This window comes from Elaeis guineensis, chromosome 13, assembly GCF_000442705.2.
Source record: "Elaeis guineensis isolate ETL-2024a chromosome 13, EG11, whole genome shotgun sequence".
NCBI classification, from domain to species: Eukaryota; Viridiplantae; Streptophyta; class Magnoliopsida; order Arecales; family Arecaceae; genus Elaeis; species Elaeis guineensis.
The window spans coordinates 14,371,742-14,443,830 of NC_026005.2; the positions used below are offsets into that span (position 1 = coordinate 14,371,742).

The 72,089-nt window shown below is 38.4% G+C and overlaps 4 protein-coding genes across 6 annotated transcripts in view; 1 reads left to right on the plus strand and 3 right to left on the minus strand.

Moving 5' to 3' along the window:
* The first annotated feature begins 6,802 nt into the window (after positions 1-6,802).
* LOC105056462 (polyadenylate-binding protein-interacting protein 3) lies at positions 6,803-21,755 on the plus strand. The gene is made up of 15 exons (XM_010938669.4): positions 6,803-7,052; positions 7,973-8,126; positions 8,193-8,354; positions 8,527-8,657; positions 8,897-9,087; positions 9,615-9,792; positions 9,878-10,138; positions 10,770-10,888; positions 11,569-11,638; positions 11,738-11,771; positions 13,240-13,535; positions 13,687-13,827; positions 14,945-15,043; positions 15,196-15,258; positions 21,416-21,755. The coding sequence occupies exons 2-15, from the start codon at positions 7,988-7,990 to the stop codon at positions 21,443-21,445; spliced, it is 1,914 nt and encodes a 637-aa protein (XP_010936971.1). The 5' UTR covers positions 6,803-7,052; positions 7,973-7,987; the 3' UTR covers positions 21,446-21,755.
* A 624-nt stretch (positions 21,756-22,379) lies between these two features.
* LOC105056463 (uncharacterized) lies at positions 22,380-23,903 on the minus strand. The gene has a single exon (XM_010938671.3). The coding sequence runs from the start codon at positions 23,877-23,879 to the stop codon at positions 22,593-22,595; it is 1,287 nt and encodes a 428-aa protein (XP_010936973.1). The 5' UTR covers positions 23,880-23,903; the 3' UTR covers positions 22,380-22,592.
* A 3,588-nt stretch (positions 23,904-27,491) lies between these two features.
* On the minus strand, positions 27,492-38,215 carry LOC105056464 (uncharacterized). 2 transcript variants are annotated; one of them, XM_073247705.1, is made up of 2 exons: positions 36,738-38,215; positions 27,492-27,941 (listed from the first exon to the last, which is right to left on the minus strand). In XM_073247705.1, the coding sequence occupies exon 1, from the start codon at positions 37,779-37,781 to the stop codon at positions 36,741-36,743; it is 1,041 nt and encodes a 346-aa protein (XP_073103806.1). In that variant the 5' UTR covers positions 37,782-38,215; the 3' UTR covers positions 27,492-27,941; positions 36,738-36,740. The 2 variants fall into 2 exon arrangements, with proteins under 2 accessions (XP_073103806.1, XP_073103805.1); XM_073247704.1 differs by having other exon boundaries at positions 27,492-27,949.
* A 33,104-nt stretch (positions 38,216-71,319) lies between these two features.
* LOC105056465 (PHD finger protein ALFIN-LIKE 3) overlaps positions 71,320-72,089 on the minus strand; it is a 10,509-nt gene continuing 9,739 nt past the window's right edge. For both annotated transcript variants that reach the window (XM_010938673.4, XM_010938674.3), the window contains one exon: positions 71,320-71,782. In XM_010938673.4, the coding sequence (XP_010936975.1) occupies positions 71,516-71,782 (267 nt within the window). In that variant the 3' untranslated portion in view covers positions 71,320-71,515. The remainder of the gene's footprint in view (positions 71,783-72,089) is intronic.

Sequence of the window (72,089 nt, forward strand, 5' to 3'; positions counted from 1 at the left end):
AGGAGGAAGAACAAAAATAATAATATATAAAAGAAGAAAAGAAAGAAGAGTGCACCGCAATGACACTAATAGAACTAGCATCTAGTGCACTCTCCATTATGAGACTCTTCTCTAGTTCCTAATCCGTAGGAAGAATAAGAAGATTTATCAGCTCCTTAGCAAGCTGATCATCTATTAGCGTTGATGTATTTTCTCTCACTATCTTCATCTGTATTATTGTCCTCTACTATGCGACATGTTCGGAAAAAGACCGACCATCCTCTGAAGAGGGCCCTAGTGTTATGCCAATCGGAATGACAACCTCTGCTTCAGGTGGAGAGGCATCAAAGGTTTCGAACTTCGATTTCTCCACCACCTTCGCATCAGAAGATTTCAGCTGGGACCGAGGTGGACTAGAAGTAGCAACCTTCTTCTTCTTTAAGGGCTCAGCTTTCAGAGATGGAGCCGATCTCTTCTTCTTCGATTGTGTAGCCATGATGCATCAAAAGACAACATCTCTACAACGATGAAAACAAAAGAAAAATTAGAAGCCTACAGCAAAAGAAGACAAAACAATAAAGAGCATGAAGAATAGCGACTTATGTTGGAAAGTGATGTGCCTGATGCTTGCATCGAACAGACCTTACTCGATTAAAATATTTTTAAACTAGGAGACATGGTTCCCGATCAGTTTCTCAAAATCTTCTAAGTTCTCTTTGGAGAGATCCTTCCTAGAGTTCGGCTCTAGCCAGGGTTTATCCTAAGTGGTCCTAAAACCCCAAGGTTAGTCCAAAGAAATAAAAAAGTACCTATTCTTCCAACTATGGACCGAAGATGGAAGATCAGCTGCGATCTCACATTTCGATTGGGGGGAGAAGTATTACCACTCCTTATCATATGGGTATTTCTTCAAAGAAAAAAGAGATCTAAAGAGTGAACATCGTGGAGAAATTTTGATGATGTTGTAGATCAAAATGAAAGCTATCAATCTGATTGGGAAGGATTCTATAGTAATCAAATATATTGCAAATGAAAGGATATAAGAAAAATCGAAGATCAGAGAGAAGTGCCTCTTCTTAGAAAGCGACACAACCTTCTAGAGGAATCGAAACCCTTTAGTCCCTACCAGATACTACACCAATCTAAAAGAAGATGAAATGAAGCACTAAATTTGAAACTTTTTTAAGTCAAATTCTATGAGATGAGACTCTTTATGGTTGGGTCCTAGCGATGCACATCCTCCACTGCGAGGAGCCTCGTTAGAGGCATTTTGAGGAGCTACCATAGAGGGACTAGAAGACTCAGGGCTCTTATCCATTTAAGTCTATGATGAACCATAAAGTCTATGAAAGAACAAGAAAAACCCATGAAAACTACAGGAAAGGCTGAAGAACCTAAACTTAAAGAACAAAGAGGAGAAAAGATGAATCGGCTAAAGGGCTTCTTATCGAAAATTTGATCAAACAATGCTCAAGCACTATCCAGGAAGAAGACTTCGACAGCAAAAATCTCAACAATAAGAGCTGCAACAATGGTGGAAAGATAGAGACCAGGCTCAAACGACCAAATAAATATGAGATTATTAATGATCGAGATCTTCTCACTCTTGTCATCCAACGCCTAAGGCATTTCCACACAGCATCAGTCAATAGACTGAGGTGGCATTCCAAAAATCATCTATTTTGAAATCATTATGACATCTCAAACCTCGCTCTGACATTACTATAGAAAGGATGTGTTAGTATTTTTTTTAAATTCAGATGGTGTGCCCCTTTATACGCCACAATCGGTAATTAATATGGAATGGCGTTACGATGGTTCAGCAACAAAGTTTGTGCTACCACAAAAGTCGAATGGTGGTCGGATCTAGGAGCACCCGATGACCACAACTAATAGTTAAAATACCATTTCAACCACAACCCAATGCAGGTCGTCGATGGCCCTATGTCAAAGCAGAACCCTCGTCATATATCAGTGTAAATCTGAAGTAGTGTTCAACCACTTTCATTATATCAATGAAGCTCCACAAAGACAGAGGAGCTCACCACGGCACCCAACCTCGTAATCCTAACTATGGTCTACTTTACAGTATAAAATGCTTTCAAATTGGGAAGTGGGGGACAAGTGTTGGGCCAAATTTGGTCCAATCAATGACATATCCGATCTTTGAAAATGTGGCAGATATTTGACATTATGACATGGATAACCTAAGATATGTGCTCTATGCAGTAATGATATCATCGACAGATGACTGACCACATAAGGTTGGGACTTGGATGAAGTCTGCATCATTGGCTTTTGGTCGATTTCACCTCATCGCTCCCTCGATTCTCTACTAGCTATGCTACGGTCCCTACGAATTATACTACAGTTTGGAAACTATGGAAAGTTACTGGCGCACGGACGATGATGAGTTGGCATTTGGTTATAACAGTATCTACCACCCATATGTGGACAGTTGGCCCCATAACTAATTGCTGATCACAACCATAGCCAATTGCTGACAATTTTTGTGTCTCGCTCCCATGCTTAAGGTCGGATGGACGAGATGAGGTATGCTGGAGGCACTGCCTAAACTTTGATTTTGAAGCAGCAAAAAAATCCTACCAGAGTGTTTTTCGATGAGGACCCTCCAACGCCCAAGTCAGAAGATGGAGAACAACAAGAGAAAGAGAGTAGGAGTCGAGAACTTACTTTGGAGACCTCCGCGATCTTCTATTTATAGAGGAAGAGTTTGAGCCATGCATGCCAGAAAGTCTTGGCAATCCCCGATTATCGCGCATAGATTAGGCTGATGGGAGTTTCTTCCATTTAAGGCACTGCTCGATCGAAGATATTCTTCCTTATTTAGATTTTTTTGAAATGGAGCCAGGATTGATTTTGCCAACAGAGCATGCTATGTGCAACAGGAATAGATCGGCTTTAGTCGAGCTAAAGTACTTCAGTCCCCACCGAAGAGAAGAAGGATGCGATCTTTATCTATAGAGCATTGTAGGTCGGGATTGGACGACCTAAAGAGATTTTGGCCAGACCGAGGTGAATATTTCTGTTAGTGATGAAATCCAAATGACTGTCTACTATGGGTCTTCTATTGAGGCTGAGGAGGAGTGGAGATCCACAATAGATGCTTCATACTCTCAAGCCCAAGCTTGAATGAGGTCGGTCGAAGAGAGTATAGTTTTGAAGCCAAGGTCGACTTTACCGAGCAGCTCTCTGGATTTTTATCCGCTGACATGTGTCGAAGATCGATGCTAGTTGGTAAACTGATTTTCTTATTTGGACCGTCGAACCCTTGGATCTATGTGAGTATCACTGTGGCCAGTCGGATGCTGTCAATTGGCATTTATCAACGACGGGAGGTGAATTGTCAGTAGATCGGGGCCATTCGAGCTTCTATAAGTAGATGTAGTTCTGTCTAATTTTTTTTTTTTTAACTTCTATTGCTTTACTATTTCGAGAGGGGAGGAGGTGAATTACTTAGGCAATTTTCGACTAACTTCGATGATTACCACCGGTGATACAAATCTCCTCGACCGAAGTCGAGCTCCATGTGCTGACCCCGAACTGCATCTCCAAGTTTGCTCGACTGCTCCCTTCCTTTTAGGTCTGTCTTCCATCATCCTTGAGATCTTTAAGATGAGTATCTTGAGTTTGTCTCCATCCACTTGGACCTCGGGTGATGACCTAGGTGGTGCAGGTCTTGCATCTGATGTGAGTCATTCTTTGGGTGAACTTGAAGTGAGAGAGATACCTAAATTCAGTCCTTTTCGGATAGGTTCTGTCCTCTCCTCGAAGGATATAGAAATTGCACATCTGTAGTACTAGATTCCGATCGAGTTTAGGCTAGAGGTCGCTGGTCCTAAAGAGTGCATAGCTCTTCCACCTCGAGATCGGATCGGCCTTTACGAAGAGTCTTGTAAGGCCGGGCTTAGATTGTCTTTTAATTTTTTAATTGTAAAGATGTTAAATACATATCAAATAACCCCATGCTATATTGCACTGAACTCATAACATTTAATCATAGCTTTTTTGACTCACCATCTTCTCTTCGGGCTCGAACAACTACCCACCTCTTCAGGACATGCTTCATATTAAAGGAGCATCCTAAGAAGGATAGATGGTGGTATGTCTTCCCTTAGAAGGGACGACAACTCTTCTGAGGTGCTCCTTTCTCGATTCACAATAGAAAAAAGTGGTATTTTTTTTTTATCTTGGCCGAGCAATCATGAGACATTAGCACATTATGGGATCACCCTCGATAATCAACATCTTTTTAAAAAAATTAATAATATTCTAAAAGAACTCTAAATTTAATTTTTTTTTTATGTGGTGCACGGACTCTATACAGAAAATATTTTTTAAAAAAATATTTAAGAAGAGTCTCACTCAAATATGGATTTATTTTGAATTTTATTTAAATCACTTTAACATAGATAGATAACTATTATTTTCTAAAAAAAATATAGATATTTTGGATGAATAATCTATATATATTTTTAATTTTCTGAAATTGAGTGAGCAGTAGAGTTTCCTAGGATGAATTGCTCGAGCCAGTGATCCTTATGGCCTTCCACTTGATGTCTTTTGGAATATTATTGCCATTTTATCTTTGACCACATGTGCTACATAAATGATAATATTTGACTAATATATTCTAAATATTCAAATAGAGAGTGAAATATTTTAGATTGTGTGATTCTTGTTAAATATTACTTTTGAGTAGTTGCACTTTCTTGCTGAAGTTTTGTTAGGGTTGCTACCAGGGTGAAACCAAACTTTATTAATGTCGTTTAAAAGTATATCGGTGTCTGTAAAATGATCAGCCATCTTTTGTTCTCTTTCGCATGCTTCCCATGGTTCCAAGATTTATATTGTAATCTGAGGCTCCTTGTCAAAAAGGAAGCTATGGTTAGAACCCCTACAATATAATGATTTGTCATACAAATCCAGATTCCAACAATATATAAATCTTATTATAACACCCTCTCCTAAATTTGTTTGTACTGATATTATATAATTAAAAATAAATCAATAATTATTATAGTAGATTTTTTTTTTTATCATTGTAACAAAAAATTGTAGTCATAATGACAAATATTGATTTTACTTGACCAAATGGCTATTGGTTGTGCAAGTAATATATTTATAGCAAACAAGAAAATATTTTCAATTGGTGCAAATGTTTCACATAACGATGCAGATGTCAACTAATAAGCGTTATTCTCGATATTATTAATATAATAGTAGAACAACATGTTAAAATGTATATAGATAAAATTGAAGAAAAATAAAAATATCCGAGAAGATATTGAGAAAAGAACACATAGATTCGCTTATTCTCATAGGTAAGGATGGAGTAAATATTCCTCCTTCATCAAAAGAATATAGTACAAGAATAAAATCATTTCTTAGCTAAAACTTTAATCCTAATATATGCATCCCACATCTTTTTCTAATGAGGCAAAAGAAGATGTATATCAAAATTGAGATGGGTCTTTTTTTTTTTTTGGATTATACCGCAGGGGCCACTCTTACGCATCCGAAAGAAGCCAATGGTGCATAAGGTTGGCTTGTTGGCCTAAGTCTTCCGCGGATGCCACAAACCTCACAAATAGTTTCCTTTTTTTTTTTTTTTTCAATCTCTCGTGCTTTTGAGTCAACAATATGAACTTTATAATATCTATTTAATAGTAAGTGGCCCATGGAAGGCTAAACTCAGTATAAACAGTTGACCGCCTTTAACGTAGCATTAGTCTTATCTAGACAACTTGGCATACACCTTTTCTATCCCGATCATACTCCAACATCTAATTTCCATACTAATTTTAGCATTTAGTTAGCCATTAAAAAAATATATATTTTTTTAAATTTTTAAAAAATAAAAATTAAAAAATAATATTTGATAACATTATAAAAAATAAAAAATAAAATAATTAAAATAATTACTTTATATACAAAACAAAAATTTTTTACTTCCCAAAACTTGCTTTTCTACTCTTTTTGCTTCTGCACATCTAAAATACTAAATCAAAAAATAAAGAGTCCGAATTCTTCTCTCTCGTTGAGCTCTTTCCCTCCTCTTTTTTCCTTCCTTTCTGAACTCTTCTTCCTCGTTAAGCTCTTCACCTGTCATCTCCAAATGTTACTTTTTACTTTATAGCAACGTAGTTATCAAACATATTTTTTATTTTTTTATTTTTATAAAATAATAAAAATTAAAAAAAATATTTTTTTTAAATTTAAAATTAAAAATAAAAAAATGTAACCAAATGTACCCAAAGATTAAGGATCTTCATTTACCATCATATGCTAGCTTCTTATTCATATCCATATTTATCCTTATATTTAACTTTCATAATGATCCCCTACGCATAGCCAGCCTAAGTTTTATATCTTTTTATATTTTATTTCTCAATTCCATATTTATTCTTATTTTATCATCCATCATTCTTTTTCGACCACCCCATTTTATACACCTCATTTTATCCATTTAACCTTCTCTCATCCATGCGTCCTCCTTTTTACCCTCGCTAATCTCCCTAGTCTCAACACGCCCATACCTCATCTCTATGACCATTCCCTGCTAGCCCCTCGGCCTCTCAGCCTCTCAGCCTCTCCAAGACTTTTCTCTCCCCCCTTGGGCCCATGGAGGCCCGACCCGGACTGGACCGGCAAAATTTAATTAAAACACAATGTTTATTCATTCATATTAGTCTAGTGTTAATATACATGCAATCCGAGTTCGAATATATTTTGATCACCCACTTACGGTTCAACAAGAAAACCCTTCTTCTCCTCTTCCTCCTCGACCCCGTTACCGTCCCCCGTCTTTTCCCTCTCCCTATCGCTATCTCTTTCTTCCCCTCCCCGCTGCCTCGCCGGATCCCTAACGCCGCTGTGGCCGCCGCGGCCGCCGCCTCTCTCTCCCCCCCGCTGCTCACGGAGGACCTCGATCGCCGGATCTGGTATCCCGCTGCCTCTTCGTCGTCATCGTCGTCCTTCTCCTTCTCCTATATCTCCCGCTCTCTCTCTTCCCTGCTGCGCACCGAAGGAGGACGCCCCCGCCGGATCTGGTAGGCCCCCCCCCTTCTCTCTCTTTCTTTCCCTCTCACGCACAAACACGCACAGATGCACGTACATATACGCTATCTTTCTCTATGTTGGTCCTCTTACGCCGGATTACGGCGGCCATTGCTGCCGCTCAAGATCACCGCTGCCCGCCCCTTTCTCGGCTTTGTTTCCGCCGACCATGGAATCATCTGGACCTCTGCCCTAGTTTTGATCGGGCCGGGCCGGGCCCCTCTTGCTGCACCCTACAGGCTTTGTATATGGACTCTGTTTTACCTCCAATTAAGTGCTCAAGTATCGTGGTGAGGTTCTGCTTCTTCTTCTTCTTCTTCTTCTTGTTCCCTTTTTTTTCGGTTGAGAGTGAGGTTCTGCTTCGGTTCCAGGGTTTTCAAGCTTATTCGGGCATCTGATGATCTGTGTCAGTAGGAATCCTTGCCAGTAGGAAACTACGAATGCCATCTTTTATGTTTCTTGATTGGTGTTCTTATATTCTTAGAATTTATGCTGTATGTGGAGCTCCACTCTAGGAGTCTCTGCTTTGTTGCTATATATTTCGTTCAAGAAAATAAATTTTTGCAGAGGCTCTGGTGACTATTAGAAAGCTGGTTCTTCCCCAATCCCTCCATGAGTTACAGTCTTCCGAATTTTTTTTTTCCTGTAAATACTTTTTTTAAACTGGAGGGTGGGTCTCGGTGCAATGATAAGGTTGCTCTTTTGTGACCTCGGTGCCTGGATTCGAAACATAGGAGCAGCCTCTCCGCATGCAGGGGCTGGGTGCGTCTGACCTTCCCCACACCCTGCAGTGGTTTTGAGCCGCGTGTACTGGGCCATCCTTTTACTTGCTCTTTTATCTACCCTGCATCAGAATCAATTCGTTTAGATGTGATTGATAGATTATCTTCTGATTTTATTCCTGCATGGTCAGAATCTCTAGCGGAAAATGAATGTCCAACAAGCTGCGGCACCTAGATCTTCTGCCAATGGCTTCGGCCGTAGGAGAGTTGATAGAGAGACGGGAGCCAGGATGGATAATAGGACGCACCCTGGAAAGCCATCTTCTGCTAATTTCGGCAATTCAGGTAAGATTATTCAAGTCTTGATGGTGGTGCTGCCTCTTCCTAGTTCTAACAGACTTCTCATTACAGGTTTAGCAAATGGAAGCAAAATAGGAGGTGTTGCAGGTCCTTCACATGATCGGCTGATATATGTCCTGACATATCTTGTTGGTCAGCGTGTGGAAGTCCTTGTGAAAAATGGGTCTATAATATCTGGAATTTTTCATTCAGCAAATGCTGACAAAGATTTCGGTATGCTTTTGTGCTTTTGTATATGCTTGTGTCTTATAGAAGGGTCTTGATTTAGATAGTAGTGTAGATGCTTTCTTTCTTGTTTTGCCTGCAAAGCAAATAGTCTTCTCCTTCTTGATGTCAGTACCTCCCTATGCTGTATTTGCTTTAAGTATTTGATTATTATGTGCAGGAGTTGTTTTGAAAATGGCTCAAGTGATTAAGGATGGTTCCGTCAAAGGACAGAAGCCGATTAATGATATTGTTAAAAGGCCTCAAACTATGATCATACCTTCTAGAGAACTTGTCCAAATTTTCGCAAAGGTTTTATTAGCTTCAAGTTTAAGCTGTTCTATTATTTCATGTTCTCTAAGAATTTTGATTATAATATATTGATCCCATTCTGAAGTCACTCTTTTTGCACAAATACACTGTGAACCATAACTTTAACATGAGTATTTTATATTTTACTTTTATTAGCAATTTCTTGTATAGTTATGTCATGTGCCTGACTTCTGGTAGTGCTTTTAGTAATCGTGCACCTAATGTTAATCAAATATCAGGAGGCATCCTTAAATAGCGATGAACTCATGAATGGGCACCCAAGGGAGAAGCGCAAGGATCTCTTGATAGATTCTGTTATTTCTCATTCTCAGCAAGTCGAAGTGGAGAGAGAGCTTGGGCGCTGGACACCTGATGAAGATGATCCAGCATGCCCTGAATTGGAGAATATATTTGACAGAACTTGGAATAGGTGGGGATTACTAACTTATTTAACATTAACGGAAGCATGCTAGAATTACCTTTTTAAGTAGGTCATGTTTAGCAAATTTTTAATTTTATTTTCTTTAAAGTTATGATGGCTTTTTTTTAAAAAAAAAAATATTATCCAATTTATACTTTTATTTTTCAAAAGAGTATCTCGTTAACCCAGTCATAAATATATTTTAACATTTTGGATTTCCATCAGATTATGTACCCCGTATCACTTCATTCTTTACATGCATTCTCAAGCATGACATTGGTGACTTTCCAGTGTTTAGTTTTTCTTAAATAAGGTATGCTTGCAATACATAGTTTCAGAATTGCATTTTCTCAAAAAACCAGAGTTTCCCCCCTCAAGTTAAGAACCTTTATCTGTCCACCGTCTATCTGAAATTGGATTACTTTGCTTGTTTTAAGCTTACCTGATATGCTATGCATTCTGAAGCATACAATGGCATCTTTTTTAACTTTATTATAATAAATTTGACCACGATGTTGCAAATGCTTACTACCCAGGAACTGGGATCAATTTGAAACAAATGAAACTTTGTTCGGAGTGAAGAGTACCTTTAATGAGGAACTTTACACAACAAAGCTTGAGAGAGGTCCTCAAATGCGAGAACTCGAAATTGAAGCTTCAAGAATAGCTAGAGAAATTGAGGGAGAGGAAACCCATGATCCTCATTTAGCTGAGGTTGCTTTTCCGTAATGCCTCATTAGTTGCTTTAACGGCCATGCTTCTTAGCATGTTGATTAACTTCTTTAAATTTATTCAACAGGAAAGAGGTACCAATTTCCATGAAAATTTTGATCTTGATGAGGAGAGCAGATATTCTGCAGTACAAAGGGAAGTTGATGATGGCAGATATGAAGAAAATGAAAGCTCTTTGTTGGACGCCGGCAATGCGGAAGCCTCTGGAGGCTCCTTTGGGTCTGTGGTTGGTAGGTCATATTCTGATGTTTTAAGCAAGAAAATTAATAGTGAAGCCAGCAAGAAAGTTAATAGTGAAGCCCAGGCATTGTCTACCTTCCCATCAGTGGTACGGCTTTGAGTATCTTCGCGCTCCATCTTTATTCCCTTTCTATTGAATGTTTGAAGAAATACATTGCTGTTTCCTTCTGATGATGTTAGTTATATGACCACTTCTAATTCATTGAGAAGTTAGTATGGGCTCCAAACTTTTTTAATTGCAAACCCATCCTGTGACAGGTTCAAATGGGTTTTTTATTGCAGTTTGGGTTTGCAGTTTTTGTTCCCAGATCATTCACTATATGTACATTCTGTGATTGTTGTTAGTATATATAAATGAATAACAATATTGCGACTCTACTTGTAGTTTTTATGGAGGTTAAAGTGTTAAACTATTCAGTTAAAGCTTGCAATCTTTTGCATTTAACACTGTCATCAGATTGTGTAGTATTCTGAAGCAACAATGATGTATTTATGGTCTGATTTATGATTTAACTTGATTAGAAACACTAGAGGTTGAAGAAAATATAATCTTATATAATTCTTAAATGGTTCTATATAGCACTTGACATGTAAACCAAAATCCAGGAAAATAACTGGCAAGAATTTTATTTGATTTTTCATTTGATAATGACTAGTAGATGAAATAAAATAATATTGTCTCACATGAGCAAAATCTTCTGCATTTTTGTAATGTGCAGGATGAGGATTCGCAAATACTTGCTGATAAGGATGGACATGTTTCTGGTTCCACTGACTATGCTAGTCAGCCAACATCCAACTCTCCTGCAGAGTCTTCATTCATGGATGATAATAACAGGTTTGCAGCCTAACTATTGTTATTGTGATTCAAAATTTCCTAATCTTGTTCCTTCAGCTTGGCAATCATATAATGACCTGCATGGTTCACCATGCCGTCCAATTCGGGACGTATGAAGCCATATCTAGGGTGGATGGCATGATTCTGCCCTACTGTGACTAGCGAGAGAGGGGGAGAGGGAAAAGAGAGAGGAAGGGAGGGATAGAGAGGGAGGTTGGGGAGGGTCGGAGGAAGGGCTCCACCTTTGGTTTCCCTATCTCGAATGAAATGGGCCCCGCCCCCGGCCCCCCCCCTGCCCCCACCCCCCGGCGGTTCTTTTTCTATTTTGACGTGTTTAAGTGAAGTCGTTCGAAATAGGGGACCAATGGTGGAGCCCTTCCTCCGGCCTTCCCCTCCCTCCCTCCCTCCCTCTCTCTCTCTCTCTCTCTCTCTCTCTCTTCCTCTATCTTCTTTTCCCTTTCCCCTCCCTCACCTTTGCTCTCTCTCTTTCTCCTTCTCCCCCTCCCTTACCATCTCTGCTGTATTGGTACGGACTCGGCACGAAATGGCCTTGTATTATACTGAACTGTGCTGCTGGGCAGTTGGTATCAGCATAGCATACCATGATGGGCTTTATCATGGATGGAAATTTTGCAACTTTTTATCACATTAATCCTTCAATTTTGTATTGTGTATGTCAGGTTGGACAAGAAGAAGACCAAAGATCAGGATGTGGAAAAGAGTTTGTTGAATGAGTGCATAGATAGAGTCGTGAGTAACTCTAAGTAACACAACTTTTTATCTCAAGATAAATGCATGAACTTCTTTCCCCCTTCACTTGCATCTGACTCATTTATTTTCCTTGTTCAGGCTTCTGAGCAGGCTCAAACATCAAAATCTGAGGGTCGGTAGAAGTCCTATATGTTTTTCTTTACATTTCTGCTTTTTTCTCATATGTGTATGTGCTATAATGTTATTATAATTGATTGTTATGGATGTTGTAGTTCAAAAATCTAAACAACAAGTATTCCTCACTTGAGCTTGCAGTTTTTTGTACATATATGACATTGCAAACAAAATAATTAAATATCTGTCGGAAGTTTAAAACATGCTAGTAAGAGTGACTTAAAGGTAGGTTGAGATTCATATCTTAACTTTATAGATAAATAGTTTATCTTGAACATAAACTTTATTATGGGTTTGTGTGCAGAACTCCTTTAAAACTGGTTTTTGGATGCTGAAGAAGTAGTTGTATGTAAGCATATTTATTTCTAGCTGGTTGGTAGTATTAAATGGTAAAACATGAGAGAAAGTTTATTCCAATCTTTTGGATGTTTTATTATATGTAAAGTTTGTTTCCAATGTTAGGATTGACGAACTCATATTAGAAAATGTGTTGCTTTATGTGAAGTTTATCAGGTCAACTATGGGCTTTGCACGTCTTGCTATTGTTCTGTGAATCCACCACTAAGTGTCGACTCCACTCTCCCTTAATCCGAAAATACCCCAACTAATGGAACTACAGCTTTCTCTCACATGCATCACCTGTGCTGGGTGCTAAGATATTGTGAATTATAATGGGCTTCATGTCAAATAAGGATTGAGGCATTAGCATTCATATGGAGATGAGAATTTCAATAATGTCAAAGAATTTTTTTTTCCTTAATGAATTACACATGCATATGCTTATGAAAAGTCAGAGATGGACCTACTAAGGGGTGATGGGCAGCTTTTCACATAGTCGATAGACAAGAAGACAATTAAAACCTTAAAGAAACTTTTGTGAGGAAGGATTGTGGAAAGCGTATGTGACCCTCTATTGGAATAAAAGGTACCGCATGATTTTAGATATTCTGAACAAGGAAGATACAGTTTGGTTCTTGCTATTATCTTGGTGTGTGTATTGAAATCATATGGTCTTTCAGCAACCAGATTTACTCAGCTTGTTAATTAAGTGTATAGTGATTCTAATGTAATCCCCCTGCCTTATCACCTAACATGTGAGGGGCAGGGTCAGCAACTTGTATCAGCATCTCTCTCTCTCTCTCTCTCTCTCTTGCTGTGTATAGATATATCTATAAGGACACACATATACATGCACAGATATTTAAAAATATGTATATTTGTATATGTATGTGTCATGATTTAGCTTGAAGAAGTTACCTATGACTGACTTTCTACAAAATATTGATTGCAAATTTCTCAGTTCGTATTGGTCAGTACTTTTTCTGCAGGATTGGTTATTATGCAATTGTACCTGTCTGTGCATTATGTTTTTACACTGTCCATGGTGATTTAGTGTTGCTTTAGTTTTGCTTTTGCAAGGATATCATCGTGGCTCCTCATATGCAAAATGTTGTGTGTTTTTGCAGATGTACACCCATCAGTGCATGTAAAAGGACTGCCTCCTGGTGCTACTACATATGATCCTTCATCTTCTGTTCCAGGAAATAAATGTCCAGCTGATGACTCTTCAGACTCTGCAATATCTGGCAAATTGTCTTCTGCTAGTGAAGCTGCAAATCCGTCTCTACGACCTGGTAGTTCTACATCATCCACTTCTGAATGTGTAGGTGCTGGCTCAGTTTCATGTGGTCCTGGTCTATCTCCAAGCTCTTCAGTAGGATCATTAACTTCAGAAAAGTCAACATTGAATCCTAATGCTAAGGTGGATCATTGACCATGATTAAAATTCAACTGTAATTTTTAACTACAAGCTGGTTCCTGACTTGATGATTGACAACCTTCTATTTTCTCTTTATTTTTCCTCTTAATGTTTTGTATAGTACTTTATTTTCCTTTTTGTTTTTGTGATCCAGGAGTTCAAGCTCAATCCTAATGCTAAAAGTTTTACACCATCGACTTCTTTAAGGCCGCACACACCAGTTGATGGGTCGTTTTATTATGCCAGTAATATGCCAGCTGTTCCTCATATGCATGGTATACCTGTGGGCGTAGGGGTGAGTTTTTAGAGACAACCTTTCCATTTGAACCCTTTTTTTTACCAAAAATAAAGTTTTAGTGTATAACATCATTAACTTCATCTTTGTGCAATCTATTTTAACCCTTTCATGTGTAAAAAAATCTCATTGCTGCCAAATTATTGTTTATCTGAAGCCTAGATTAGCAATTTTCTAACTGAAGCTGTGTTAAGTGGGAAAATATTGGACTGGTATTTTTTCAAACATTTTGTAAAAATGAAATACATAAAGAAATAACAGCAACAACATTATTAAGAATAATAATGACAACTAGAGATTAGCATTTACGGCAGCATACTTGATATTCAATAATAAAAATCGTTATATTATAAATGACTTGAAATTATTAGTTTATTATGTATGCCTGCATCTGGCTTGCCAAAATCCACTTGTAGGATGCAACCCAACCATCTACCTGATGCTGCAATTCTGTCGAGGCCTACATAAGAGTGGACAGTATATGTGGCTGCATAATGCTAAGGGGCCCCATGGCCCATAAATGGGCCAAATCACATATACATATACATGCATATATACGTGCATACATATGTATATATACATATACGTACATAAACACGTGTATATGCATACATGTGTATATACATACGTACACATGTATATTGCATACATACATGTGTATATGTGTATATATACATGTGTGTGTATATATATGTATGTATGTATGTGTGCATATGGAATGCAATGTGGTCAGGGGACTGCGTCTACTTATGCATCCGCATACACTGTTTTTTATAATGTTGTTGATTGGTATGAAGATGATGCTCAACTGATGCTGATTTGGCGCTCAACAGGATGGGTGCTGATAGGTTAATTCGCACCCTAACTATTGTTGCTGTGAGATACTAATTTTCCAAAATAAACATTGGACGTCAGTGTACTTCTGGCAGAGTTTCATGGGGAATTTTATTTTGCTTCTTGCATCCCCTCCAATTAGAAGTTCAGAACAGTTATTGCTATTTATAGTTTTTTTAGTCTTTTATTGCTGTGTCATATTTGTCTCTGGTTGCAGCTTGAATTGCAGTTTTAAATTTCTATCACATCGATATCCCTTATTAACATGGAACAATTGTTGTAGATTGGACCATCATTTGGTGCACAGCAGCCTGTTGTTTACAATCCACAGGCTGCACCAATGCAATCTCCTCAGGCATACATCCATCCAAATGGCCCTTTGGTATGCGATCTGCATATCTCTAAATTTGTGTAATATGGCTAGAAATTGTGCATCAGGGTAGCACCTTTGTGATTTTGATTTACTTGCTTGGTATGTATGACCAGTGATACTATGACCAGTGATACTGATATTATCACTATCATCTTTTGCAGTATGGACAGCAGATGATTCTTGGGCAGCCTCGGCCAGTTTATTACATGCCAACTTATCCACCTGTGAGCTATCTGTGTCTTTTCCCCTCTTATTCTTACTGCTATTTGGTGTTTCATTCTAGCAAATTATTTCTATAGTAAATCACTTTGTTTTGTAATGCATGTAATACCAATTTTCTTTTTGCAAAATTTCAGTCTGGAAATAAATTAACATTAATATTTGATAATTAGGAACTTTAGATGTTGTCATTTGGCGAGTTCTTCATAGTTTCCTAGTTAAGCTTTATGTTTGTATCTTTCCATGTGGAAAAAGAAAAGTTACTCCTTTTTCCCCCTTTTCTGGGTGAGTAATGTTAAAACTGCTTGCCTTATAGAATTTCAAAATTCATACAGCTGGTTATGTATTTATGTATTCAATTTTAAAGTATTATAAAAGGAAATCCTTATACAAAGCAATTTTGAGGCATGCTTTTCTAGAATTGTTATTTTAATGTGACCTATATGATGTGGGTGAGGATGTAGCTAAAGACTATCATCCACAAACTTGCCAAGCCAAACTGACTTGGTAAGATTTCAACTCAATACCGGACATGATGTACATAAAATGCAATCCCAGTATTGTTTTGGGATAAGGTGAAACTTGGCTCAGATTTTTCCACTAAATTGGGTTTGGGTCAATGTGTTTAGGACTGTCAGTCGGCTGGGCTTGCCCTAGCAGCCCAAAGACATAACCTGGAAAAATCAGGCTAATGGCATCAGGCTAGATTTTTAACTGGGAGCCCAACTTTTAGGAAACTTGATTAATTTCAGAATGGGCCTGAGCTGGGATTTTGGTAGAAAATGAATAATTTCCCAGTTTAAGATTTGCTTGGCGCAAGAAAATGCCGAGTCAAGTTTAGCTCGGACATGGTACCCCCAGGCTTGTTTTCGGGTAGGTCACACTTAGGCCTGTGTTTTAAACCCTAGACTGGTTTTGGTTCTAGCTCTGACCTAGCCAATTGACAGCTCTAGATATATTAGCCCATTGTTGTTGTGCCCACTGCTTGGTATCACTCACAAATAAGGAAACGTGGTCGCAACGAGCTGTTTACTATTTTGCACATGCACACACACACACACACACACATGCACGCACGCACACACACACACAGAGAAGTTGCTGCTACTGCTCACTACTATTTTTGGTTGTTGTTTTACCACTTTTTGGTGCTACGGGCCACCTCTGCCAATCTACGCTGCCGTCCCCCCTCCCTTTTTAATCAGCAGCCTCTGTGGATACCGGCTGTCATGTGTTGCAAATCCTAGAGAGCAAGTGGAGGATGACAGCAATGTCCCTGCTCCCTTGAAAATGCAACTAGTATTGGCATGTTTGATGTGAATAGTTTGTTAAAGAGGTGGGAATATTAGATGGAAGGTTGTAATCCCATCAAGCATGATCATTAGGAGCTGGTTTGATAATAAACATCTTTTAATTTACAAACTTTGGTTTATGATTTCTAAGGGAGTGAATGTAAAGAGGAATATTTACATAAAAAGGGTATCTATATTAGAGTGGATGAGTGGAAGGAAACGAGCCACTTATTCCCTTCTGCGATTTCTGTCCTCTTGTTCGGAGTGAGGAGATCGGCTGCCCTGGGTTCTCTCTCTACTTAATTAACCCAGTAGGAATAATATTACTAAAATGGTAAAATATCCAAATTAGCAATGGCCTTTTCATGGTGGGTTCCTATAACCAGTGAAAAATTCGACCTTTTAGACCCTGATCACTCCAACAAGGAAGAAAAATGCTGGGGAGTCCTGCTACAATGCCTTTCACATTATATATGGTAAGATGATATATGATATGGTAAACATATTCCCATATGTTATTTACGAACATTTCATTGTTTCATGGGGGAAAAAGCGAGAAACATTGGAGTGAATTTTAGTGCTATTAACGGATTACTTGTCATATTCCATTGTGAACAACCTGTCAATATTGGCATTTTATTTAGGACCAGCCAATAGAAATGACTGCATATTAGTTTCATTGTTGTTTGCTTATAATATTCAATGTTATTCATATATTTCATATAATTATATTGTTTTTTGTTTTGGATTTGTTTTTTCCAATTCTTGCTGAAGTACTTCTTCCCGCATCTGTTCCCCCCTACCAGGGACTATGCTTACATGTTTGCATTTGCAGTTTATTACATACAATTAGCCTTTCATTACAATGTTATATATTTTCACATTATTAATTTATTACCAAGTATTGAAATTCAAGATTCATTGAGAACTCGGCCAAATATTTGAGTCAACCAAACTCAGCTGAATTTCAAGTTGAGTTTTTGAGTTTGTGAACTATGCTAAAGACTGCTAGAAATATATACTGTAGCTAAGAATTGATAATAATGTTATATAGTTTTAATTTCTTATGGAATTTTTCAGGTCTTACATAAAATATTAGTTTTAAAGGATTGGATTATCACTTCTCTGTAAATTGATGTACTAAAAAAGACATTGTGTCCTACTAAATCTTGATCATTTGTTTATTTATTATATACTTAGTATTAACAATTAAACTAAACATGAACATCCAACTCACCAAGAAATGCACACTAACATATTCCTTTTCGAGCTCTTTATGCCTAAGAAATATTACAATTGGTGCTTAAATTTCAACATGCATTATGGTTTCTATTGGACTTCTGTAGGCCTTGCAAGTAAGGAGTATTTTTAAGTTTCTGGACTTAATCAGGTCAACTTTAATCAAATAATGCTTGACTTTTCCATTTGTCTCGTAACTAATTGATAACTAATTGACGATCTGTACATTATTAGAAAAAAGCTGGTTATGTTAAAACTAGTTTTTTGAGCTTTGAATTTCGTTACTCTTATAGTGTCAATCTTCAGTGCTCCAATGACTTGTAAGTCAATTTAGTTATAGGTGAATTTGATGTTTAAATTTTATTTTAGCTTTGCCATACCTGACTATGCTTTACCAGACACTTAAAATGGCTCAGTGACTTCAGTCAGTTCTTGAGAAAATTAGCGGAAATCCTAAAAGCATTGCAAAAACCATATGTGACCAAAGCAGGCCAAGTGACTGATTGGTCCTATAGCCATATTGGTGGTTGGTATTGTGTCGGAACAGGCCAGAACTTTTAAAACAGGCGAAAACAAGCTTTTCTATATAGAGTGATTAGTCTGGTTTAGTCATTGCAAAACTTGCAATGTTTTGTTCAAAATTTTTAATTTTAGTCAAAGCACTAGACTGCAGTTAAATCATCTTCAACATTGCCACCTAGGTAATATCCTCATTGTTATTGAGGAACAAATGATATGATAAAACACATTTCTGTTAGTGTCTTAGAACTGCCAAATTATGTCATTGCAAGGTTGGTGATTGCAGATGTTTCTGGCAAGGAACGTTGGTAGGGAAAGATCTGCAAAATGATTCTCTATAAAGTGCAGCACCTCACAATTTTTTATGTGAAAAAAATCTATTACTTAATGATCTAGTTGTCTAGAACTATATCTCTGTCCTTTAAACTTTTGAACTTTATTATATACATACATATAAATTCATTCTAAGTATCTATTTGTAGATGGGCAATGTTAGCTTGAAATTAAAGCACATCATCGAGACATGATGTGAGCTTCTCATTGGTTGAGGAGAATAAATTAACAAGCCAATAGGGATCCTTCATTTTGTGTAATCATTTCTTTTAGCCTGAAAACTTGTTTTGCGATGAGATTGACAAGTCTTTATATCTAGACTTAATTTGAATAGTTATTTTTGGTGCTAAGTCTAGCCATATTTTCTTTTGGGGCTGTAAGCTTACACCTAGGAGTGTATTTCGATTTTGTAATATATGATTTCAGGGTGTCTCAATGTGATGCATTTCAGAGGTCCATTTGAGTGAAGTTATCTAGTTAGGAGGAGGTGCAACAAAGAGTTGAATATACATGTTTATTAAGTTCATTTTGATTGGTTAGGATTATTCTTTTTTAGGGCTTTGTCAAGGTTTCTCATGGTTTCAAGTTTTCTTGAGGGTTTTATGTAGAGGGTAAGGCCACTTTCACAAGAGATGAATTATATTAAATTGAATTTCAGTTTATTTTTTGATTATCTTCTTTTTCTCCTGTATGGGAGCGCTGCTGCTAGATCTAGTCCTTTTTTTTTTTTTTGGGCTTGTAGACTCATACTGGTGATGTATTTTGCTGATTCAATCTTATTCATATGATCATGCCCTTTTCTTTTTTGAAGATCTGAATAAGAATATATTTAGTCTCATTTATCTTTTTGATCATGAAGATGGTCTACATCAATTTGGTATCATAGTGGCAAGGCTATGGTTTGACACATGGATTAGCCAAACTATTCAAATGTCGATGAGTTTCAGACATGAAGTGTGGTGTCAACATTATGAGCGATGTAGGACCAATTAGGGATGTCCTATAGTGCATTGACCTTGGAAAAGGATTAAATCAGGGTTATATTCTTTGGTTTGCTGAACCTGCATATGAGAACCTTGGTGGTCAATGTTTGATATTGAGGGCAAACAAGATGTCAAATAAATCTGACCTAGGGTTTTTCAGATGGGAGAATAGTGTTCGAAGGGCTTAAGACTAAACAACAGTCCATAATTGATCTATAACTGATTCTGTAAATAGTGTCCAGGGTACGATATCGTAAGCAGAGATCAAGACATCAGGAAGAGAGGGAAACTAGGAGGTCCAAACATAGCCAAAAGATTTTGTTTGACCTGATCAAACTAGACATGGTTGTTGAAGGTTCTATGATCTATCGTTTGTATATATTCTGGGAAAAACCCCACTTGGTGAAGATCAACAAATTTTTAATCTAGCAATCTAAGGTCTATTGGTTAAAAGTCAATATCTGTTCCCATGGAGGATAGTTGATTATAGCTAGAAAGATCATTAGGAATCTAGTCTAAATGCTTGATGAAATACTTACATCTAAAGTTAACAGCTGCTAAGTGGTGTCAAGATTGCCAGTCTGTCACTTTTTTGCAATATTTTCAAGTTAATGAGCTCGTTTATGTTTGTTCTAAAATTATGAGCGACTTGGCAATCCATCAGTGTTACTTGGAATTCCTAAGTTTGCATGACCAGTGTTTGGTAATGGTCAATTAGCACACTTAATCCCTTCTGCACATGTTCAGGAAGTTTCTAGGTTGGTACTATTATAAGATTGTGTCTGTGATCCAAGGATGGAGGCATAAAACTTGAATAATTCAAGATGTCTTTGTTATAAAACTATGTGATAGTATGAGCATGGTTTTAGACATTGAACTTATGTTATTTGATTATTTCTAGATCTAATAATAGCCATTATCTTTCAAGAACTGTATCTTGAGATCCTAAAGTTTGCTTTAGCTTTACCATCATAATTTTGGATCCGATAGCGGCCATAACTAATGTAGGTTGAGTTTGATCATGCTACGAGACAAGAAAGAAACAACTTATATGTTCTGTTGCATGATGCAATACAAATGCAATTGATTAACTAGACCAATCGTGATTGTTAAATTGTGAGACTAATGTAATGCAAAAGAAGATCATTAACAAGTGCAATTGCAAATAGGTAAAAACCAAGATGCAATGCTGCTTATAAACTAATGAGCAAGATAACAAAATTATGTGGTGGCTGAGATCATTTTTCTCTTCACTCTTTAACTGGAGTAACATACATTGTTCTTTTTGTTTAATCTCTTGTGAATTTTGAAGAGAATGCTTGGCTGAGGACCTGAAGCCATTTGCATGCAGCCAATCATAATGTTTGCTTTGAGAAGGAATGCAATAGAGAGCTTAAATGAATATAACTCTGCTTGCAATCATGTATTTATGCAATCATTAAATATATTATCGCCTTTGGTTATGTCTGCAAGATTTTTTTGCTCGATGTCCTTTGAAATAAGCTTCCATGTTTGGTTGTCCATTGCCTTTTGACCGTATAATATTACGGTTCTTTTGTACTTCGGCTTAAGAACTCAGATCATTGCACTCCCAAGCGCCTACTTCAGCTATTTTTTCATGATCTTAATTCTGACATATGAAAGAAAATTGATGTTTATTGAAAAAAAATCATGTATATTTATGCTGTTACAATGTCGTGATTATAACTTCATCATTGCTCCTCTTTGTCGTTTGATTTTTTTTTTTTTAGTTATTCATCTCATGTTGGGCTTGGCTTACCATCTTAATGTTACAGGAAATGCCATACAAAGGGAGAAATTTCTAGTACAGCCGTTGGCTCATCCTCCAGTGGTGTTTCCGTGGACGTCCGCCAAAGAGTTGCCAACCTGGAGCCTACAATTGGGTTGAATCACCACTGTTCTTATGGCACATGGATGAAGATTTTGTGCCTCATAGGATTCAATAACTTCTGCAGTTGCCGGGACAGGTGCATGCCATTAGGAACGTTATGAAATTGTAAATTGTTACATTCCCACTCATCTTTCAATGACATTGAAGGAAACTCGAGAACTAAAGCGGGAGACTGTGTTAATCTTCTGTAATATTATTATTTGTTATTTCTGTTGATTCAGTTATGAAGTTGAATCAAATCCACCATAACATGGTATTTATCTAGTGATAAACACAGCGTGCATTGCTGTTACGTGGCTCAACTGTGCGAGGTCTTGAGATATACTTGCGTGGTTCATTATAAAAGTAAACAAATATGGAGAAATTGCATGGTGCTTGAAGGAGTTTACCGGATGAAAGGGAACATGAAATCATTGATCCGAAATGAAATTTGTACCTTAAAAGCCTGACCCACTTTTCAGGTGGATAGAGTGCTGTTAAAGGTAATCAACATTTTTGAGTTGAGAATTGGGAAAGGAGGAAGCCCGGTTGAAATTGGATGAGGGTAAGATTCGAACTCAGGTACTGCTATCAGCACACCCTACGAGCTGATCTAGTTGGCACCCTCTTGGCTTGGTGACAATGTTGCGGTCACATTTTCAAATGGTCAATGTGATGTGACGGGATTCAGTAGATTGTAGCATTTTTACAACAGAGTTGTGTGAGAAATCACGAGGAATCACGAGTTTTTTGTCAGTAAGATTGCATGGAGGAGTTTGAACTGGTTCAGGATTTGCTGGCTACTCTTTCATCTAAATAGAGCTGCTATGTACCAAAAAAAAAAAAAAAAAAAAAGAGCTGCTAACATGTTTAGCGTCTAAATCACTAGCAAGTCATTATGCATATATTTTTCTAAAATTTTAGCCATACATAATGATCAAAAGATCTAGTCACATGCTTCTTGACTGGACTTCAACATGACAAGATTTCTCTCCGCAGCGGGGGAGAGAGCTTAATAGTAGGATCATATTGCTGCTTGGTAGACTGCCCACGAAGAATCCCTTGGTTATGCGAGTTCCGGGTCACTTGTGCGCTCCTGGTCCAGGATGGTATGGTGGCGGCGTCTCCAGGTCGATTGACACTCCTGGTGGTGGCGGTGAAATGTAATTGTAAGCAGGGGATGGTTGATATTGCGGTGGTGGAGGCTTGTTGCTAGGCTTATGTGGTGGCACCGGGGTCTTATATGCAGCTGGTGGCTTGTATTCAGGCGGGGGCATATGCTTGGGTGGTGGTCGAGGTTTATACACTGGTAGCGTTGGTGGCTTGTATTTTGGAAGTGGGGGTGGTGGAGGCTTGTATGGTATTGGGGACAGAAGTTTATATTTGGGTGGTGACGGTGGAAGTGATGTTTCGTATAGCTTTGGTAGTGGTGATGGGAGCTTGTATGGCTTTGGTAGTAGAGGTTTACTTTTTGGTGGTGGCACCAATGGTGGCTTATATGGCTCCGGTGGTGGTGATGTAGGCTTGCTTGGCTTCGGTGGCGAAGGTTTATAATTCGGTGGTGGTGGCTTGTATATTGGAGGTGGTGGAGATTTGCATGGCTTTGGTGGAGAACTTTTATATTTTGGAGGTGGTAGCAATGGTGGAGGCTTGTATGGCTTCGGAGGCAAAGGTTTATATTTTGGTAATGGCGGATTATATGTTGGTGGTGTAGTAGATGGAGGCTTGCGCGTCTTCGGAGGCGAAGGTATATATTTGGGTGGTGGTGATTTTAATATTTGTGGTGGCGCTAGTGGAGGCTTGCATGGCTTCGGAGGCGAAGGTACATATTTTGGTGGTGGTGACTTATATATTAGTGGTGGCGCTGGTGGAGCCTTGCGTGGCTTCGGAGGCGAAGGCACATATTTCGGTGGAGGTGGCGCTAGTGGAGGCTTGCATGGCTTTGGAGGCGAAGGCATATATTTCGGTGGAGGTGGCGCTAGTGGAGGCTTGCATGGCTTCGGAGGCGAAGGCATATATTTCGGTGGAGGCGGCGATGGACACATGTAAGGTGGTGGTGACGGTGGTGGAGGCTTGCATGGCTTTGGCGGCGGCGATGGACACTTGTAAGGTGGTGGTGACGGTGGTGGAGGCTTATATATAGGTGGCTCGTTCTTTAGTGGTGGTGGTGGAAACGTATACTTGTATGGTGGTGTTTTTGGAGGCTCTGGTGGACTATAAGCATAAGGTCGCGGTCGTGATGATCTATGGTGGTAGGGCGGCCAGAAGGATAAATGCCATGGAGGAAAATGGTGGCCTGAGTTCCCCAGGGAAGGCAAGGGAAGGAGGAACAGAGAGATTACAACAAGAAGTGAACCCAAGCGACCCATGCTTGCGGTGTGAGTGGAACCTAGACGCCCTCTTGGGCGCCCTTTATAGTGTGAGCACAAAGGTCACGTGAGAAAAAGTAAAGCGGCCTTTAAAGTGGTCCACCTTCTTGTGACATGGTGCCCTTAAAGAAGGGCCCATAGGCGTCCTTTATAGTCCGACGACAAAGATCTCGTGAGAAAGAGTCCAGTGGCCTTTAAAGTGGTCCACTTTCTTGTGACACGGTGCCCTTAAAAGAGGCCCCACTATAGGTCTTTGGACTTGCAGGTTGAGGAGCCCAAAACGGAACTTTACAAAGTACAGCAAGGAAACGATTACTCGTGTAGATGGGCATTGAGGAACGCGTGTGGGAGAGGAATTACTCCCCTTATGAATTGAATGGGGAATAGTGAGAGCGTGGAATACTATATAAGAATTGCATTGGAGGAGGATGGGTCTTTCTTTAGAGGGTGGTGGCTTTTGCCATTGAAACACTCATAAAAAGATAGATAGAACAGGTGAAACACTTTAATGGGGTTCCCCTCACTAGCGTGGACTATGATTCTGTTCCCTGCTGGCTTTCTACAATCCATGTCGTTTATGGCCGCAATTGAATTAGAGCTTTTGATAGGAATGGAGTTAGTTTGTGTTGGTACTTGGTACGCATAGGGGCTGGTTGGGGTGGCAAAAGTTTTGGTGAGCTTGCGCGCAGAACTCTCATCCCATTTGGATTCAGGTTTTAAGTCCCATTTCGAGCAAAGTATAGAGGCCTGTTTCTAGCCCAATGTCAAGAAAAAAGTACCGTAATTGAATTATAAAAATATAATTGTAACAATCAAAATAGTTTTAGCAAAATTAATTCAACATAATTTTCTTCCAGGGTGATGAGTGTACCAATCTGGTTCGCAGCTTAATAAATGTCGTGGGTCACCATTCCTGTTTTGTTCTCACCGTGATTTGATGTGGGCCATGTAGCACTTGTAAATTTTCTTGCAGCGGTTCCTTCTAAACTTTCTTCAACTCCATTTTTGCAGAGTTTAATATGCTTGGCACAATCCAAGCTCTGCTGGGCTTTGAAACTGGGTTTCCACTCTAAGTCTATCTAAAATATGCAGTACACTTTGAGACTAATATGGTAACTTCATGCTAACGTTTTAGTGCATCATTAAGCATCTGACATCGTGTGTAAATCTCAAAGTCCATCATGTAGTGCAGATGAGCTTGTATTTTAAACTCAATTTTTACTTCACAGCGGACCTAAATTGCACCAAGCGAATAGACAATCTAGTAAGATTTTCGTTCAATCTGATTAGAAATTGCTTTCAGCTCCAACTGTAGGATCTTTCTACACTGAGACTTTAGAGATCCTACAGTTGATAGAGTTATCAGTCTTTTTTGTTGGAGTACTTGTACCTGGGCGAGGTGCTGTGAACTGGCTTCACATCTACTTCGAGGATAATCAGGAATATTTTTTATTTCCTAATTTTTTTGGATATATCCATGCTATAATGGTGTGAAGACCCCCTCCCCACCCCCGGGAAAAGAAAAAAGAAGAAGAAGAAGAAGAAGAAAAGAAAACTCTTTGGCCCTATCAAACCCAATAAACCACCCCTCATGGGTGAGCTGAAATAATATAGCATCTCATTTAATCCTAGCTCGATTCTTTATGCACTATTAATCAATGCGGCACAAAGTCTAGGAACGGAACTGGAACCTCCTACTCATTCTACCAAAAGAGAGAAGAAAAAATAAGTTAAAAAAAAAAAAAAATCACTGCAGAAGACCAAACTCAAATAAGAAAAAAAGGGGCGAGAGCAAGCATTCATGATGTAACATTATGGAAAGATTCTATAGAAGACAAGATTACAAGCATCCACTACTACAATTAATTCCTGCAAGTACTTTTAAGATTTATTATGTATGACGAGCTCAAGAAAGTTGGACTTCGATGGAAAACATTAAGTAACTATGCTTGAGTCTAGTCCGGTGCTAGAAGCGATCATACTGCGTCAGATTGTTAAAAATGGTGTTGAACTGTATCCAATTGAATCACGTTGATCCATGCAAAACCGCACCAATTCTGGTTCTTCCAAGAAAATTGCACTAATTTTAGCTGAACAGCCAAGTATACTGCACTTTGCCGATGAGCTAGGCTGAACCAAGTTCTCCATGTCGCACCCTGGTAAAAGTGCAAAACCTTCCCTTGGATGAGAAGGGATATTGGCCGCCGGGGGATTTAGCAAATCATACTCGAGCTTGTGCTCCAAATGCAGTGATCTGATGCAAAACCATTCCAATCAATAGATTTGGAGAAGTTGGTTATGGTCACAATCATGCATTAGTAAGTAGAATAAACTGCACTATTGAAGTAGCTAAAAAAAAAAAAAAAAAAAAAAGGGAAACTTGTTTCCAATTTCATATGATTGGCTACTGACTAGATTACATCTAAAGAATGTTTGTTTGGGGAGAATTGGATTCTAGCATAGAAATGAGTAGCTTGGATAGGAGATTGTATTTTTATTTCGATTCTAGAAGAGAATAAGAATATGCTCCAATCCATCAAGATTCAATCCCTATCTTTCCCTAATATTCAAATTCCAACCCAATTCCGACTCCGAATCCATATAGGAAACCAAAATGTCAAGGGATATGACCATTTCAAATTCCATTTCGATCTATTTTGATTCTAATTTCAGTCGCAAATCAAACACATAGATTGGATAGATAGTATTTGGGTCCAAGATGAATAATAATTAGGATTATGTCGCTGTTTTCCCTGGCTACACTTGTGCCACCCATCCCCATAAATGATGGATGAGCAATTAAGGACAAATAAGAATATTAGACACGTTGCTTAACATAAATGGGATCTCGGTTCTGGTATAGTTGTTTAGTAAAACAGGGTTGAGAAACTTAAATGTACAGTAGGAGACAAAAACTGAGGACTACTGATCACCATTTACTAATGGAACTGCACGATTATTCAGGAATCTTTCTCGCCTCCCTACCTCTCTTCATCTGGTCGAGGCTCATTTCCCAACATTTGCATATAAAATACTTTGGTATGTTTGGACTGCTGGCTTGGCAAACTTATCTGCGTGATAGACTGCACGCGTGGAAAACTGCGTACTGTAGACCAAGAGGGGATGAGACTGGCTTTGATGGAGGTCAGCAGTTCCACATTAGGCCGGCAATTGACTCAAATTTGCTTGTAAACAACTCATGTTCAGCTTCATTAAGTTTGAATCAAATCCTTTTGCTTGTGTTGTGATGGGCAAGTCTCATTTCTTCATGTTGAAGCCTTATCATTATGCGAGACACACACACACACACAGCAAAACTGCAGTCAATGGTAGAATGCAAAATGTGATACTTTAAGTGATTGTCTCATCCTACTTCACATTGTTGAATCAGGTGAGACCATCACTTGGTGACAGTCTCATCCTTCTTCAAATTGTTGAACAAGGAATGGTCATTGCTGGGAGAATGCACATACTGCTTGTGGACTGGCAATACCTTCAGAACCAGCTGGCACTTCAACCATGTCATACATTTGCTTCAAAATTTTCAATCAGAGACCTTTTCGACCATGGCTCATGTTTCTATCATCTTATTTTTGGTAGGCATCTGAGATCTATCATCAAATTCACGTTATATGTATAAAAAGAAGACTTGTTTTTGAATTTTATCCAAAAGGATTCTCACTGTTTATACCAGAGGTCCAGTTTTCTTAGCAATAGATAAATATAGTTTATGGCAACTCTTCAAAACAAATTAATACCATACCATACATCAAATTTGAAGTACTTGAATGTGTTTGCCCCCTTGGTCTGTAGCTATTGTTGCCAGAACATGAGTTTTATGGGTGGCATGATCCTCAAAGTTAGTGTGCCACCATCAAATCCTCCCAGAGTTCAAATCCTCATCCCTCAAAATGGGTTAGTGCAGCTCAGCAGGGCCCAAGTATTAAGTCCAACGGCAACCAGTTTGAGCTCTTCAGATAGGCCAGAAATAGGAAAGACTGGGCTGGTTGTAAGTGTTGTGGCTTAGTAATGATTGGAGTCAGGTGTGGCCAATTTGTATCTCTGTAATTCTAGTCCAAGCAGAAGAAAGAAATTAATTATAAAGCTTCTCTCATTACAGTACTTATGTAACATCATGCTATGTCACTTAACCAATTGTCAACAAATAAATAAATAATAAAATTCAAATACCATCTAGATTAGCAACAGTTTTTTCCATTGTTATATCATAATTATCTTTTCATGAAAGCTATGTGTAGATTATACTACATCGATGTGTTCTTCCAATGCTGCAACCTTATTGAACAAGAAATAAACAATAATTTTATTTGTATCTGTTATCGGCCTAATTAACCTTTAACAAGCTTTCGTGCATATAATTTCATCATATTAAATGAGGATAAATCAATGGTAAGTGACTTAAGACACCTTATTTTGAATGCGGAATTCAGTGGTAAACCCATTGGGAGGCAGGTGTTGAAGTGGAACTCCCAAATAATGGGAAAGACACGTTGCTTATGACCATTTTGTGCCATAATAGACATTTAACCTTTCAATCCACCTAATAGACCTCCTTACTCAACGTTTATGGAATGATAAAGTCAGAATAGTCTTTGGATTCCCAAAGGCTGAGCAAAATACCCTTGTCTTTAAGCATAGGCGAAGGCCACCAATGGTCTAACCCCAAAACAAATCTATAAACAAACAATACCTGGGGATACCAAACTGGATCTATATTGGTTTCATGCCTTCGAACCTGCATACAAGTTAAATTTGGTTGGCCGAGCCGAAGGCAGTACTTTCTTATTTAGCCACTTGCAACTTGCAAAATACGCCATCATGATTAGGTTAAGGCAGAAGATTAGATTAAAATAAAAGGTGAGATAGGATAACGACATGGGACTGTGACTGGTAAAACAAATGGATAAGGAAGATCAAATTATTCCATGTTGCACTTGGTTGGTCAAAAAAAAGGCTATTAGTGTGACATCAGGTTAGGTTAGGCTGAGGGGACTGCATGTTGAGGTTGGATGAGCTGTTGAACCAGCCAAAAATAAGGTCACCTTTTAACTCCAGCAGGAGATTAAACCAAATCAGTGAAAATAAATAGTGAATTCATTTTAAATAAATTATGAATTATTAATAATCTTGAATAATTTGTTCACAAAGAAAATTTAGAGAACCATTTGGTAAAAGGCAAAAAATACAAGATGATGATTTTTTCAATAGTTCATGATTCGGAGTATATTTGTTATTATGATATAATTCGACATGTAGTTCGAAATTATAAAAAGATAAGTGTTGGGTGGATGTCTGGCCAGGACACCACCTCCCAAGATCCTTTCAGTACCACACGATGCAGCAGGAAGAAAGAAGAAACAAAACAAAAGGAAAAACAATCAAAATATGTGGATCAGCCACAAAAGGGCTCGCCTCCACGGGACATGCAAACTTCACTATGAAAAGAAAATTTTACAAGAGTCCTCACCCTCAACCGTTGTACACCCAATTCTTTCTCACCTGAAGTTTTCCTCACAAAAGCTCTCGATCTCTTGGAGACCCCCTGAACCCCTGAAAAGCCTGGCGATCGCTGTCCAGGAACCTCCTGCTCCTTCTCTCACAGTGCTTTCGCCTCTCTCTCTCTTCTCGGATTCGTACGGGCTTCGTACGGCGAGAAACCCGAACCACCTCACCCTGTTCTCTGTGTACAGGGCCTTTTATAACCTTAATCACGACTTAGATCATGATTAGAACTCCTTAATCAACCCAAATCACGTCCCAGACCGTCGGATCAAGACCGGGAGCCTCCTGGGCCGTCGGATCGCGCTCCGGTCCACGGAATAGTGCCATGGACCGCGAGAAATGCGTGGGAAATGCCCACGCGGTCCACAGGCCCCGCCGTGGACCGCCCGATCCACGGTGGACCGGGGCAAAGGGCCAGCAGGCCGCTGGCCTGGGCCGGCCCGCGCGCACGGGCCTGGGCAGCGCCTGCGCGCGGGCCTGGGCCGCGCCTGCACGCGCCTGGGCCGTGTGCCCGCCTGGGCCGCGGGCCCCCACCGCGCGGGCCTGGGTCGCGTGTCCCGCACCGGCCTAGGTCGCGCGTCCCGTGCGCCACCGCCTGCGGCCGCACCGCTGCCGTCCGCCGCCGGTTGCCGGCGGTCCTCCGCCACCTCGATTCTCGTGCCGACTTCAAAAACTCGTATCTCCTCCATCCGAGCTCCATTTCAGGTGATCTTGATCTCGTTGGACTCCGTTTTTCGCCGCGAACCTCGCTGTGGGGTCAATGTGGGCTGAATCTCGAGACATCAAATCCTAACAATCTCCACCTCGACTCGATATTCGGCCTCCTCCAAACTCCGAGAGCTTCTGGATCTCCTCGCCCCCATGCCTTGGGGCAATCGCCTGCTGATCATGGATGGGCAAACATGGGAGTCGAGCCAGGCTGCTCGATCCCATCTCCATCGTATGCTGTGCTCCTCCTGACCTGAGACTTGCTCGGGGCATCATCCTGCGGCAATAGAAATCTGACCTTGCGACGTCGCCTCTCGTCCTCCCGAGTCTCCTGTCTCGTGTCCGATCCGCCTCCTGGAGCTCCACCTCGCTCTGGGCTCCGCCTGGCTCTCGAAGCTCCACCTCGCACTGGGCTCCCCGCCAGGTAATAATATCCTCTGCTCCCTTTCTTCCCCTCCAGCACAATCCTATCGCCGCGTAGCACCCTCAGGATTCCTCCACCAGCTACCATCCTGTAGCCTCTTGAATCCAGTCTGCTAAGTGAGATAAGATTCCGCCTGAAATCGGGTATGTATCGGACCTCCCCCAATCTCCTCACTGCACTGTCATGTGTCCTCCAACTAACCGTCCCAATGTCTCTGATCGCATAGCTCGATCCATCCGGCAGATATACAATGCCCACACTGTTCTCTAGGGAGTCAAACTGCTCCTCTCTGCAACATACATGATAGGGGCATGCAGAATCTAATATCCACTGCTGGGAAGAAGTAGATACCTCGTCAGATATCTCCAGGACATCTCCATCTGAATCACTGCCAGCCGTCGCTACAGCAGCCACCGTCCGATTTTTCAGTTGAGGGCAATCTTTGGCTAGATGTCCCAACTCCTCACACCGGTAACACCTGGTTTTGCTCAAGTCCCTCCTGGACTTAGACCGCCCTCGTTGCGATCTCCTGTCGCTCCGTCTACCACCTCCTGCTCCTCCAGAAGCCACCAAAGCTGAGCTACCGCCACCAGAACTCGAAGCTGGGTTCTCCCTCCTGAGAACCTCGTTCTGGAGTATCGCCGTGGTGACCTCGTCCATCTTGATAGTGCTCTTCCTCACTAGAAGAGCAGTCACTAAGGACTCGTACGAAGGGAGAAGCGACGCCAGCAAAACCAATGCCCTGGTCTTCTCCTCAACGTTCTCGCCAACGCTGAGAAGGTCGGTGAGGATCTTCTGGAAGTGGCTCAAATGCTCCTGCACGCTCTGTCCCTCAGTCATCCGCAGTTGGTAAAACTACCTCCAGAAGAAAAGAGTGTTGGTGAGAGACTTCGCCATGTACAACTCCTCGAGCTTCGACCACAGCACCGTCGGGGAAGTCTCGCTCAGCACATGGATCACCACCTCATCCGCTAGGTATATGCGGATGATACTCACCGCCTGCATCTGTAGCCGTTGCCAATCCCGCACCTCCATGGTGGTCGGCTTCTCATCGCACAAGAGAGCATCGATCAACCCCTGTTGGATGAGCACGTCCTTCACCCTTGCCTGCCACAAGGAGAAATTGCTCTTACCATCAAACTTGTTGATCTCTATCTTGATTGTTCCTGTTTTCTCCATCTTCAGTCTTGCTCACCACCACTGCAATTTGCGTCCTTGTACCGCCTTGCTCTGATACCACTTGTTGGGTGGATGTCTGGCCAGGATACCACCTCCCAAGATCCTTTCAGTACCACGCGATGCAGCAGGAAGAAAGAAGAAACAAAACAAAAGGAAAAACAATTAAAATACGTGGATCAGCCACAAAAGGGCTCGCCTCCACGGGGCATGCAAACTTCACTATGAAAAGAAAATTTTACAAGAGGAGACCTCACCTTCAACCCTTGTACACCCAATTCTCTCTCACCTGAAGTTTTCCTCACAAAAGCTCTCTCTCTCTTGAAGACCCCCTGAACCCCTGAAGAGCATGGCGACCGCAGTCCAGGAACCTCCTGCTCCTTCTCTCACAGCGCTCTCGCCTCTCTCTCTTCTCGGATTCGTACGGGCTTCGTACGGCGAGAAACCCGAACCACCTCACCCTGTTCTCTGTATACAGGGCCTTTTATAACCTTAATCACGACTTAGATCATGATTAGGACTCCTTAATCAACCCAAATCACGATCCAGACCGTCGGATCAAGACCGGGAGCCTCCTGGGCCGTCAGATCGCACTCCGGTCCATGGAATAGTGCCATGGACCGCGAGAAACGCATGGGAAACGCCCACGCGGTCCACAGGCCCAACCGTGGACCGCTCGGTCCACGGTGGACCGGGGCAAAGGGCCAGCAGGCCGCTGGCCTGGGCCGGCCCGCGCGCACGGGCCTGGGCCGCGCCTGTGCGCTGGCCTGGGCCGCGCCTGCGCGCGGGCTTGCACGCGCCTGGGCCGCGCGCCCGGCTGGGCCGCTGGCCCCCACCGCGCGGGCCTGGGTCGCGCGTCCCGCGCGCCACCGCCTGCGGCCGCACCGCTGCCATTCGCCACCGGTCCTCCGCCGCCTCGATTCTCGTGCCGACTTTAAAAGCTCGTATCTCTTCCATTCGAGCTCCGTTTCAGGTGATCTTGGTCTCGTTGGACTCCGTTTTTTGCCGTGAAGCTCGCTGTGGGCTCAATATGGGCTGAATCTCGAGACGTCAAATCCTAACAATAAGATTCCTACTCGAGGGAGAACAAAACTTCAAAAAGAGCATGTCTGTGTATTTCATTTTCTCTTTGTTTTCCTGAGCAAATACAAACATTCATATTTCGCGCATCGCAGTTTGTCAATGGTGTGATCCCACTTGTAGCAAATCCTATTTTCCTGAGCCTTCTAAATATCTCCAAAGGATGCTTTAGCAACACAAAAATCTCATGCAAAAAGGTGTATACAACTGTCATATAAAGGCCATATGCAGTAGTGTTGCCATTTTTTTTTTTTTTTCCAATTACTGAGAAAATACAAACATGCATATTTCACTTATCACAGTTTGTCAATGGTGTGATCCCATTTGTAGCAAATCTCAGTTTACTAAGCCTTCTAAACATTTCCAAAGGATGCTTTAGCAACACAAAAATCTCACGCAAAAAATTTTATACAACTGTGACATAAAGGACATATGTAGTAGTGCTGCCAATTTTTTTCCCAATTACCCTAGGAAGTCTTCACATTGCATTTTGTTTAAAAAATCTTAGCAGTAACAGAAAATTAAAAAGGTGTAACAAGACCATATTTCTCAATCTTATTGATCTTTCTTTTGTGATTTTAAAAATAACAGTGACAAGCATAACTAATACCAAATGGTTCCATTACTTTTCAATTGCTTCACAAAGGGAACGGCAAAAAAATAATAATAATAAACATTCATAGCTAACTTTCTTGTTGGGTAGATTTTCTTGTCACACTATTTGTTTAGATTACTTTAATGATGACTTGTGTGGCATCACAAGCAAACATGTATGGAATGTAGCACCAGGTGGGACCACCAACAAACAATTGTCCCTCAATAATAGAGACCATTTTAACTTGGAAACAACCCACAAGTTTGAGTCACACAAGTTTCCAAAGGAAACGTCACCATTCCGCAACTGGTTGCCTTGTTCTCGATCAATCCAAATTATCCTATACCAAATATCATATCCTGTCTTACCAATACAATGACATATTCCGCTACCCAAATGCCGCGGACCAAACCTAGTCACCACTTACTGTCCAAACCATCCGTGGGCGGTCTCCGGTTAGATGGACCCTCCCAGTCCACTTTATAATTGCTAATGGAGCCAAAAGACGCCCTAGTTTTGAAATGGGATGCTACCGACCCCTAGATTTAAGATGGATTCGTGGGATAACTTATCAAGTGCTTGCAAGAAGAGCTAAGGGCCGTATACACCGTATAGGTTAGCTGGGAAGAGAGTGCGGAGGAAAATAATTCTTTGGATCCAATATCCTTAATTTTTTGGATAATATAATCCACAAGGCCTCCTTAATAATACCCCTTGGAATAGTGATGGAGTGTGGGGCAGGGCCAAGGATAACGTAAACAATCCCACGCCGGAGCGACATGTCAATGCCCCCACCGTTGCCAAACCCAATCCAAAATGGACGGACTAAAAAAAGATTCGTGCACACACGCATGACCCACAGGGATACTGTTCATAGATCATGAAGCTTTGCGGTGATTGGGAGAATCGATTCGCCATTTATCCTTAAGATTTTGCTATGATATATATACCTTTATAATAATACTTTATAAAAGAGGATATTTAAGATATTTTATAGAAAATATTTAAACCTATAAATAAGGATATTAAGACTTTATTCTTTATTATTTTTCTCAACCATCCAATCATCCAATCAAAAATTCACCACAGAGAGTGAACTGCAAGGGTGGAGGGCAGCCGCCGGACAGGAGGGATGGCAATCAATGAGATTAGGGCAATAGAAGGAGTGATGAGATAGGAGCTACTGAGATGGGTGGAGCCTTAGAGCATTAGGGTGGGAGTCGGATCTAAAAGACGATGGCATTAGCTACCGTCATGAGGCCCGCTTGGGCTCGAGCTCGCTGCCCGAGTGGCAGCACCAGCAGCGGCCTTCATCTGCTCCTTGGCTCGATGTAGGAAGTCGACTTTAGTGAAGATGATGGCTATGAAGGATTCGATAATGAAATCGATGGCAAAAATGATGGCCATGGAGAGTACGATGGTGGCCCTGTGACGAGAGGAATTGCAGGAAAAGGCACTAAAAATTCAATTATTTAATTTGTCATCTATTTTTTTTTAAAACTACTTGCTCGTCACCTATTGTTTTTAACTTGTCACCTATTATCATACAAAATCATCCATGCAATTCAAATTGTTTACCGCACCAACCCCAATTAAAACTAGTTGTTTGTAAATAAATTAGTATCATTGATCTTAAATCGAATGGTCAAAAAACCTATGTGCAACCCCTGAGCAAAACCCGTTATCCTTACCATCAACTTCCTTGCATCCTCTCGGTTTACTTGGAGAAAGGACGGATTTATGACAAAAAATAAAATAAAATATTTTCTATATTAGTTAGTAGGAGGGGGGGAATTAAAAAAAATAAAAAAATAAATACAGGCATATACCACCCATGCTGTTTGATTACAATTTCTAAACTTCAAAAAAAGTCATATAATTTTAATTTTTTAATACACACATACAGCAATAAAAAATAAACAAAATACTGAATAATACATACCTTCTAATCTACGGATGTAAAGACTAACGATAGTAAGTTGTTTAGAGATTCTAGATCACACCTGATTGCTTAGACAATCGCTTCCAAACCTCTACTCGATTTTACAAACGAAATTATTAGATGGATCACATTCAATGGATCTAAGGTGAAATAAATATACCTAATAATTTCATCCGAAGATAAATAAATCTAGATAATTTCATTCTAGATCCCCAATGGATTTGGCCCATCTAATAATTTCTCATTTTTACTCACGGCTGTAAAGGGAAGATACATGTTTAGGATCACAGTCAGAGCATACAATCTTTCTGAATGGACCCACCCAAATCCTCAGATTCCCCAGACTTTTCCTCTCCATAGCTGACAAATGAGCATCCCCTGGTACCCTAAATTACATCAGCCTCAACTTGCACGTAGCAACATTCAACAAACCATTGAATCTGATTCCTAGTCTCTTCCACAAACCTAGCAGTTTACATTGAACAGTTGCTGCTGAATTTATGAACTCAAATTGCTTCCTCCTAATTAATTTTCTTTTCTTCCACTTTTTCAACCACCAATATCATCTTATATTTTCATAATTAAGTTCCATACTTCGCAACCGTTAGAACATATTATATGTGTGACAATCTGGCTTTGGATAAACCTAAGTAGATGAGGTTTGGATACTGATGTAGGATTATGCTCTGCAGGCTTTCCTTTCAAGAAACCAATACCAAGCCAGTACTTTTTATGATGGCAAGTACTTGTGATAATTTTACCGAAACACTAACAGAGACAGGATCCACAGGATAGAATCATGTCTTTCCCTCCACTAGCTTCCTCTCACCATCCCCTTCTTAATTTTTATTTCCTCTGAAGCCAATCAAGCTTCAGAAGACAAAGGGTCCTATGGGGCCTTGCAGCACCAAAAAGAGAGCCTGCATTTGTACAATTCCCAAATCCCCAAAATCACTAGTTTGCTCTCAATTAACACTCTCCATTAACATCATTCAAGCTAAAAAGCACTGACACATTTGTAGCTCAAACTGCAAACACTGCCATTTTGTTTCATCCTAGATTTTATCTTTTATCCAAACAATCATCATCACCTTTCTTATTATTCCTATCCATTCTCACCAACCACTCACCAACCCAAGAATTTCCAAATGAATTACTCGCCTAAAAAAATAAATAAATAAACAGAAAGCATAGATTGGATTAGATTTCATAAAAACATCATGCAGGGGAATTACATCATGATAATTTTTTTCCATCTCCCATTTTCTCTATCCAAACGGGAGAAAAAAAAAAAAAAAAAAAAAAAAAAGAAGGGAAACAACCTAATATACATATACATATATAATAAGAGAAAATATACGGGGAAAAATTGAAAAACCTTTCTTTTTTCCATATTTTCCATTGGCATACCTCTCAAATGGATCCATCCTTGGCTGAGAGACGCTTCAAGAACTCGTAGGTAGTAATCATGGTGGTCGCCGACAACGACATCGAAGCCCACCTCGGCCCCAACCCTCTATAGCACGCCCCACAACCCCCTTCTCTAAGTAGTCTCTTTACTGTCCGTCCGATCGTCACCCTGCCCCCATCCCCGCCGTCCATCACCTGCATCCTCGTCTTGATCGTGTCCAGCGGCATCGTCACCACCGCCGCCGCACCCCCCGCCACCGCCGCGCTCACCCCCTGCACCGCCACCACCGTCGCGTAATCCGGCCTCAACGCCCCTCCTCCTCCTCCTCCACCTCCGCGGCCGTCCTCAGCCGTGGAGAGGCGACGGAGGCCGCCGGCGTGGTAACCGATCCCGCCCCAGATGAGCCGCTGCGAGATGGAGTAGGACGCCCACCAGACGGCATTGGAGGGGGCGTAGGTAAGGATCGACATGCCGAAGCCGCGGTAGAGGCCGCGGAGGCCGTCCGATCCGAGGATCTTCTTGAAGGCGTCCACGCCGCCGAGGTACCTCGCCGCGCCGCCGCCGCCCTGGACCATAAGGCGCTGGCTCACCACGTCGACCGGAGTCCACACCACCTGAGCCGCCACCGCCGCGCTGAGCCCCGCGACCGCCGAGGCGGCCGCCGTCGCCGCCGGCTCGGGGACCCCGAGCTGGACCGTGGCGGTGCCGACGGCGCTCTTGGTCACCTCCAGCGCGCTCATATATAGAGCTCGGGCGGGGATAGTCCCCGTGAGCGACGTCGCGAACCCTTTGTAGAAGCCCCGGAGACCCTCGTGCCGGAGGATCGACACCGCCGCCCGGATGCACGACGGCGGCGGGTGCGTCACCTGGAGGCGGGTCTTCAGGACCACCGCGGGGTACAGGGCCGCCGATACGCCTGAGAAGAGCGCCGCACCGAGGACGAAAAATCTGGACTTGTCCAGCATCTCCCAGCCCACCTCTGCTGGAAGGTGGATCTCCGCCGCCGCCGCCGCCCCGCTCTCCTCCTCCGCACCCAAACTCATGTCTCTGTTTTCTTTCCTACCTATTATATTATACCTTCAACCTGTCCTTCATCTGTACAAGCCCCAACTAAATCCTCACCCTAATCATCTCTCTATATACACTATTCTACCCTCAAAAACCAAAAAAAAAAAAAAAACCCTTTTTTTGCGCGATCTCGCCGTGAAAGGAGCAATTCAGAACCGGAGAAGAAGCGAATGGAGCGTCTCTCGAGAGGAATACCTGACGCCGGTGTGCTCACCCGCCGGCGCCGACATACCCGCCGTGGAACTCCAGATCTAGGGTGACGGTTTGGGAGGATGAGAAGAGGAGACGAAGAAAGGGGAGAATGGTGGAAGAATAGAGAAGGGAACGGCTTCACGGAAAGGCCGCGAGGGAGAGAGGAGATTTTTCCGGATCCCGGGGGCTTTTTGCATTTTTTATAGATTCGTTCCACCGGTGAGCGAGGAGTTCGAAGGAGACGTGTCTGTGGGCCGTTTGCGGTCGGGGAGCAAGGGCGGTGAGAGGAATTACCGGCACCGCGGCACCGAGCCCATTATCTGCTGGTATCGGCACCACCGGTTACCGGCACCTTCAGGTAAATCTTTTAATCCTATCGACACCGAAAAGGCACCCAGAAATTAACCATCACACTAATTGGCCGTTCGGATCATGGATAAAGTCACGGACGTTATAATATTTTAACGGCTTTTGGCCAGTCCAATATGTTATTTTTACGCTAAAAGAGCAAAAAAATAATAACCATTATAAAAAAGTTATATTATAGTGTCATATGATCTATGAAAATACTAAATAAAATAAATGTATCAACTAAATTTTTCTTCAATTCAATTTTTCAACCAAATTTTCTGTCAAAATATTGCACTGTTTGAGAAAATAATATATATATATATATATATATATATATATAAAATAATATATATATATATATATATATTTTTTTTTAGTGCACCAACAATACCTTAAATATCGCTGCATTTCCATCACTTTCTGTTCATAATGATTTTATAACGGTTTAACGGTTAGCAACGGTTTTCAGCAAAGTCTTTTATATTGAAATAACGCCGTTAAGGTGGATCTGATTTAGAAAGCTTAGGTGCTTGTATTAGGGTACGGGTTTTGAGTGGTGGTTAGTGCGCTACTTTATTTATACGGTGGGCGGGTGGCGCCCACGTAAAAGGGACAGGGAACGGTGGGCTGTGGATCATGAGGGTAGGTGGGTATGATGAATAGCAGCCGTTGGATTGGTGGTCCTCGACAGAAGGATGCCCATAGATTGGAGGGGCTCACGTGGGCAATCAATAGGTGTGGCAGGAAGAGGCAAAGGTTCCGCAGGGCAGTGGGCGGTGTTTGCCACCTGGGCTTCCAGAATTTGCGAGATCTATAGGTTCTTGTTTCGAAGTGGGCAGGCTCTTAGGGGAGGAAAGAACGTCATTAATTATACTTTAAAGATTCCCTGTGTTAATAATAATTAGGGTATCCCTAGTTCCTGAAACCAAATAGACTGAAACCAAATAGACTTTGTGGTTTGATGCACGGATAGCTCTGAGATATTTTATTTTTAGATAATTATATTTAAATAAATTATATTTCTAATATTTAAAATATATTAATTTTTTAAATAATTTTTAAATTATAAAATCATAATTTTTGATTTTAAATTTTTTTTTGAACCATTTTAATATTATCCTTCATTCATTTCCGACGTTTTTTTTGCATCGAAAATTCTATGTGACAGTCATCGGTGCTTATATGACAATCACTGATGCTGATTTGAAATAAAAAAATAAAAAATTCTTCTCTCTCTCTCTCACGATCTCCCTTCTCCCCCGGGACTGTGCCACCGTCCTTCTCCGCTGCAGCCCCCCTCCGACCACCCCCACTCCGTACTCATCCTCCTCTTTTCACCGCAGCCCTCACCCCCCTCGCCACCATCGATGCCCGTCTCCGCCGCCCCTACCGTCCCTCTCCACCGTAGCCCCCCAGCCCCCACGTCCTCTTTCTCAATCGGCGCTCGTGCCCCACCCCCTTTCCACAATCGTTGAATCTATCTCAAGAATCGTTGAGTGCAGCCATAAATTCAACGATTATGGGTGCAGCCATAAATTCAACGATTGTGGCTATGTTATCTTGCATTAATCCCATCGCCTCTGTCCCTCAACCATCGATGCCCATCTCCGACCCCCCTACCGTCCCTCTTCGCTGTAGCCCCCATCCCGCTCCCCACCTCCGGTGCCCGTTTCCACCCCCTGCCATCTCTCTCCATCGTAGCCACCCCCCACCGTCCCTCTCCGCCATAGCCGCCACCCCCTCCCCACCATCGGCTCCGCCCTGCCTCCAAATTGGCCGCCCCTCGCCCTCCACCGTCGCCCCCCTTTCTCCTTCCTCGCCTCCCGTCGAGCCCCCTTTCCACCGGCGCCAACATTCCGAAAATTAAAAAAAAAATTAAAAAAAAAGAAAAAAAAAGCTTCCCTATTCCGTCGCTCCAAACCTCCCATCTTGTTGAGTCGATGGGGGGGCACAGAATCCACCGACGGTGATGGGGGGTGGGGTGGGGTGCGTCGGGGAGTGGAAGCGCGGCGCACACTGGGGCGGAGGCACCAGCGCACAACCCACCGGTGCTGGGGTGGGCGGGGGGGAGATGCGTCGGAGCGGACAGGAGTGCAGCTGGAGGGGTCGGTCGGGAGGAAGGAGAAGACTCCTGAGTTTTCTTCTTTTTTTTTTTTTGCTTTGCAATTCGTACTTTACCACGTAAGCGCGCCAGTGCCATCTCTTCAAAAAATGGCCACATAAGCATCGGTTCAGTGAGAAACAATTAAATCGGTGAGAGAAAGTCATTGAAAATCGATCGAAGGACAACATTAAGATGATTCGAAAAGATCAGAAATCAAAAGTTACGATTTTATAGTTTATGGACTATTTAAAAAGATCCGATATAATATAAGGACCAGAGACATAATTTACCCATTATATTTTCTCTAACCCAGATTGGATCTAATTTTTCTAATCTTCTTATAGTTTAAAAAATAGTACTTAATCTTTCTATGGTTAAATCCATCAGATATAATCTTGCTTCATTATTCATATGATAAAATAAATTCAAGAGTTTATTTTCATCGTGATTTGAATGTCCTGTTCTTCTCCAAATTTTTTGATCGGTCATCTATTTCCAAATCGAGCTTTTTTCCATTGAATTGAAGCCTCCAATCATCTAATTAAAGAAAAAACACAAATAGAAATTGAAAAAGAGGTACATTGTAATTTTTTTTATGATAAATTTTTTTCTATGGATCTTTCATTCCCATTTGGTAGTATTTGGATAAATTTAGATATTTAGATGATTATACGGTGATCCCTTCCAATTTGACGGTATTCGAATTTGTTTAAATTATTAATTAGTTGTCACAATGCTTCTTAATTTTTTTTTCTTCTAATGGCTGGCCCACCTTTAGATATTTGAAATATTTTAAAGATTCGGTAATGGTCTCAGTATATATCTATATTTCAATTATTTTCAATCATTCAGCAATGGTCCTAGTAATTGTTTAGTGCGTTGGTTTTGTCCCATTTAGCAGTGTTTAGATTTACTTAAATGATTATGCAGTAGTCCCAATAAATCTGAATATCTTTCTTGCAGTGATTTATAGTATTTGGATTACTTCATGAAAGAAGAGTATCCTACAAACCAATTGCATAAGTGATGCGATGGGACTTTTCTTTATAAACTTCTAACACATGTAATGATATTTTTCATAAAATGAAGTATTGATTCAATATTTTAGCTGCATCTTACTATATTTAAGATTATGATGAACCACAAAGATTAGAACAATGATTTTAGAAGACATGAATGGATCATACCTGCGAGACCTAAAATCCTAAAACCCTAATCTTAAACATTTCTAGTCGTAGGAGCATTGAGTCGGGTATCAATATTTCGGATAGACTGACACATCCTATATATGCTCGATGGAGAGGATGGTTGTTCTTACTAGTCATTTGTGTGGAGACACTAATACAAGAATATGGATATTTATTTGAAAATGAGTCCACTGAATTAACTCACCGACAAAGAACATCTTATGGAAGCCTTACTTGCATATCAAAAAATAATTCTCTAAATGTGAATTGTGCAAGTGATCCTTAGACCTGAGATTACTATGAAATCTTGTGCACATGAATCTATATTTTGATTCATACCCAGGCATAGCATTAAGACATGTACAGAATATTTTCAATATGGTAGAGTGTGTATGAAGGTTGTGAGTCAGTCAATAAAGAATCGATCACTCCTAATAAGAGGAGATCACATCCTGTATATTCTCATCTCTAGATGATTCAGAAAAAAAATTTTGGCCAAAAGTAGGATAAAGATTAGAAAGAGTTTCTAATACTTTGTCATTGAAGTCATCGTTAGTTGTTAGAAAATCAATATGAATATGCATTTGAGTTTGACATGATTTTATACTCATAAACATATTCGGGATGCAGGAATGATCGAAGGATTGAATTACACGGTAACTTATCACTGAAGAATATATTTGATATTTTCATCAAATTCTATATCTTCTAGATAGTCATAATACATTACTAGATATCAATCTTGACTTGTAAGTTTGATCGAATTAAAGAGTTTAATTCGATCACCAATTAGAAAAGATTCTAATTACTGAACTCGAGTTAGCTCGATTGGACCTAAATCGCTTAGAAGTCTAATCAAATTAGATCAACTTATATCCAGACTTATTGCTGGCTAGATATGAAATTCAATGAGTCACATATATAAAAAAATTGGCTAAGAACTCTTTTGATAAAATTGATTGAAATTTTGGATCAAATCAGAGTCTCCGATAAGCATACTAGCACGTGTGGAAACCCTAGCCCCTTGGGAGATCAATTTGGTCTCAAACCTTGCAAATTAGCTAACCCAATTTGGTGTGTATTTAGGTTAGGTCGTGCCACATGGAGGTAGTCCAAAGTGGGGCATCTAAAGTCCGCTTAACACCAAAAAATCAAGAGTCCAAGTTGTGAAGGACTCTTGGTGCAAAATTGAAGAGTGCACACGTTCATTCATTTTGACGTGTAGAAGGACCAAGAGTGCTTCTGCTTTGGATCTCTAATTCATGTAACAATGGGATCAAATCTTTAACTCTCTCACACACTATTTAAAGTATGAAAAAACCTTTTAAATGGGCATGGAAACTCTCTTGGAACCAAGCTGCACGCACGAGAAGTTTTTGGTCATGCGAAGAGATGCGAAGACTCCTTCTGCTTTAAGAAGTCTTAGGTGCCATATTTATCTGATATCTTTTCATGTTAGGATCAGATTTAAATATTGATTCTATGGGATAAACTTGAAAAGTTATCAGATAATTAGATGGGTGCCTATGATGCCCTTTACTGGGCATGCATGCGCACGACAGAGGAAGGACTCGCATGCCTTTTCGCATTCAAGAGTCCTTCTGTTGTTTAAATTCCTATCCAAATGAGGCATCCCTTACTGATAACCTTTCCATTTGAATCAGAGTATACATGGCAAGTTTTCACGCTATTCTGATATGAGAATGGATGCGAGAAACTCATCTCTTCTGATGGCGCATACATGAGAGGGAATCAATCGACGTATCACACCCTAATGAGTCCTTTTGTTTGAAGACTCTCAGTTAAGTGATATGAGGACCTGATATGACTTTTCAGATAAGCCGTGTCTTCTCTGTTGGTGACCCCTTTGGTTTTATAAATAGGGGGTGGTAGATAGGATTGATCATTCAACTCTTACACATCCTATCTAATTCCTCTCTCCCTCTCTTATAACTCTAGGGTTTAGGACAAAGGTTTGTTCTTTTACGACAAACCTAATCCTAATAGCTCTAAAGATTTAAGAGGTCTAGAAGAAGGTGTCCAGATCTAGTTAGAGTTTTTTGAGAGATCCAAACTCGAGTCTGGAGGAAGGTCTGATCGACTGATGGCTAGTCGAGTTTTAGGGGCTAGAACTCTTGAAGCAAGGTGAAGGAGGAGCACTATCTTTGGTCTGATTTTCGTATGGATCACCATTGGAGGATGGACACTTGGATACCTCATAAAAATTGAGATTAGCGCTACAAGTATTCTTCTTATCCAAGTTTAATTTAATTATGCTTTGATTGTTATAGTCAAGAGTTTCTGGATATTCGGATTTCGGTGCGTCAGGTATTTTGAATAAAATTTTAAACACCTAACCCTTCCATTGTGCCACCAAAATCTAATAGTGGTATCAGAGTCTATCTTGATTTATACAATCAAAGTTTAAAATATTGTCTTGATTGTGATCAAGCTAGGAGTTTTGGTTTGGTTCAAATCAGATCAATAGTTGAATCCAATTGAACATCCAAACTCTAGCATGTCTTAAAGATATGTTTAGATACATAACGTTATGTTCAGAGGCATGATGTATGGATTATATATACATATATAGATGTAAAATATTTTTTTTAGTAGTCTAGTAGTCGGATTGGGATTCATCACCAGACCGTCCGGTCATAAGAGCAAATAGGGTTCAAAAATTCTCTCTTCCTATTCCATGAGGTACTCTTATAGTGTGTAGGAGTGCCACTGTGATATCTCAAAAAGAAGAACTGTGAAAAGAGTATTTTATATTGATGCATACTATACATATGATATGCTTAAGTTGCTATGTTATAATTATGTTGTATGATTATGATTTCATATCCTAGAGATATGATTAGACGCCATGATTAGTTGTTATGTTTATGAAGAGTTTGATTTAACTAAAAATACTATAGTTTGTTGTGATATCCACAAAGACAGTATTTTTTAGATATGACTGTATGAAAATGAAAGATTTGACTTAACTAAAAACATAATAGTTTGTTGTGATATCCATAAGACTATGAGTATTTTTAGAGGCAAGAATTATGTTGAGAATTATATAAGATGTAATTAGATATGTTTTCTTATCTTTAAACTCATTGAGGTTTGTTATGATATCCACAAAACTTCATTAAAGAATTTGAGTCTCAATCCCATTAAGAAATCAGATTAAGATTTCTCGTTTACTATAGGAGAGGACTATGGTATCTGATAAAATAGTAGGAGATATAACTAGTCAAAAGATCTCATCTAGTTATACATGTCCAACATGAGTGGTCTACTTATATTATTATTCTTTACTATTAAGATTTGACATCTCGAGATTCAGCCTATATTGAGCCTACAGCGAGGTTCGCGATGAAAAATAGAATCTAACAAGACCAAGATCATCCGAAATGGAGCTCGGATGGAGGAGATACGAGTTTTTGAAGTCGGCACAAGATCCAAGGCGGCGGAGGACCGCCGGCGGCCGGCGACAGCGGCGTGGCCACAGGCGGCGGTGCGCGAGACGCGCGACCCAGGCGGACGGCCCAGCCCATGCACGGGCCCACACGCGGGCGCGGCCCAAGCACGCGCGCGCGGGCGCGGCCCAGGCCCGCGCGCGCGGGAGCTGCCCAAGCCCGCGCGCGGGCCGGCCCAGGCCCAGGCACCCTGCCCGGACCCTGCACCTCGGTCCACCGTGGACCGAGCGGTCTACAGTTGGGCCTGTGGACCACATGGGCGTTTCCCACGCGTTTCACACGGTTCACGGTACTATTTCGTGGATCGATCGCGATCGGAGGGCCCAGGTGACTCCCGATCTTGATCCGACGGTCTGGGATATTTTTTGGGTTGATTAAGGAGTCCTAATCATGGTCTAAGTCGTGATTAAGGCCTATAAAAGGCCCTGTACATGGAACAGAGGCGGTGGTGGTTCGGGTTTTCTCAATGGATCCGATTTTCTGCTGAAGATGCACCGTACGAAGCAGTACGGACCCAGAGGAGAGAGAGAGAGGCGTGAGGCTGCTGTGAGAGAAGGAGCAGGGCTCTTGGACAGCGGACGCCAGGCACTTCAGGGGTTCAGGGGGTCTTCTAAGAGAGAGAGAGAGCTTTTGAGAGAAAAACTTCTAGAGAGAGAGAATTGGGTGTACAAGGGTTGAGGGTGAAGTCTCCTCTTATAATTTTTTTTTTCATAGTGAAATTTGCATGTCCCATGGAGGCAAGCCCTTTGGTGGCTGATCCACGTATTTTGATTGTTTTATTTTGATTTTTCTTTCTTCCTGCTGCATCGCGTGGTACTGAAAAGATCTTGGAAGGTGGTGTCCAGGTCAGACATCCATCCAATATTTATTTATGTAGATTTTATTCTGTATTATGGCTTCTTTATTTTCACTACATAACATCATAGATGATAATAAGTTGATCGATCCAAACTATATGGATTGGTTGAGGAACTTATAAATTAGGTTTGTACCGGAGAAGAACTTTATTATCCTAGATATTCCTGACCCTGAATCGATCAGTGAGAATATTTATAAAAATAACAAGGCAAAAAATGTCCACTCGAATATCATCTGTTCATTTTGTGATAAATTTAGATATTGAAAGAATAATTGCAAGAATTACCTTGCAAGTTTGAAGCAAGATGCGAGTATAGCACCAAAAGGTGTGTGCATGATACAAACCTATTTTTTATTGAGTGGCTCAGACTCTGATACTTAGGTATTGGATACTGTCTGTGGATTGCATATATATAATTTATTACAGTAACTACAGAATATCAGAGGTTTGAAAAGAGGTGACCTTGAGCTTTATGGTGCAAGTGGAGAGTCCATTAGCGCAGAAGCTGTAAAAATCTGTATGCTTAATTTACCTTCGGACAAGACTTTAGAATTAAAAGACTATTATTACATATCTAAGGTCATTAAAAATATTATTTCTGTGCCTTTGTTATTAAAATAAGGTTATGAAATAAAGTTAATGGGCAATGGATGCTCCATTTCTTTTTCTAATGAATTTTATGGCAATGGTTATATTGATAACAATCTTTTAATTCTAGCACTCGATAAAAATATTTTTCATATTGATAGAAATATGAAAAGAAAGAGAGAAGATGTGAATATCACATATCTCTGGCATTGCCATCTTGGTCACATTAGTGAGTCAAAGATAAACAAGTTATACAATAAAATTTTTTTTGATCCGTATGATTATGAATCATTGAAAACTTGTGAATCTTATCTCATGGGTAAAATGACTAAGACTCCATTCTCTGGACATAGAGAGATGGCAAAGAAACTGTTAGCCCTAATACATTCAGATGTATGTGGGCCAATGATAACTCAAGCTAGAGGAGGATACTCTTATTCATCACTCTTACTGATGATTTATCAAGATTCAAATATGTCTATCTTATGAAACATAAATTCAAAGCATTTGATAAGTCAAGGAGTATCAAAGTATGGTCGAGAAACAAACTGAAAAAAATATTAAGATTCTTCGATCTGATCGCAAAGGAGAGTACTTATCCAGTGAATTTTTTGATCGTCTTAAGAATTATGGTATTCTCTCTGAATGGACCCCTCCATATACACCATAGCTAAATGGTGTAGCAAAAAGAAGGAATCATATTTTGATGGATATGGTGTGGTCCATGATGTGCTTCACTTATCTCCCAATATCTTTCTGAGGATATGTTTGAAGGGAAGGAAATAGTTTTCCTCCAGAATGCCCAGGTTGCATATAAAATTTTCTCTAATGTTCTATTTGTTTAAGAATCAAATCCTTACCTGAATCACAGTGGAACCAAAGATCAAATCTCAAATTATCTGATATAAACCTTCACGGAGGTCTAGATATGCAGACCCTCTACTTCGCATGCACGTCAGACGTCGCAGGAAAGCAGGATGAACTCCAATCCAATTGGCTTCGCAACTCAATCAATCAAGGGATAAGATGTGATGATGCGACATCTCACACCAGCAGGTGGGATGTTCAAGAAGGATCCACACCCATGGAGAGGAGGCGGCAACAAAAGGAGAGATGTAGAAGATGAAGGACCTCTCTCTTCACACGTCTATCTCTTTATCTTTTTTTCTTCTCTCAATTTAATTTATTTGCTATTCTATTTTCTTCTTTCATCCATAGGTAGAGACTCTCTCTATTTATAGATGATTCTCATGACCCAATGAGAGGAGGACTCTTTATTCAAATCTGATTTGAATTGGTCCAATTCTTAAAAAGGACTCCTACATAAGATATAATTGCCATCACTTATGACATCCACTTTGCACCCACTCCCACATCCACTTGGGATGCCCCAAATAAGCACCAAACTAATTTTTGATCGTGCTTCATGAGAGTGCAAGTAGGAATACTCATATCTCATCCAAAACAGATCCGATTAGAGTCCAATTCGAAGCCGGTTCAAAATAATTTCGAAAAGCTGTCAATCCTAAATTCTTTAGAACTTTTGTACCAAGTCTAACTTGAATTTTAGACCTATTTAAGTCTAATTAATTCAGATCTAATCTAAAATTAAATAGTACTTAAATTTAATCTTTCATATGTTCTATGAATCATAGATAGAAATTGTTCATCTCCAGGATTGAACCTGAACCTCATGTGTAGTGCTAGCTAGACATAATCAACTCTTCAATTCCGTTTGACCCATAATTCAATTCTCAATCAAGTTAGCTTATATGTTCAATTAAGTCAAGTACTTTCAGATTGGATATATAAACATAGGTCAATTCCTTCCTACTTTGTCTGACTTATGTGCGTGACTCCATAGGTTCATTCACTAAGTCGGTAGCACAGGAACCAATTTCTGCACTAATTGAGATATCATCTAGCAATGATTTTCGACGTTCAGATAGATCGAATTATCGCAAAAGAATATTCTTGAACCCATACTCATGGTTACCGTATAATTTATCTTTTTGACCCTGGATGCTCTAGGATGGTCTCAGGTTAACTGTCAACCGAGATTGCTTCATCCACATTGTATTTCAACCTTTCAAATCCATCTCATGGATTATCCTAACCAAGACTTTACTAAATTGAAATACAGTGATACATCAACTTCAATAATCCAAAGGGGTCAATCTCATCTTGATCCACACACAGACTTCGCAAGTACTTGACTGTACCCAATAGCCTTCTGTCACTACATTAAAAATTCAGGTAGTTCGGTACCAAAACACAGTGAGTTGCTTGCAAATCACTATGGTGATCTCAAGTCTGAAGGATATTTATACCCACGTGTTTCACGAGCAGCTCTTGACAGCAGAACGCTCAGCAGGTGAGTCATTTGTTTAGTGACGATGTACCCTTATATCTCACATATATGTCATACCAGTGTCACCACACTCCTTGGTTAAGAGGACAACTAATCCATATGGCACACAACGACCTTCACTTGATAAACGTCATCATCCCGTAATGACGTATCATTTAGTCGCGAACTTGTTTAAGAACTATATGATAAATTCTCTCTTTATCGTACACTAGCATAGTTCTAGGGACTTCATCACAGTACAAGAGTTTAAGGAATATGCCATTTTGTGATGAAAAATATCAGAATAACTATTATTCAATAGTCAATAATTCATATACAAGGATGAACTCAATCATCACACGATTGATTTTAGGACATAATTTTCAACAATTTTTACTTGGACTAAAGCCAATCGGGGCAGTATCTTATACCCATCTTCCATTTGAAGTCATTAAACTCTTTAATCCTGAGAGCTTTAGTGAATGGGTCGGCTAGATTCTCCTTTTCATATATCTTCTGAAGCTCAACGTCACCTCGATTCACGATCTCTCGCACTAAGTGATAGCAGCACATAATATGTTTGGTGCAATGGTGTGACTTAGGTTCTTTCGCCTGAGCTATGGCACTGAAGCTATCACAATACAGCAGGACAGAACCATCAATGAAAGGTACAACTTCCAGCTCGATAATAAACTTTCGCAATCACATCGCTTTTTTTGCAGCATCTGATGCAGTAATATATTCTGCTTCGTATACAGAATCAGCCACAGTATGTTGCTTGGAACTTTTCCAGCAAACAGCTCTTCCATTTAAGATAAATACATAGCCCGACATGCTTCTGCTGTTATCACAATTTGACTGAAAACTGAAATCAGTATATCCCACAAGTTTCAGATCAGAATCTCCATAGATAACCATTGGTCTTTAGTATTTCTCAAATACTTAAGAATTGCTTTTGCAATCTTTCAATGCTTCTCATCTGGATCTGACTGGTACCTACTCACTACCCCTGGTGAATAGGCCACATCCAGCCTCGTACATGTCATAGCGTACATGATAGATCCCACTATCGAAGCATATGGTATTCTACTCATGCGCTCTCTCTCCTCAGGAGTTATCGAACAATCCTTCTTGGAAAGAGTAATTCCATGGCCTATTGGAAGATAGTCTTTCTTAAAATTATCCATGTTGAACCGCTTCAATAAGGTGTCATGTACGTGGATTGGGACAATCCAAGCAACCTTCTAGATCTATCCCTATAGATCTTTATCCCTAGGATGTAGGATGCTTCTCTCAAGTCCTTCATGGAGAACTATGATGATAACCATAGCTTCACACTCTGCAAAGCTGGGATGTCATTTTCTAGTAACAGTATGTCATCCACATACAGCATAAAAAAAATGACCACAAAATCGAAAGCCTATTTGTAGACGCAAGGCTCTTCTCCGTTCCTAATGAAGCCATATGTTTTAATTACTTTATCAAAATGTATATTCCAACTCCTCGATGCCTGCTTAAGTTCATAAATTGATCTTTTCAGCTTGCACACTTTCGACTCATCTGTGGATGTGAACCCTTCAAGTTGTATCATATATACCTTTTCTTTCAGCTCTTCATTAAGAAAAGTGATTTTGACATCCATCTGTCAGATCTCATAATCTAAGTGTGCAGCGACAGCAAGCATAATTCGGATGAACTTGAGTATTGTCACAGGAGAGAACATCTTATCATAGTCAATACCATAATGCTGACGGTGACCCTTAGCAACTAGACGGACTTTATAGGTCTCTACCTTCCCGTCCGCTCCTCTTTTTCTCTTGAAAATCTATTTATACCTTATAGATTTTATCCCTTCGGACAGATCAACTAGTATCCAGACACTATTGATCTCCATGGATTCTATCTCGGACTTCATGGCTTCAAGTTATTTTTGAGAGTCGGGCCTTTGCATGGCCTCCATATAGGTGATTGGATCTTTATCGTTCTCATCAAGTTCAATAGGATCACCGTCTCGGATCAGAAAACTGTAGTATCTATCCGACTGACACGATACTCCATCGGATCTCCTTAATGGTGCCTCTACTGGCTCCGAATTCGATTCACCAATCGAACCCAATTTTGTATGTGTTGGTCCTTCCACCTCATGACTTCATCAAGTTTAATTTTACAGACATTAGCTCCTTCACCAAGGAACTTCTTTTCCAAAAAGACTGTCCGACTGTTGACAAACACCTTTTGTTTTGCAGCGAGGTAGTAGTACCCTTTAGTTTCTTTTGGGTACCATATGAGCAAGCATCTATCGGATTTTAGTTTAAGTTTATCTATTTTTAAACGCTTGACATAAGCTGGACACCCTCAGATCCTAAGATGTGAGAGCACCGACTTACGCCCAGTCTATATCTCCATATCTCATATGGAGTTTTATCGACAGACTTGCTGGGTATCTTATTCAAAATATAGCAGGCAGTCTCTAAAGAATATCCCCAAAAAGATATTGGCAGACTGAAAAAGTCCATCATGGATCGGACCATATCTAACAAGGTTCGATTCCTCTTTTAGAGGGGTCTATTGTGAGAAAATCTCATTTTCTTTCAGATATATCAAAAACTCACTGGTAAGGTATTCACCTCCTCGATCTGACTGAAGGATCTTAATACTCTTTCCAGTTTGTTTCTCTACTTCAGCACAGAATCATTTGAATATTTTAAATAATTCTGACTTATGCTTTATAAGATAGACATACCCATACCTCGATAGGTCGTCTGTAAACATAATGAAGTAGTAGTATTCTCTTCTGGCACTTATGTTCATAGGCCCACATACATCAATATGTATTAGACCTAGGACATCACTAGCTTTTTCAGCTTTTTCTTTAAAAGGTGACTTAGTCATTTTACCAAGTAGACAAGATTCACAGGTAGGCAATGATTCACAATCATCTATCTCAAGGATACATTCCTTGATCAACCTGTCAATCCTATTCTTGTTCACATGACCAAGCCTACAATGCCAAAGGTAGAATTTGCTGACATTATCTATTTTGGGACGTTTACTAGGTATGTACATTACACTAACAGACCGTAATATTATGTATATGCTATGTTTTAATTGTCCACGCATAATTATAGTATTATTCATAATGATATCACAAAAATCATCCTTTATTATAAATTTGTAACTAAGTTTGGCTAAAAGGCCTACAGAAATGACATTCATCATAAAAGAGGGACAATAATGACAATCATCTAATATGACACTACTGGACTCGAAGACAAGCTGTAAAGTTTTTAAAATCAGAACTGGAACAAGGCTTCCATCTCCAACGTTAAGGAACCGCTCGTCCTCTCAAAATTTTTTACTTACCTACAGTCCCTGCAATGAATTGCATATATTAATAGGACTTTCGATATCCAATACCCAGGTAGTAATATCACAAACAGAGAAATTACAAGGTGTTATCATATAAATACCTTGTGAAGCAACCACTTGCCTCTTTCGCTTATTCTTAGGCCTGTTTGGGTCAAGAGTGGCTATATAAGCAGGATAATTTCTTTTTCAATGACCCAACTTCTTACAGAAGAAGTATTCTACCTGCCTCTTATCAACTTTTGACGATTTACTTTGGTTAGGATCAGTGGCACGGGATTTTTACACCTTTTTCTTCTTTCCTCTCCTAAAGGATTGACACCCTGCAGATGAACCTCCCACTAAATTCACTGACTCCTTTTAGAGCTGGTGATCCTTCTCAAAAGTCTACAGTAACCCTAGCAAACCATGGTAGTTTACTGCAGGCTTCGTCATTCTATAATGACTGAGAAAGGGTAGGTAGGATTTCGGTAGTAAATTGAGGATAGCATCCTTGCCAACTATTCATGCAATAGAAAATCAAGTTTGCTAAAGCATTCAATCTGCTCAATCATGTATAATACATGATCGGTGACTGAAGCTCCCTCTCGCATATGGACATTGAATACTATACAGGAGGTTTAATATCTCTCTGCATCCTCAGGGATACCGAAGGACTCATTCAACATTTGAATCATCTCCTCAGACTGCGTATCTTCGAACCTACGACTAAGTTCATCGTTCATAGCTGTCCTCATCATGCAACGCACGTCATGCGATCATTGAGCCACTTCATATAAATGTCTCTCACAGCACGAGGAGCATTGACTGTAGGTTCTTCAGGTGCCTGATCCGTAAGGACATTCAAAATCCTCTCGTGCTCCAACACGATCTTCAACTTTCGATATCAGCTATCGAAATTGGATCCGATGAGCTTGTCGTTGTCCAACAGCGAATGGAGGGATAGTGTGTTGGCCATAACTGAAAGAAAAAAATATTAGCTTATCGGTATATGAATTATTATTATTATTATTTTAATCCTGAAGATATGGACTTTAGTCTAAAGGTCTTCTCACTATTTTTTACGAATTAATAGCCTCTACCTCCAACTTGAGGAATTACATTAATTTTTTAGCAGGTACTAAAATTTACACGGACTGCATTCGGACCCGAGTATGGCTCGACTAATCCTAGTGCATCCATGGGTAGGTTCATAACCAATTGTTTCTCCAAACAACTTCTAGCATTGGGTTTTGCCCCAGATATCCCTTCAGCAGGTGTGTGGTGCCTCCACTGAAAATCCTAGTTAGGTCCAACCATTAACATGACACATCAAGTGCATCCAACAAATGGATGTTCAGGTCCGATTGTGGCTCGACCAACCTGAACATTGATCTAAAGGTACATCATGACGGTCATATGATGAATGATAATTCCAATACGTAATAGACACCAGGCGTGTGGTGCCTCCAATGCCTATTTGAAATATTGGACTCATTATCACACACCTTAATGAGAGGCAATGACTAAGTTATCTCATAACTTTATCACTTTATGGACCTAATAATTTAGAGGATTTGATTTTATTGACCTGAGAATAAGAGAAGAAGTCGACCTGCAAGCTGCAAATCCTTCCACTAACTTCACCAAGTCATGTAAAGGATTAAACACAAGCTGGTCTAAAGACACTTAAATCAGTCACACTGATTCACCTTAATGGTATGGGTCTGCACGAATCGACTAGTGACCTAATCAAAACATAATCTACCATGTTGGCCAGATAAGTGAGATCAGCATGGAGGATCTGTCCTTAACTCACCGTAGACGCATCTAGATGAATAGCTCTCAGTTAAAAATTACTTGATCGAATCTGTCAAATTTACCTCAGACATCAACTTGTTAATTAGTTTCGATTTGGCACATCAGAAGATTCAGGCTCAACCATGGAGCCATGATCATGGTCCATTTATTAGGGTCAAATACATGGACTTGATCAAACTTTAACTATTGAGATTGATTTAAAGAAATACTGACCTAATCTAATTCAACACTTGATTAAATTTAATTAATTTCTCTACTTGATCCATATGTGTTCCTAACCTTACGTCTAACCCATTAAAAGGATCTGATTCATGCTAATCCTTTATTTATCATATTATGTGGTGTCTTAATGATCTTCAATTATCAATTTTAGATCATTCAAACTTAATTCAAAATTAAGTGTATGAAATGTGTATTTCAGTTTGTAGGACTATTCTACAAGGATTTCAAGTGAAGCATACCATATGTTTCAACACATAAAAATAAATTTTCATAATATGTTTAATAATTAAATATATATAGGTATGATCTAAACTTCATTCATACACCTCATGTATCATGACAACTTTTAGATCAATACCAATTACATCATATGTAACATATAATTCAGATCTAAAATAATTTTATATCTGAATTTTATCCTATTATAATGAATCATAAATCACTTTAGATCTAATCTAAATATATTTATGATCAAAATAATACATAAAAGTATGTTCACTTTTCTTCTTTATGAAATTGGATCACAACGACACCCCTACATGTCATAAGAGAATCCATCGAATAGGCAAAAGAGAGATTAATCTCTTCAATCTCTTATGATCGGACGGTCTGATGATCTCATCAATCCGAGTACTAGGCTACTAAGATCTAAAATCTAATTTTATATATAATTATATCAACATACAATTATTAACAAAACTATTTTATGTCATGAACATATCCTTGATCTCATCAATTATGTTCTTCATCTAATCCAATTAGATTTGATGTATCATATACATCATATCAAATCTAAAACTTATCTTATACTGATTATAAAATATCAATTTCAGATTTGATGTCAAATAGAAAAATAATTATATACAAATATGAATGCATAAAGAACTAATTTCTGATAAAATCTATTTTCGTACAGTGTTGAATTATGATAAGATTCAGATCTAAATATCCATCGAAATGGATCTAAATTAAATCTGAAATAATCTTCACTTTATAAAAAAATAATAAAATTAAAATTTTATTAAAATAGATTTAAAATAAATTTTTAATTCATATTATTTTTCATCAAAAATTTAGTAACAGTAGAATTCTGTTATAACAGATTTATAACAATCTCAATCAACCATTGATTAGGCACATCTAATCCAATCAAAATCAGATTAAAAATTTTATATAAATAGATTTAAATGAGATTTAATATCACAAAAAAAATATCAATTATATCTCATATAAATAATCATAAAAAATTCTATTTTACATACATATATTTCAAACCTGCTCTGATACCAGTTGAAGGGAAGGAAATAGTTTTCCTCCAGAATGCCCAGGTTGCATCTAAAATTTTTTCTAATGTCTATTTATTTAAGGATCAAATTTTTACCTGAATCACAGTAAAATCAGAGATCAAATCTCAAATTATCTGATATAAATCTTCGCGGAGGTCTGGATATGCAGACCCTCTACTTCACGTGCACATCAAATGCCGTAAGAAAGCAGGATGAACTCCAATCCAATTGGATTCGCAACTCAATCAATCGAGGGATGAGATGTGATGATGTGATACCTCACATCAGTAGGTGGGATGCCCAAGAAGGATCCACATCCAAGGAGAGGAGGCGGCAACAAAGGGAGAGATGTAAAAGATGAAGGACCTCTCTCTTCACACGCCTGTCTCTCTATCTTTTTCTCTTCTCTTAATTTGATTTGTTTATTATTCTATTATCTTTTTTCATCCATAAGTAGAGATCCTCTCTATTTATAGATGATTTTCATGACCCAATGAGAGGAGGACTCTTTATTCAAATCTGATTTGAATTGGTTCAATACTCAAGAAAGACTCCTATATGAGATATAATTGCTATCACTTATGACATCTACTTTGCACCCACTCTCACACCCACTTGGGACGTCCCAAATAAGCATCAAACTAATTTTTTATCATGCTTCATGAGTGGGTATTCCCAGTGTAAGTAGGAATACTCATATCTCATTCAAAATAGGTCCGATTTGTGTCCGATTCGAAGTCGGTTCGAAATAATTTTGAAAGACTGTCAATTCTAAACTTTTTAGGACTTTTATATCAAGTCTAACTTTGATTTTAGATCTATTTAAGTTTAATTAATTTAGATCTAATCTGAAATTAAATAGTACTTAAATTCAATCTTTTATATGTTCCATGGATCATAGATAGAAATTGTTCATCCCTGAGATTGAACTTGAACCTCATGTGTAGTGATAACTAGACATAGTCAACTCTTTAATCTTGTTTGACCTATAACTCAATTCTCAATCAAGTTAGTTTATATGTTCAATCAAGTCAAATATTTTCAGATTGGACATATAAACATAGGTCAATTTCTTCCTACTTTGTCTGACTTGTGTGCATGACTCCATAGGTTTAAACACTAAGCCGGTAGCACAGAAACTAATTTTTGCACTAATCGAGATACCATCTAGCAATGGTTCTAGACGTCCAGATAGGTTAAATTATCGTAAAAAAATATTTCAGAATCCATACTCATGGTTACCGCATAATTCATTCTTTTGACCCAGGATGCTCTAGGATGGTCTCAAGTTAACTGTCAACCGAGATTGCTTCATCCATATTGTATTTCAACCTTTCAAATCTATCTCATAGATTATCCTGACCAAGGCTTTACTAAATTAAAATATAACGATACATCAACTCCAATAATCCAGAGGGGTCAATCCCATCTTGATCCATACACAGACTTCGTAAGTACTTAACTGTACCTAGTAGCCTTCTGTCACTGTATTAAAAATTCAGGTAGTTCGGCACCAAAGCACAGTGAGTTGCTTGCAAGTCATTATAGTGATCTCAGGTCTGAAGGATATTTATATCTATGTATTTCGCGAGCAGCTCTTGACAGCAGAACGCTCAGCAAGTAAGTCACTTGTTCAGTGACGATATACCCTTATATCTCACCTATATGCCATACCAGTATCACCACACTCCTTGATTAAGAGGACAACCAACCCATATGGCACACAATGACCTTCGCTCAATAAACATCATCATCCCGTAATGACGTATCATTTGATCGTGAACTTGTTTAAGAACTATACGATAAATCCTCTCTTTATCGTACATTAGTATAGTTCTAGAGATTTCATCACAGTACAAGAGTTCAAGGAAGATGTCACTTTGTGATAAAAAATATCAGAATAACTATTATTCAATTATCAATAATTTATATACAAGGATGAACTCAATCGTCATACGATTAGTTTTAGGATACAATTCCCAACAATGCCCTAGAGACTGCCATATATATTTTAAACAGGATGCCTTCAAAGTTTGTTGAAAGTACTTCATATGAAATATAGAAGGGAAGGAAGCCTAATCTTAAACATCTTAAGATTTGGGACTGTCCTACTTATATCAGGAATGTCTTCGGACATAAGCTAGTGTTAGATCAGACAAATGCAGGTTTATAGGATATCCTAAGAAAATTAATGGATACTACTACCATTTTATCGAACAAAAGGTATTTCTCAGTAAGCACGCCACTTTCTTAAAAAATGAATTCATCCAAGGAGGCAACGGGAGGAATATTGAATTTATGAAAGTTCAAAATCTACAAACCAATCCAAAAATACTTATGGTTGAACCACAAGAAGATCCTCAACTAGAAGTACCCAAGGATGAGGTACATCTATAATACACATCTCCTCTTTGAAGATCAGATAGAGTGCACCAAGTATCTTTAAGATATAGTTTTATCATTGAGAATGATAATTCAATCAACATCATCCAAGATGATGATCTACTGACCTATTCGAAAGTTATCATGAGTAGAGATTCAGATAGATGGTTGGAAGTCATGAAATTCGAAATAGACTCGATATATACCAACCAAGTATGGATCTTGATTGATGCACCTGAGGGTGTGACCTCAATAGGATACAAGTGGGTCTTCAAGAAGAAGATCGAAGCAGATGGCCAAGTGGAAATCTATAAAGTTAGGTTGGTGGTGAAGGATTTCAGATAAAGACAAGAAATTGGCTATGATGAAACCTTCTCACCAATGGCTATGCTCAAGTCTATCCAAATTTTGCTTGCTATAACAGCATACTATGATTTTAAAATCTGACAGATGGATGTCAAGATCGCTTTCCTCAATAATAATCTAGAGGAAGAGGTCTATATGACTCAGTCAGAGAGATTTATCTCAAGTGGAAGGGCAAATCAAGTATGCAAGCTAAAGAAATATATCTATGGATTGAAGCAGGCTTCGAGGAGCTAGAACATCCAATTTGATATGATAGTCAAAGAGTTTGACTTTATTAAAAATGAGGATGAACCATGTGTGTATAAGAAGACAAGTGAGAGTGCTGTTGTCTTCTTGATTCTGTATGTCGATGACATACTTATCATTAGAAATGATATCTCAATAATGCAATCGATCAAGACTTGGCTATCGAATTAATTTTTCATGAAAGACTTGGATAAAGTATCCTATATACTGAGTATAAAGATCTATAGAGATAGATCTAAGAGGATACTAGGCTTGTCCCAATCTTGGTAAATAGATCTCCTGTTGAAGAGATTCAACATAGAGGCAAGTAAGAGAGGTTATCTGCCTGTAAGTCATGGCATATATTTCTCCAAGAAAATGTGTCCTATGACATCAAAGGAGAGGAAAGGAATGAGTAAAATCTCTTATGCTTCGACTGTAGAATCAATAATGTATGCAATGATATATACCAAGGCCTGATGTAGCTTATGCTTTAAGCATAGCTAACAGATTTCAGGCTAATCCAGGAGAGGATCATTGGAAAGCTATGAAAAATATTCTGAAGTATCTAAAAAGGACTAAAGATGTTTTTCTCATATATGGAGGAGGATTAGAGTTAAAACTAAAGAGATATACAGATTTTAATTTTTAATCTGATTCGAATGATAGCAAATCAATATTAGGATCCGTATATATCCTAAATGGTAGAGCAGTAAGTTGGAAGAATTTCAAACGACAGACTATAGTTGACTCAGCCACTGAGACAGAGTACATCACTACTAGTAAAGCCGCTAAGGAAGCAGCCCAGATGAATATATTCATCACAAAATTGGGTATTGGTTCCTAAGATAAAATGACCAGGGCCAGTTTATTATGATAATATTAAGGTCATTTGCTTAAGCAAGGAATATAGATCTCATTTGACACTCAAGCACATCCACTGATGCTTCTATCTCATTCAAAAAATTATAGAGGGACAAGATATTATCCTAGAACAAGAACAATATAGTAGACCCATTCACTAAGACTATACCACAGCAGCTATTTGATCGCCATCTTGATTATATGAAATTAAAATACAAAGGCGATTGGCTTTAGTGCAAGTGAGAGATTAAAAGAAGAGTGTCCTGCAAGCCAATCGCATGAATGATGCGATGTGATTTTTTTTTATAAACTTTCAACTCATATAATGATATTTTTCATAAAATAAAGTATTGATTCATCATTTTAGCTATATCTTACTATATTTAAGATTATGATGAGCCTTAAAGATTAGAACAATGATTTTAGGAGATATGAATGGGTCATGCCTGTAAAATCTAAAATCTTAAAATTTTAATTTTAAATATTTCTAGTCATGGAAATATTGAGTCAGAGATCGATGTTTCGGATAGACTGGTACATCCTATATATGCTCAATGGAGAGGATGGCTGATCTTACTAGCTACTTGTGTAGGGACACTAATACAAAGATGTAGATTCTCATTTGAAAATGAGTCCATTGAATTGACTCACCAACAGAGAACATCTTATGGAAGCCTTATTTGTATGTCAAAAGATAGTTCTCTAAGTGAGAGTTGTGCAAATGATCCTTAGACCTGAGATCACTATGGAATCTTATGCACATGAACCCATATTTTAGTTCATATCCAAGCATGACATTAAGATATGTATGGGATGTTCTGGATATGGTGGAGTGTGTATGAAGGTTGTGAGTCAATCAACAAGAAATCGATCACTCCTAGTAAGAGGAGATAACATCTTGTGTATTTTTATCCCTAGATGACTCAGAAAAATTTTTTTGATCAAAAACAAGATGAAGATTAGAAAGAGTTTTCAATAGGAGTGGCAATCGGATCGGGTCGGGTTATAAATGGATCAGATCAATGCGGATCGGGTCAGAAAATCATCAGTCCAAACCTGATCTGTTTATTAAATGGGTCAAAAATTTAAATCTAAATCCGATCTATTTATTAAACAGGTAATCCAATCCGATCTATTTAATCTATTTATTAAATAGATTAAATTAAGTTAAACAGGTTGGTTTAAATAGATTAAAAATAGGTTAAATAGATTTTAAATAGATTAAACAGGTCTTAAATAAGTTAAACAGATTAAACAGGTCGGTTAAATGGGTCAGAAATAGGTTAAACAGGTTAAATATCTTAAATGGGTTATTTGACTCAATCTGATTTGAATATTAAATGAGTTAAACGGATCAAATATCTAAAACTTAAATATGATTTAATTATTAAACGGGTTAAACGGGTTGACCCGTTTATGATCCAAATCCATTTAGTCTAAACTCAAATTTGTTTATGACGGATCGAATACGAATCGGGTTGGCTGGTCAGATCATATTTTATCAATCCTAATTTCTAATGCTTCATTATTAGAGTTATTATTGGTTGTTAGAGATTCAATATAAATATGCATTTGAGTTTGACATGATTCCATACTCATGAACATATTCGAAATGCAAGAATGTTCGAAGAACTAAATTACACGATAACTTACTACTGAAGGATATATTTGATATTTTTATCAAATTCTATAACTTTTGGATAGTCATGATATATTGCTAGATGCCAATTTTGATTTGTAGGTTTGATCGAATTAAAGAATTTAATTCGATTGCCAATTAGAAAGGATTCTAATTGTGGAACTTAGGTTAGCTCGATTGGACCTAAATCGATTAGAAGGAGTCTAATCAAATTAGGTCAACTTGTATTCGGATCTACTACTGACTAGATGAAAATCATATGGATCACACACATAAAAAAATTAGTCAAAAATCTTTTTGATAAGGTTGATTGAAATTTTAAATCCAATCAAGATCTCCGATAAGCATGTTAGCATGTATGAAAATCCTAGCCCCTTAGGAGATCAATATGATCTCAAATCTTACAAATTAGCTAACCTAATTTGGTGTGTATATGTGTTAAGTTGTTCCACCTAGAGGCAGCCTAAAGTGGGGCATCTAAAGTCCTCTTTACGCCAAAAAACCAAGAGTCCAAGTTGTGAAGGACTTTTGGCGCAAAATTGAAGAGCGCACACGCTCATTCATTTTGGCATGTAGAAGAACCAAGAGTCCTTTTGCTTTGGATCTTTGATTCATATGGCAAGGGGATCAGATCTTTAAATCTCTCGCACATCATTTAAAGTTTGAAAAAACCTTTTAAATGGGCGTGGAAACTCTCCTGGAACCAAGCTGCACGCGCGAGAAGTTTTTAGTCGCATGAAGAGATGCGAAGACTCCTTCTACTTTAAGGAGTCTTAGGTGCCATATTTATCTGATATCTTTTCATGTTAGGATCAGATTTAAATGCTGATTTCATAAGATAAATTTGAAAAGTTATCAGATAATTGGATGGCTGCCTATGATACCCTTTACTGGGCGTGCACGCATGCGACAGAGGAAGGACTCACGCGTCTCTCCACGTTCAAGAGTCCTTCTGTTATTTAAATTCCTATCCAAATAAGGCATCCCTTATTGATTACCTTCTTATTTGAATCAGAGAATACGTGGCAAGTTTTCATGCTATTCTGAAATGGGAATGGATGAGAGGAACTCATCTCTTTTGATGGCGCACGCGTGAGAGGGAATCAATCGACGTATCACACCCTGGTGAATCCTTTTGTTTGAAGACTCTCAAATAAGTGATATGAGGACCTGATATGGCTTTTCAAATAAATCGTGTCTTCTCTATTGGTGCCTCCTCTAGTTCTATAAATAGGGGGTGACAGATAGGATTGATCATTCAACTCTTACACATCCTATCTAATTCCTCTTTCCCTCTCTTACAACTCTAGGATTTAGGATAAAGGCTTGTTCTTTTAAGACAAGCCTAATCCTAATAGCTTTAAGAATTTAAGAGGTCTAGAAGAAGGTGTCTAGATCTAGTGAGAGTTTTTTTAGAGGTCCAGATTCGAGTCTGGAGGAAGGTCTGATCGACTGGTGGCTAGTCGAGTTCTAGAGGCTAGAATTCTTGAAGCAAGATGAAGGAAAAGCACTGTCTTTGGTCAGATTTTTGTGTGGATCACTATTAGAGGGTGGACACTTGGATGCCTCATAAATTGAGATTAGCGCTACAGATATTTTTCTTATCCAAATTTAATTTAATTATGCTTTGATTGTTATAGTCAAAATTTTTTGAGCATTAGGGTTCTGGTACGTCAGATGTCATTTTTCTTATCCAAATAAAAATTTTAAACACCTAACCCTTTCGCTGTGCCACTGAAACCTAACACTTCATATGATTATAAAGTGGTCACATTGTTACTCTTAGACTATGTAACAGGATTACTTCTTTATAGACTTAGTTGTTGCTAAATAAGTACTGATGTTATTTTATTTTGCATGCAGATATGACCAATGTTAGATTCTCTTTTAAGATCCATCATGGAAAAGTCCTATCAAAGGGATCCAATGCAAAATATTCTGGAGGTAAGGTGGATCACTATAATGATGTTGATACTGACTTGATGAGTTATGTTGAACTTCAAAGCATGTGTGTTGATCTAAGATGCCATCTACTAGTAATATATACTTCCTGGTATCCAATGGTAATGTTGAACATGGATTAAGATTATTAGAGATTGATGATGACGTAATGTATATATTGGAGTTACATTCGGAGTGGGAAGTGTTCTCTATTGTGATCTATATAACTAGTATGCTGCCATTGAATATGAGAGGAGGCTCCATAGCTATCCGGAAGGATGAGTTTAGGACCCAAGAGATCTAGGATGAGGTTGTAGGTACATAGGTCATTATTGAGTTTGTGGACTTAGCTGTTAATGAGGGAGATAATTAATTTTCTAATGATAGAGCTAATGAGGTAGTTGATGCTATAGTGGATCATCATAGGAAGAATGATAGACATGAACCACACATTAGGTTTGACAATGAGAGGAGTAATGGCAAAGATAGTTGGGTTGCTGATGATGAAGCAAATGCTAGGGTAATGAAATGAAGATGATTTGACTTAGTTGAATAAGGGCCTTGAAGGTCCTAATGATGATGACATCTTCAATACTAAGACTTCTAGCCCCAGTCATGAAAATTATTCATTTGTATCTACTTTAGATCATTTTGATGCTACAGGGCCATCTACATAAGGAGAATATATTTTTTTAGAGGATTTTGCTGAGGACCCTCTATATAATGAAGAGTTGAGAAGTGTGCATGGGTCATATGGAGATGAGAGGAAGCATAATCCAGAATTCAATGAAGAAGTGAACATGGCAAACCGAGACTTACAGCAGGAGATGAAGTTTGCTAATGGAAAGAGTGAAAGTTGTTTTATTTATTGTATGAAACTTGATGTAATGGACGAAGTGCTGGTTATGAAACTTATTTCCTTTCATGAATTTGTGATGAACTTATTTAAGAACAGTAATATATCAATTATTTGAAATATGTTTTGTTTGGAATGGATGAAATTTGGTTATGTAGTATTATCAATTAATATGAAACTTGGTTATGCAGTGATATGAAATTTGGTTATCAGGAAATGGTTTACTTAATGTGTTATAAAATTTGATTATATACATTTCAACATGATTTAGCACCACATTAAGCACCATATTAAACACCACTAACTTAGTCGAAAAGAGATTCTACACCATATTAAATAGCAATGTTTAAATAAAAATAGAACATGATTAATTGTCATACAACCAGCAAAGTGGATCAAATGAAAATTCATTATGGATCAAATGAAAATTCATTAACTCAAAATATTTTAGTACATTATTGAATATATTTTTCAAAACTAGAAGACTAGCCAAATAGAAAAATGCTAAGGCAAACATTCCTACTTTTTAGTTTCTCCAATCCCTCTAAGCTGCAGAGTACCACTAGCAATATATAACAAATATTCAAGATCCAATCAATGCATATTTGTAGAATTTCTCCCTTCCTCGAGCTATTGCTTCCTTTTCTAAAGCAAGCATCTCCTTTGTATGAGGATTTTTTTTCTTTCTATTTTGCAACATCTGCCATTTGCTAAACTCGTTAAATTTTATCCAAAATCTTGGAAGTAATTTTAGTCCCACGTATGCAGATTAGAGAGTCAACCCACTCAAAGTATCAGATTATCAATCTACCAAAAAATTAACCAAAAAAGCATATTAGCTCTCTCATCTACCTCGTACAATATGCAAATCAATAAAAAAATCGAGTAATTACACCATATTTGGAGAAACCATGGAACTTTCTTCTGAAATTTTTCACTGTTCATGATGTTCTAACCATGGATTATTTCTGATAATAGCAATAAATCTATCCAGCATTGCTGTTACTTAAGAAAGATAATGACGATATGCTTTCAATTCGATGGAAAAAGGCTCGATTTGGAAAAGTAGATGACCGATTGAGGGATTTGGAGAAAAACAAAGCATTCAAATCATAGTGAAAATTAATCCTTGAACCTATTTTACCATGCAGATGGTTAACAGAGCAAAATTGCATCTGACAGATCTGACTGTAGGTGGGTTAAGTGCTACTTTTCAAACCATGGGAGGCTTAGTAAAATCGAGTCTTACCTCAGATGGAGAAACTATAATTATCTTTTTACTTTTTTATTTTTTTATAAGTATCTATATTAGGATTATATGAATCCCTCATCTCTTTTAAACAAAATGAAGCCATCTTCTATTAGTGAAAAATATCTTTATCTAAAAACATAAAAACATTAATTATAGTAAGTGCATGCATATCTGGTCTTAGGGTGAGTTTGTTTTGCAATCTGAATTGGAATCAGAATGGGTTGAAATGAAAATCAGAATAGCTATATTATAGAGACGTTCGATTTATGATAAGAATCGAAATTAAAATTTAAATTAGATTTGAATACTTTCCTATAGAGATTGGATTTTAGGACACCAGGGACATTCTTATTTCTTTTTGGAATTATAATGAAAATTGAGCTCCTTCTAACTAAACAACATCAATGGAAGTCACTCTATTCCAGAGTCCAACTCCCTCCATCCAAACATGCCCTTAACATTTTTTCAAAATGACTTTGTCAAAATAAATAAGAAATAATATTAGGGGATGGATTCAAATCTTTGACCTTATATAATCAATAGCTATACTACACTGCTTAAACAATAAAGAAGGTGGTCATATCCATAGCAAGCAAAATAGAAAAATAGGAGTTGCAAGGTAGAGGTAGTAGACATGGCTCGATAAGGAGTTGACATTAGAGAATAGAATAAAATAGATGCATCCTTCTTTAGGAGTGTATTGATCCATAATATAGTAGAAAAATTAAGAAAAATAATCACTTATATATCATGCTTACCATGTAATTTATATTTTTGTTAGTTGGATTTTAATCATTTATCAGATATTATTTGACTGATAACATGAGGATTATTCTTGAAATCCTCCTCATCGGGTCTATAGCATGCACTGAGTATAAGAAGTATTAGTATGTCTATTACAAAGATTATGATAGTGCTAACTTGATTACTCATTCCGTCTTTCTTTTTTGTTCTTTGTGCGTCACTAATGTTGATAATTCCTTACTGATATCTTCTTTTATTTGCACTTGATTGCTTGCAAAACCTATTACCTCAATTTAACCTTTTCATTGAGTAATTCTTTTATTCGCGGAATATATATAAAGACAGGCCTAGTCTAATCTTATTTAGGTAACTATAAAAGCTCAAACCCACGATTCCTATGGGATTTGGGGCCTAGTAATCTAAAAAAATCCTAAAAGATATCAAAAGATTTTTATTCAAGTAATATTTTTTTAATGTGCCATAATTATATCCAAAGTATTATGCAGAATCAACTATTTAGCATTTTTCACTACTAGAATTTATATCAATTTTATCACTACTATATGTTAACATCTCTCATCTTTGCCAATCACCCTAATATAATCATGCTATAGCAATTCCTCTTAGCATCACTGCTTCGCTACAGTTGTAGCTATGTTTCTAAATTATCACTCCTCTCCGCATTATGCCAAATATCACATATTCCTTCTATGTTGAGAATTTATTAGCTATACTGTATACACCACATTGCTGTGCACGCAGCCAATAACAGTCATTAATTTCTATCGACCCTATTTATCAAGCATGCATCTTAATGCACCATCACATAAATATCATTGTGATTGACTACATGCAAGATCAAACTAATGCATGCAGTATAGGCAATAATTTCTTCTCAACTCTCTCTCGCTAGTGAAAATATTTTGATAAAAAGAACCCTATCACCTTCACCAACTTTTTGTCCCGCTTTACTAATAAAACAGATCAAAAGTTGTCTCCTCCTAATTTACTAGGGTCATGCTATCCTCTTATTGCACACATGAAAATTTTCACACATGCATGTGATCTCTCATGCATGCATGCTGCCATCTTGAAGTCATCTCATCTGCTCATATGTTGCATCATGCTATCATATGAGGACAGATGCAATGTATTCTAGGTACTAAGAGGGTGATAGTCTATATTTTCTTAGATTCTATGTCTGCATTCGAAAGATAGCCTTTTTGTTAGAGTTTTATCTAATTAATCTTATTCGAATGTTGCCCATACTAACATATATTGAGATTTGTTTTATATGTTTTAGATTCATACAGACTCTGACTAAAATAAACCTTCAATAAAATGATAAAAATATATTTGATGGTTTGATAAAGTAAATCTCTACACAATCATCATGGATAATATCCATCTTTGAGTTTTTATGATTTATTTAAATATTGCCTCTAATGAGTGAGACATGTTATAAAAGAACATCCTTATGGACTTGATCTCCAACTTATCCAAGAACTTATGAGATCTTCCTCATCGGATATATTCGGAATTGGACGGATTGGAAAACTAAGGTACTGCTTGACGAAAGCGATGAGCACTCCAGCTTGATTCTTTAGTAGTTGCAAGCTGCAAGTGGTTTACAGGTTGATTTGCTATAGGTGTTTGCAAGCTGACATAAAAGATCCTGAACAATACTTCGACGATTTTGTCTTCTTATAATTTTTATTACCCATAAAGTTTTTATATTTTTATCTTGAACTTCATCATTAGGATATGGTACTTGCTGCAGTGTTGGACCAAATTATAGGACATGGGCAACAGGGTGGAGAACTAGGAAATGGAAGTGGGCTTAGTCAGAGAGATCAATGAAAGAATTAAATTTTACCAAATAAAATGAAAGACTAGCATGCTTCAGTCCTTTTCTATTGAAAAGATGACAACATATCTAATTATTGGTGGGTGGGTTTGTGATTAGAAGCACCAATCCTCATGCGACATCGTATCATCTTGGATCTTTTAATCATGGTTCAGTTGATCTTTGAATTATTTCAAAGGAGGAATCGAGATTTTGAGTTTTGATTGTATAAATTAGAAAAATTTGCTTTGTTTGGCATAAGAGCTGAGGAAACTTCTTGGTATAGGAATGCAAATTCAAGGCATAGAGCCTCTCATCTCAAACTTGGGTCCAATATCCGATGTGAGTACGCCCAACGGTTAATATAGTTGCTTGCATTTGGTTTCTTTCTTGAAAAAATTAATGAAAAATATTTAATTGAGTTTAAACTTAAAAATAGCTATCTACTTAAGTTTCAAATAAAAAATTCTCCGTATTTGAAATATAACTTAAAAACAACTACCTAAATGAGATAAAATGATCCAATTATCTTTGCAGTTATAAAGCAATACTATACTATTATAAAATAATACTACACTATAATAAAAGTAATATTATACTATTATAAAGTTATACTATACTATTATAAAGCAACACTACACTATTATAAAGTTATACTATACTATTATAAAGCAACACTATATTGTTATAAAGTAATACTACAATAAAGAAATACTACACTATGATAATGTAATACTATCTTATTATAAAAAAATACTACACTAATATAATACAATAAGGCAACACTATATTATTATAAAAAAATACTATACTAATATAATGTAATACTACCTTGTTATAAAGGAATACTATACTAATATAATATAATAAAGTAATACTGTATTATTATAAAAGAATACCACACTAATATAATGTAATACTACCTCATTGTAAAGGAATACTACACTATGATAATATAATACTGTAGTATTTTGAAGAAAATAAGAATAATTTTAGCCAAAAATGGATAGTTGCTTTTAACTTATGTTTGAAATATATAGATATTTTTACATAAAACTCATTTGGAAAGCTACTTTTAAGTTAAAAATAGAGCTGGAGATTTATCTCTAATTCTCTATTCTTTATTTCTTTCTTTCTTTGTATATTGACTTATTTATTTATTTATTAAATCAAGATGAAAGTCCCATCACATGGGAGATGAGGAGATATCCATGGTGTTCGAGGAAAGTTCCATTGCGTCGTAGCGACCATTCATTTGGTCATGCTGTTTATTTACATAATATATGATTTTTAGGTCTTACAATTTATTCAAAATAAATATTTTATGAAGATATAAATATGAATAACAAATTTTATAAAGATATAATTTAATATATTTAGGAGAGTATATATTAAAAAATCTAAAAGATTAAAGCACAAAATCTTAGATCCTGAAGGGCATAAAAGCACGATCTGACAGAAGGAAAAGGACTGATACAATCAAATTAAAATCAAAACCAAAATCCTAACATCATAGTGTTGCAAACACCCTCCTAAAAAAAAACTATCAGTATAAAAAAAGCCCCAAGAATAATTTTCAAAAAAATAATAGCACTAAAATAAAAAAACTCATTTCACCCGAAGATAAGACCAAAAATAAACAAACATTGAAATAAACCTAGATGGAAAGAATGATAACTTCGAACACTGAAAAAGAAATAAAAATAACAAGAAATCAAAGAAATGATTGTAGGTATGGATGAAACCATATCAAATATGGTAGAAAATTGAAAAAAAAAAATAGATCAGAGTTTTAAGAGCAATACCTTCAATTGGGAATCTTCGAAGCAATATGGTTTCGTATTAGAGCCCTGTTTGGGCTGGCGACCTATAGTGACAATATGATGGCTTGACTATCATTAAGTTGGAAGGAATTGGCAAAGAGGCCAAGAATTGAAGAGTTGAAGCCTAAAAAAATTACAGATAGCCCAATGGGAATTAAGAATCAAGAAAAATTATGGACAAAAATTAGGGTGAGCTGAAGTCACCAAAAATGAATGGTCAGTGTCCATTCATACCAGCTTAGGTAAGCTTGATTGGATATGGGCCTAGCTTGGGCCTCAGGTCCGATTTTGAGCTTAATCCCAGGCCCAGCTTTAGGCTTAGTCTGGGTTCGAGCCAAACACTGATCCTAGCCAAACCCGAAATATCTTCAAGACCTATTTTTAGGTCCCAACCAATACAAGTTGCCATGGGCCTAGCCCATGGCCCAATCCAAAGTTAGGCCAACCCGATAGCCCTCGAGCTTGAGCTTGCTTCTAGCCCTAGATGGATATGGCCTTATTGCAAGTGATTGGTGTTTTTCTCTACTTAAGAGACATTTAGAAATCAAATCCTAGGCACTAGTTGGCTATCCTCTTCATCTAAAAGAGGCCTAGGGTTCAAATTAAGAGTGGCAATTGGATTAGGTTAGACATAGGATGGATCAAAATCTATCGGCATGGACTTAACCTATCTATTAAACTTATCAAAAGTATCAACTCGAACCTCATCATTTTATTAAATAGGTAATCTAATTGAATCAATTTAAACAAAATAAATGATTAAGCATTATTATCCCTAATTTAAATCAAGTGCTCATATTCTAGGAATCGCATAACTATTATCCAATATAAAAATAGCCCAAATAATAGCAACCCCATCAATGACATCACCCTAGTTCAAATACAAGTGCATATATTTTAGTAGCATAACTATTATCCAAAATAGTAGTAGCAACAATATAGTTACAGTAACAATTTAGTACTAGTTGTAATAGCAACACTAATAATAGTAGTAGCGCTCTTAATTCAAACCCAAATAGCACAACTATTATGCAAAATAATAGTAGCAGAGTAGCAACATTAGTAACAGCAATAATATTAATAGTAACGATAATAAAAACAAGTAGCAATAATAGTAATATCAATAATAGCATAATAGCATAAGAAGCAATAATAGCATTAGTAATAGTAATACTAACGGTAATAGCAATAATAAAAAAAATAACAATAATAGCAATAGTAATAATAATAGCGATAAGGTTATAGTAATAGTGGTGGCAGCAGCCGCGAGTAGGCCTACAATTGTACAGGAAGCTACAAGGATAATAAGGGATAGCAGGGAACGAGAATAGTCAGTCAAATGCTTAAGAGAGACAAAAGAAGACTATACAGTTAGCCATCCACTTAAGTAATCAATGCCATCATTTTCACGTAGGTAGGCAGGAATGCATCCACAAAACCCTCGCAGTGGAGTCGGACAGCTGTGAAAGCTACATAGCGGCAATCTGCTTTTCCTAATGATCTCAGTGATAAAGCCGAAAAATAATTTATATGGAATCAGAGATCCGAATCTTAAATCTTTAAAACCAATCCAGAACGAACCAAGCTTGCTCGTTCAATCTTTATCAAGCAGTGCCACGTCATGAAGCAATGACAATAACTATACAAAAAAGATTACCGTCGGACCCTAAATCCCAAGATATTTGGACCTGAAACCAACTAAAAACCATAAGAATCGGAACAATCGTACAAGTCAACAAAAGAAAACACCATCCATTAACATCTGGAGGATGATAATACCTATAGTAAAGCAACTAAACATGATCACAGCTAAAGATAGATATCATTCCACATCCAGCAGAAGTGCTCTAAATGTGTGAGGGTCCAACATTAAAAAAAAAGGATTCTTACAAGAGTTAACAAGATGAAGCACCTTTTCCTACAAACTAACAGAAAATTTGGCATCAGAGGGCAGAGCCCACCAAAATGCACAGAAGAGAACCTTGCAACAGGCCTCTCAGGAGGGGCGGGTTCTCTTGTTGCTGCATGATGGGCACTTGTACTGCTTGATGTGCTCAGCTCTAGCAGGGGTGATCTTAACACATTTGCCATGAAACCACTGTTCGCATATGTCGCAGCAGATCCAGAACTCATCTGTTGCATTGTTGTCCCCGCATGCACCACACAAGGTCTCCCCATGCTCCTCTTCGTCTTCCTCATCCAGACCTTCATCTTCTTCCTTTGGCTGACCCTTTGAATACTTGGCCTGGGACTCTGATGCTCGCTGATTTATAGTCGGACAACACAAAAGGGCAGAGATGATCAAAAAGAGAGAGTGGAAGATAATAACTTGACTGCAAGCAAACATAGAACAATGCAGATGAATGATATGTTGGATGAAAGTAGCAAATTTCCATCCTTAACGGAGATGATGGGCCCATGAGTGGATTGGCACCTCATCAAGATGACATGAAGGTCATAATTCTCATTTAATTTTCCAAAAACAGATGGCATATGCATTAACAAGGAAAAACTTATAGGATAAAAAAGAAAAAAGAGGATAATCAAAACTACAATCCCATATAATTACA

Coding starts and splice junctions, on each gene's coding strand:
- LOC105056462 (XM_010938669.4), top strand. CDS start 7,988: ATGAATGTCCAACAAGCTGCGGCACCTAGATCTTCTGCCAATGGCTTC. Junction 8,127..8,192: donor TGCTAATTTCGGCAATTCAG/GTAAGATTATTC, acceptor TTCTCATTACAG/GTTTAGCAAATGGAAGCAAA. Junction 13,828..14,944: donor GTATACCTGTGGGCGTAGGG/GTGAGTTTTTAG, acceptor CAATTGTTGTAG/ATTGGACCATCATTTGGTGC.
- LOC105056463 (XM_010938671.3), bottom strand. CDS start 23,879: ATGGGTCGCTTGGGTTCACTTCTTGTTGTAATCTCTCTGTTCCTCCTT.
- LOC105056464 (XM_073247705.1), bottom strand. CDS start 37,781: ATGAGTTTGGGTGCGGAGGAGGAGAGCGGGGCGGCGGCGGCGGCGGAG.